The 72,089-nt window shown below is 43.7% G+C and overlaps 1 pseudogene; it reads left to right on the forward strand.

Moving 5' to 3' along the window:
* Positions 1-23,928: 23,928 nt before the first annotated feature.
* Positions 23,929-24,067, forward strand: LOC125517772 (small nucleolar RNA Z247; annotated as a pseudogene).
* Positions 24,068-72,089: the final 48,022 nt, after the last annotated feature.

The raw sequence follows: 72,089 nt of genomic DNA on the forward strand, positions 1-72,089 counted from the left end.
CGTTCAACGTGCGAGGTGGGACTAAACTTTAGTCCTGACCCCCGCACCACCAACATCGTCAATGGGCCGGCCCACGCGCGCTGTCGCACATTGTCACTGGGCCGGCCAACGCACGCCGTCCAGGACATTTTTTAGTTATTTGTGTCAAAAATAGTATTAAGTTTTTTAGTTATTTGTGCCATTTGTTATCGTTTAATAAATGTTCCACAATTATTAAAAACACTATTTAATCTAGAATTTATTAAGTATTTATATTATATTAGTAATTATATTTTAAATATTTATGTAATGTTGATTATTTAATTTTTTATGTGCTTTTCGTAATCGGTTAAAAAATGTTCCATAATTATAAAAAACAATATTTAATCAAGAATTTATTAAGTATTTAAATATACATATATGAAAAGTTTACTATTGTTATTTGTGTCAAAAATAATAATGGATTTTTTGTTATAATTTGTAAGTAAGAACTAACATATTTCAGTTTATTAAAAGATAATAACGAGTTTTTTGCTATAACTAATAAGTTATGAAATGTTTAATAATTATTCGGAAAACACCCATAATAATTGTACATATATGCAAAGTTTACTACTGTTAGGTGCATTTTGTTATTGTTTAAAAAATGTTTCATAATTATAAACAAACACTATTTAATCTAGAATTTGTTAAGTATTTAAATTAGAATTTTAATTCTACTTTTATTATTTATGTAATTTTCATTATTTAAAATTTTAACTCTATAATCTAGTATTCAAGAAACTCTCTATAGTCTCAAAAACTTGCAAGCATGATGCCCCTGGTGATGCGGACATGTGCAAAAAGTTTGGGGTCAACAGGCTGAGTAAAAAAAACGCACTTCGGAGCTGACCTCCTTCAGATCCGATCAGTGCTGGTTGCACATGAAAAATTGTAGAAAATTCATAGAGTGGCAAAAAGTCAGGAAACTTGCCATGCATACTAGTCATGATGGTAGAACACTATAAAAAATTGGGTTCATTTGAAGGTTGTCGAAAAAAAACTCCTTTCAGATGGGGCCTTCACTCCTACCCGAACGGTCTCCGGAGAACGAGGTCAATTTTTTTGCTATCTTCAGAATGTCCACAAATTTTGCAAGTGAGTTGGTATGCCCACCCCATACTCAATCCAAAAATTGAACGCATTTGCACACCAAAAGCATGTTGCGTCACGCCGGGTCAGTGTTTTAGGTGTTTTTACCGAAAAAATTGTAGAAAATTTATAAAGTATTTAAATTCTATTTATATTATTTAAAATAATATAGGTACTAATAATGTGAACTGAGTGAGGTGAGACTAAATTTGCGTAGAGTGGCAAACGATAAAAAATAAGATAGGTAGTAATTATGTGATTTGAGTATACACTGCAACTGACAGCTCTGACGCGCTGCCCGGGCAGTGTAAGGGCAGCGTGACAATGCCTTCCCTGGCAGCGCAAAGTTAAATCAAATTATTACTAACTATCTCATATAGCAGAGAGCAAGAACGCGACTTTATAAGCCGGCCGTGGCGTCCCTCGGCGCGTGAGGTGGGACTAAACAAGCGCCCCTCCCACCTCCGCGTCGTGACTGGTACGAGGCAAAAAAAATGCCCAACCATCCTTGCAGGCCGCAACTGTACGTAATCGGTCCGGCTCGATCAAGCCGGGCGGCGAAAGGGACGGCCTTTCGGCCCAGGTACAGCCTGCGGGACCGTCACAACAGGGCAATGGCGGGACGCGGCAAGTTTCAAATAAGTTCGAATCGGTGGTGGGCAGCTATATAAGCCGGTCGTGGCATCGTTCGACGGGCGAGGTGGGACTAAACTTTAGTCCCGACCCCCGCCGACCCTGCCCCCACACCACCGGCATCGTCAATGGGCTGGCCCATGCACGCCATCGCGCACTGTCACTGGGCCGGCCGATGCGCGCCGTCCAGGACATTTTTTAGTTATTTGTGTCAAAAATAGTATTAAGTTTCTTAGGTATTTGTGCCATTTGTTATTGTTTAATAAATGTTCCTCAATTATTAAAAAACACTATTCAATCTAGAATTTATTAAGTATTTATATTATATTAGTAATTATATTTTTAATATTTATGTAATGTTGATTATTTAATTTTTATGTGCTTTTCATTATCGGTTAAAAATGTTTCATAATTATAAAAAACAGTATTTAGTCTAGAATTTATTAAGTATTTAAATATACATATATGAAAAGTTTACTATTTTTATTTGTGTCAAAAATAATATTGAGTTTTTTTGTTATGATTTATAAGTAAGAACTAACATATTTCAGTTTATTAAAAAATAATAACGAGTTTTTTGCTATAACTAATAATTTATGAAATGTTTAATAATTATTCGGAAAACACCCTTAATAATTGTACATATATGCAAAGTTTACTACTGTTATGTGCATTTTGTTATCGTTCAAAAAATGTTTCATAATTATAAACAAACACTATTTAATCTAGAATTCATTAAGTATTTAAATTAGAATTTTAATTTTAATTTTATTATTTATGTAATTTTCATTATTTATTTTTAACTCTATAATCTAGTATTTAAGAAACTCTCTATAGTCTTAAAAACTTGCACGCATGATGCCCCTGGTGATGCTGGTGTGTGCAAAAAGTTTGGGGTCAACATGCTGAGTAAAAAAACGCACTTCTAAGCTGATCTCCTTCAGATCCGATTAATGATGATTGCGTATGAAAAATTATAGAAAATTCATAGAGTGGCAAAAAGCGAGGAAACTTGTCATACATACTTGTCATGATGGTAGAACACTATGAAAAAATAGTGGGTTCATTTGAAGGTTGTTGAATAAAACTCCTTTCGAACGGGGCCTTCACTTCTACCCGAACGGTCTCCGGAGAACGAGGTCAATTTTTTGCTATCTTTAAAATGACCACAAAATTTGCAAGTGAGTTGGTATGCCCACCCCCATACTCAGTCCAAAGATTTAACGTATTTGAACACCAAATGCATGTTGCGTCACGTCCGGGAAGTGCTATATGGTATTTTCACCGTAGAAATTGTAGAAAATTTATAAAGTGGCAAAAAGCCACGAAACTTGTCATGCATACTAGTCATGATGGTAGCACAGTATGAAAAAAATTGGGTTCATTTGAAGGTTGTCGAAAAGTGCATGAAGTGACAAAATGATACAAAAAATAAGATAGCTAGTAATAAAGTGATGTGACTTGCCCAACTATTCGGGCAGCGGTCTACTGCCTGGATATTTGTGTAAGGTCACATCACATTATTACTAGCTATGTTATCTGATAGAGAGCACGAATGCGGCTATATAATTCGGTCATGGCGTCCCTCGGCACGCGAGGTGGGACTAAACAAGAGCCCCTCCCACCCCCCTACGTCGTGACTGGTACGAGGCAAAAAAATTTCCCAACCATCCTTGCAGGCCGCAACTGTACGTAATCGGTCCAGCCCGATCAAGCCGGGCGGCGAAAGGGCCGGCCTTTCGGCCCAGGTACGGCCTTTTGGCCCAGGTACGGCCTGCAGGACGGTCACAACGGGGCAGTGGTGGGACGCCGCGAGTTTCAAATGAGTTCGAATGGGTGGTGGGAGGCAGTTATATAAGCTGGTCGCGCCGTTGTTCGGCGGGCGAGGTGGAACTAAACTTTAGTCCTGACCCACGCCGACCCTGCCCCCGCACCACCGGCACCGTCAATGGGCCAGCCCACGCGCGTTGTCGCACACCGTCACTGGGCCGGCTAACGCACGCCATCCAAGACATTTTTTAGTTATTTGTGTCAAAAATAGTATTAAGTTTTTTTAGTTATTTGTGCATTTCGTTATCGTTTAATAAATGTTCTACAATTATTAAAATACACTATTTAATCTAGAATTTATTAAGTATTTATATTATATTAGTAATTCTATTTTCATATTTATATAATGTTGATTACTTAATATTTTGATTAGCTTTTTGTTATCGGTTACAAAATGTTCCATAATTATAAAAAACAGTATTTAATCAAAAATTTATTAAGTATTTAAATTATACATATATGAAAAGTTTACTATTGTTATTTGTGACAAAAATAATAATGAGTTTTTTGCTATAATTTATAAGTAAGAACTAACATATTTCAGTTTATTAAAAAATAATAATGAGTTTTTTTTGCTATAACTAATAATTTATGAAATGTTTAATAATTATTTGGAAAACACCCTTAATAATTGTACATATATGCAAAGTTTACTACTGTCATGTGCATTTTGTTATCGTGATGGCCCTGGTGATGCAGGCGTGTGCAAAAAGTTTGGGGTCATCTGGCGGAGTCAGAAAAAATGCACTTTGGAGCTAAACTCCTCCAGATCCGATGAGTGTTGGTTGCATAGGTGGCAGGAGGTGGCATGCATGAAATGTCACCTAATTTTGGCAGGCAGTGGGCATGCCCATCGTAGGACCCCACGCAAGATTAGAACTAATTCAGGCACCAAACGCACATTGCGTCACTCCCGGTTAGTGTTTTCGATGCGTTTCACCGAGAAAACCCTACGAAATTCGTACGACGTCGAAAAATGATGAAAACTTGCACGCATGATGGCCCTGGTGATGCGGGCATGTGCAAAAAGTTTGGGGTCCTCTAGCGGAGTCAGAGAAAACACACTTCGGATCTGACCTCCTTCAGATCCGATGAGTGCTGGTTGCATAGGTGGTACGGTGGCATGCATGAAATGTCACCCAATTTTGGCAGGCAGTGGGCATACCCATCGTAGGACCCCACACAAGATTAGAACGAATTCGGGCACCAAACGCACGTTGCGTCACGCCCGGTTAGTGCTTTCGATGCGTTTCGCCGAGAAAACCCTACAAAATTTGTACGGTGTCAAAAAATGATGAAAACTTGGACGCATGATGGCCCTGGTGATGCGGGCGTGTGCAAAAACTTTGGGGCTGAGTCAGAAAAAACGCACTTCAGAGCTGACCTCCTTCAGATCCGATGAGTGCTGGTTGCATAGTTGGTACGAGGTGGCATGCATGAAATGTCACCCAATTTTGGCAGCTAGTGGGCATGCCCATCGTAGGACCCCACACAAGATTAGAACGAATTTGGGTACCAAACGCACGTTGCGTCACACCCGATCAGTGTTTTCTGTGTGTTTCACCGAGAAAACCCTACGAAATTCGTACGGCGTCAAAAAATGATGAAAACTTGCACGCATGATGGTGCTGGTGATGCGGGCGTGTGCAAAAAGTTTGGGGTCAACTAGCTGAGTCGGAAAAGAAAACGCACTTCGGAGCTCACCTCCTTCAGATCCCATGAGTGCTGGTTGCATAGGTGGTACGAGGTGGCATGCATGAAATGTCGCCCAATTTTGGCAGGCAGTGGGTGTTGGGGAACGTAGTAATTTCAAAAAAAAAAAATCCTACGCACACGCAAGATCATGGTGATGCATAGCAACAAGAGGGGAGAGTATCGTCTATGTACCCTCGTAGACTGTAAACGGAAGCGTTATGACAACGCGGTTGATGTAGTCATACGTCTTCACGATCTAGCACCGAAGGTACGGCACCTCCGCGATCTGCACACATTCAGCTCGGCGACGTCCCGCAAACTCATGATCTAGTAGAGCCTCGAGGGAGAGTTTCGTCAGCACGACGGCGTGATGACGGTGATGACGTTGCTACCAGAACAGGGCTTCGCCTAAGCACCGCTATGATATGACCGAGGTGGATTATGGTGGAGGGGGGCACCGCACACGGCTAAAAGATAAATGATCAACTTGTGTGTCTATGGGGTGCCCCCTCCCCCATATATAAAGGAGTGGAGGAGGGGGAAGAGGCCGGCCTCCTAGGCGCGCCCCAAGGGGAGTCCTACTCCCACCGGGAGTAGGATTCCACCCCTTCCAGGAGTAGGAGTAGGAGGGAAGGAAGGAGAAGAGAGGGGGAAGGAAAAAGGGGGGCGCCGCCCCCCTTCCTAGTCCAATTCGGACTAGAGGGGGAGGGGGCGCGCGGCCTGCCCTGGCCGCCCTTCCTCTCTCCACCAAGGCCCATGAGGCCCAATACACTCCCTGGGGGGTTCCGGTAACCCCCTGGTACTCCGGTATTCGTCCAAACTTACTCGGAACCCTTCCAATGTCCAAACATAGCCATCCAATATATCAATCTTTATTTCTCGACCATTTCGAGACTCCTCGTCATGTCCGTGATCAAATCCGGGACTCCGAACTATCTTCGGTACATCAAAACACATAAACTCGTAATACCGATCGTCACCGAGCGTTAAGCGTGCGGACCCTACGGGTTCGATAACTATGTAGACATGACCGAGACATGTCTTCGGTCAATAACCAATAGCGGAACCTGGATGCTCATATTGGCTCCTACATATTCTACGAAGATCTTTATCGGTCAAACCGCATAACGGCATACGTTGTTCCCTTTGTCATCGGTATGTTACTTGCCCAAGATTCGATCGTCGGTATCCCAATACCTAGTTCAATCTCGTTATCGGCAAGTCTCTTTACTCGTTCCGTAATGCTACATCTCGTAACTAACTCATTAGCTACATTCCTTGCAAGGCTTATAGTGATGTACATTACCGAGAGGGCCCAGAGATACCTCTCCGACAATCGGAGTGACAAATCCTAATCTTGATCCATGCCAACTCAACAAACACCATCGGAGACACCCATAGAGCACCTTTATAATCACCCAATTACGTTGTGACGTTTGGTAGCACACAAAGTGTTCCTCCGGTATTCGGGAGTTGCATGATCTCATAGTCATAGGAACATGTATAGTTATGGAGAAAGCAATAGCAACAAACTAAACAATCATCGTGCTAAGCTAATGGATAGGTCAAGTCAATCACATCATTCTCTAATGATGTGATCCCGTTAATAAAATGACAACTCATGTCTATGGTTAGGAAACATAACCATCATTGATTCAACGAGCTAGTCAAGTAGATGCAAACTAGTGACACTTTGTTTGTCTATGTATTCACACATGTACTAAGTTTCCGGTTAATAAAATTCTAGCATGAATAATAAAAATTTATCATGATATAAGGAAATATAAATGACAACTTTATTATTGCCTCTAGGGCATATTTCTTCCGGTCTCCCACTTGCACTAGAGTCAATAATCTAGATTACATTGTAATGATTCTAACACCCATGGAGTCTTGGTGCTGATCATGTTTTGCTCGTGAGAGAGGCTTAGTCAACGGGTCTGCAACATTCAGATCCGTATGTATCTTGCAAATCTCTATATCTCCATCCTTGACTTGATCGTAGATGGAATTGAAGCGTCTCTTGATGTGCTTGGTTCTCTTATGAAATCTGGATTCCTTTGCCAAGGCAATTGCACCAGTATTGTCACAAAAGATTTTCATTGGACCCGATGCACTAGGTATGACACCTAGATCGGATATGAACTCCTTCATCCAGACTCCTTCATTTGCTGCTTCCGAAGCAGCTATGTATTCCGCTTCACACGTAGATCCTGCCACGACGCTCTGCTTGGAACTGCACCAACTGACAGCTCCACCATTTTATAAAAACACGTATCCGATTTGTGACTTGGAGTCATCCGGATCAGTTTCAAAGCTTGCATCGACGTAACCATTTACGACGAGCTCTTTGTCACCTCCATATACGAGAAACATATCCTTAGTCCTTTTCAGGTATTTCAGGATGTTCTTGACCGCTGTCCAGTGATCCACTCCTAGATTACTTTGGTACCTCCCTACTAAACTTATAGCAAGGCACACATCAGGTCTGGTACACAGCATTGCATACATGATAGAGCCTATGGCTGAAGCATAGGGAACATCAGTGGTCGGGCATTGGGTCTGACTCAACTTCACCCCTTGTAACACAGGCAAGAACCCTTTCTTTGCCTGATCCATTTTGAACTTCTTCAAAACTTTATCAAGGTATGTGCTTTGTGAAAGTCCAATTAAGCGTCTTGATCTATCTCTATAGATCTTGATGCCCAATATATAAGCAGCTTCACCAAGGTCTTTCATTGAAAAATTCTTATTCAAGTATCCTTTTATGCTATTCAGAAATTCAGTATCATTTTCGATCAACAATATGTCATCTACATATAATATCAGAAATGCTACGGAGCTCCCACTCACTTTCTTATAAATACAAGCTTCTCCAAAAGTCTGTATAAAACCATATGCTTTGATCACACTATCAAAGCGTATATTCCAACTCCGAGAGGCTTGCACCAGTCCATAAATGGATCGCTAGAGCTTGCACACTTTGTTAGCACCTTTTGGATCGACAAAACCTTCTGGTTACATCATATACAACTCTTCTTTAAGACATCCATTAAGGAATGTAGTTTTGACATCCATTTGCCAAATTTCATAATCATAAAATGCGACTATTGCTAACATGATTCGGATGGACTTAAGCATCGCTACGGGTGAGAAGGTCTCATCGTAGTCAACTCCTTGAACTTGTCGAAAACCTTTTGCAACAAGTCGAGCTTTGTAGACAGTAACATTACCGTCAGCGTCAGTCTTCTTCTTCAAGATCCATTTATTTTCTATGGCTTGCCGATCATCGAGCAAGTCAACCAAAGTCCACACTTTGTTCTCATACATGGATCCCATCTCAGATTTCATGGCTTCAAGCCATTTTGCAGAATCTGGGCTCATCATCGCTTCCTCATAGTTCGTAGGTTCGTCATGGTCAAGTAACATGACTTTCGAACAGGATTACCTTACCACTCTGGTGCGGATCTTACTCTGGTTGACCTACGAGGTTCGGTAGTAACTTGATTAGAAGTTTCATGATCATCATCATTAGCTTCCTCACTTACTGGTGTAGGAATCACTGGAACTGATTTTAGTGATGAACTACTTTCCAATAAGGGAGAAGGTACAATTACCTCGTCAAGTTCTACTTTCCTCCCACTCATTTCTTTCGACAGAAACTCCTTCTCTAGAAAGGATCCATTCTTAGCAACGAATATCTTGCCTTCGGATCTGTGATAGAAGGTGTACCCAACAGTCTCCTTTGGGTATCCTATGAAGACACATTTCTCCGATTTGGGTTTGAGCTTATCAGGTTGAAGCTTTTTCACATAAGTATCGCAACCCCAAACTTTAAGAAATGACAACTTGTGTTTCTTGCCAAACCACAGTTCATAAGGTATCGTCTCGACGAATTTAGATGGTGCCCTATTTAACATAAATGCAGTTGTCTCTAAAGCATAACCCCAAAACGATAGCGGTAAATCAGTGAGAGACATCATAGATCGCACCATATCTAGTAAAGTACGATTATGATGTTCGGACACACCATTACACTATGGTGTTCCAGGTGGCGTGAGTTGCGAAACTATTCCGCATTGTTTCAAATGAAGTCCAAACTCGTAACTCAAATATTCGCCTCCACGATCAGATTGTAGAAACTTTATTTTCTTGTTACGATGATTTTCCACTTCACTGTGAAATTCTTTGAACTTCTCAAATGTTTCAGACTTATGTTTCATTAAGAAGATATACCCATATTGTAATGCCCTCGATGCGGCTACATCTCCCACGTGTCAAAGCACGACTTAGAGGCATAACCGCATTGAAAGCAATGTCGCAAGTGAGGTAATCTTCTCAAACAACCCATGTAATACATAAGGGAAAGAGATACATAGCTGGCTTACAATCGCCACTTCACACAATTACATGAATAAAGCATTACATCAACTAGATACAAACAGGGCCCGACTACGGCACCAAAATAAAAGAAGAACCCCAAATGCGACAAAGGTCCCCAATCGACCCCAACTGGGCTCCACTATTGATCAACTAGAACGAAACAACACAAAGGACAAGATCTTCATCGAGCTCCTCCTGAGCTTGGTTGCGTCATCTGCATGGACTCATCGGCACCTGCAAGCTGGTTTTGGAAGTATCTGTGAGTCACGGGGACTCAGCAATCTCCCACCCTCGCGATCAAGACTATTTAAGCTTATGGGTAAGGTAAAAGGTATGAGGTGGAGCTGCAGCAAGCGACTAGCATATATGGTGGCTAACATACGCAAATGAGAGCGAGAAGAGAAGGCAAAGCACGGCCGATAAAAGTATGATCAAGAAGTGATCCTAAAACAACCTACGTCAAGCATAACTCCAACACCGTGTTCACTTCCCGGACTCCGCCGGAAAGAGACCATCACGGTAACACACACTGTTGATTCATTTTAATTAAGGTCAACTTCAGGTTTTCTACAACCGGACATTAACAAATTCCCATCTGCCCATAACCACGGGCACGGCTTTCGAAAGTTCAAATCCCTGCAGTGGTGTCCCAACTTAGCCCATCACAAGCTCTCACGGTCAACGAAGGAATAGACCTTCTAGCGGGAAGACCCGATCAGACTCGGAATCCCGGTTACAAGACATTTCGACAGGGTAAAACTAAACCAGCAACACCGCCCGAATGTGCCGACAAATCCCGATAGGAGCTGCACATATCTCTTTCTCAGGGCACACTCAGATTGTCCTAGGTACGGGTAGGCCAGCCTAGAGTTGCCCCTGGTGGTCACCGGCAGCTGACAGGTTGGACCAACACTCAGAGGAGCACTGGCCCGGGGGGGGGGGGGGTAAAATAATGATGACCCTCAGGAGCGCGACTCCTAAGGGAAAAGAAAAGGCTAGGTGGCAAATGGTAAAACCAATGTTGGGCATTGCTGGAAGAGCTTTACTTAAGGAGAACTGTCAAGGGGTTCCCATTATTACCCAACCGCGTAAGGAACGCAAAAATCCGGGAACATAACACCGATATGACGGAAACTAGGGCGGCAAGAGTGGAAAAAAACACCAGGCATAAGGCTGAGCCTTCCACCCTTTACCAAGTATATAGATACATTAATTAAATAAGATATAGTGTGATATCCCAACAAGTAAACATGTTCCAACAAGGAACAACATCTCCATGTTCCAACAAGGAACAAACTTCGATCTTCACCTGCAACTAACAACACTATAAGAGGGGCTGAGCAAAGCGGTAACATAGCCAAACAATGGTTTGCTAGGACAAGGTGGGTTAGAGGCTTGGTTCAACAATATGGGAGGCATGAAAAGCAAGTGGTAGGTATCGCAGCATAGGCATAGCAAAAGAGCGAGCAACTAAGCAAGCAAAGATAGAAGTGATTTTGAGGGTATGATCATCTTGCCTGAAATCCCGCAAAGAAGAAGAACGAGTCCATGAAGAAGACAAACAGACATAGACGAACGGGTCCTCACAAACGCGACGTTACCGGAACCAACCCGAAGAAGCAAACACCGGAAAGAAGCACACAACATAGTAAACAACCAACACATGAACATGGTATGATATGCGGGATGCAGTATGCGATGCATATGCATGATTGGACAAGGAATGCATGAACCTGGCCTCAACTTGGAAAACCAAGTGTGCCATTGGAAAGATGAGATGAAATCGCTTGAAAAAGATATAAAGAATGCCGGAATCGGAGCTACGGTTTGGAAATGGCAAGCAATGCAAATGTGACCACGGTCTGCGATTTACAGCAAGTAGCTATCTAAATGCAACAAGATGAACATGCTACAGCACCCAAACATGGCATCAAAATACATGGCAGGGATCCATTCATGATGCTTAACAAAAGTCTAGCACTGAGCTACGGCCAATTCATCCATTAACAGGTTCAAACAAGCATGGCAAAAATGCATATGGCAAACAGATCTCAGACTTAGTGAAATTAACACTTGTCTGGAATTTCAGATCAGGTAGCACACTTTGGAGCATGAAAACTATATGCTACAGGACCTGAACATGGCAAAGTAAAGCATGGCATGGAGCTACTCAAAGAGCTTAACAAAAGTCCCTTAGTGACCTTGAGCCAAAAGGGATCAGAAAATACATTTGCAAGCATGTGAACATGGAAAAAACATAATCAGTTTTCAGACTTGGTGAAAACTGGAGCATGCTGAAACAGATATCAAGTAGGCATGTTTACGAGCTCGATGCACTCACTACAGAGCAAGTCATGGCAAACTAAGCATACACTCATCAAGAATACACAAAATAAAAGCTAGACATGGCAAGAACAATAGCATAGCATGCATGGATCAACTACAACATCCACGGCAAAATCGCTAACAAGTAGACAATCTGCCCAGATTCACGAAGTAGCAAAAGTAGAGCTCGATTTACTCAAGCTAGGGTGCTCCATAATTGCAAACAAAGACATGGATGGATATAGCACTAAAAGATTAACAAAACATCCTTACTGATCATCCTCAAAAGAGGCACGGATCACTAGGAAACAACATGAACATATGACCATATGAGATAAACGGCTCAAGGACTTAGTGGAAATGCTAAGTCCCTGAAATCAGCATTACCAAGTGCCTCACTTTGCAAGCTTGTGCTAGTCACCACACACATCAAAAAAATACATGGGCTCCACCTCTGGAAAGATGGCAAAGCATATAACAAAACTCATGAAGAGCTCATGGGCATATCATGCACACAATAATCATGGCAAAAAATGACAAATATCTAAGTGGAGCAGCAGATCTGACAATTATCTCAAGTAGCACTCCTCCAACAGCATTTCGGGCATCAAGATGAACTCAAATGAAAATGATGCAATGAGATGAAATGATGTACTCTCTGAGACGAACATTTTGATATGCTATATGCTCAAATCGGAGTTACGGATGATGAGTTATGGCATGATGAACAAGAGCATCTGAATCAGGAAATTTGGGACTTAGTGGAAATATCACCTCCAGATCTAGATCTAGGGTTCCGAGGTCAACGACGATGCCGGTGGCCTCTCCGGCGATGGGGCGGCGGGACGGCGCCGGAGGATGGCCGGGGCGCTCGGGGACGGCTGGATCCGGTCCGGCCCGACCGGATCCGCGGCAAGGGCGGCGGTGGCGCGCGCTCCGGCGAGGCGCGCGGGGCGAGGTGGCGCGGGGTGGTCCGGCGACCGAGGCGGCGGGGCAGGACGCCGACGAGCATGGTGGCGGCGGCGAGGCATACAGCGGCGAGAAGCGGCGTCAGGCGCGGCCCGGCGATGAGGTCCGGCGCGGCCTGGGCACGCAAGAGCGGCGGTGGGCGCCTCCGGGCCCAGGCGGGCCTGACTCGGGCCCCACGGGCAGCGGCGGAGGAGAGAGAGGCGCGGGCGAGGTGGCGGCGTCCGATTGGGTGAGGGCGGTGGCGGCGGTGACGTGGTGGCTCCCCATTGGTCGGAGTGAGGTGGCCGGGCGGGGTGGACATGTCCGGCCGCCGGGCGGACGTGTCCGGCGGCGCAAAGAGGACGAAGGTTAGGGTTTGTACCGTGAATATTTCGGAGGGGATCACATATTTATAGGTAGAGGGAGCTAGGAGAGTCCAAATGAGGTGCGATTTTCGGCCACGCGATCGTGATCGAACGACCGAGATGATGGAGAAGTTTTAGGTGGGTTTTGGGCCACTTTGGAGGGGTGTTGGGCTGCAACACACACGAGGCCTTTTCGGTCCCTCGGTTAACCGTTGGAGTATCAAACGAAGTCCAAATGGTACGAAACTTGACAGACGGTCTACCGATAGTAAACCAAGGCCGCATGGCAAGTCTCGGTCCAATCCGGAAATGTTTAATCCCCACACACGAGAAGAAGGTAGAAATGACCACCGGAGGAGAACGGAGCGTCGGATTGCAAAACGGACAACAGGGAAAATGCTCGGATGCATGAGACGAACACGTATGCAAATGAAATGCACATGATGACATGATATGCAATGCATGACACACAAGCAATGATAAGGCAACAACAGCGAATAACTGGACGACACCTGGCACATCGGTCATGGGGCGTTACACATATATGCTCAAATCATCTGTGAAGGTGAGAAAATAACGATATCCGCCACGAGCTTCAATGTTCATTGGACCACATACATCAGTATGTATGATTTCCAATAACTTTGTTGATCGCTCCATTGTTCTGGAGACGGAGTTTTAGTCATCTTGCCCATGAGGCATGGTTCGCAAGTACCAAGTGATTCATAATCAAGTGATTCCAGAAGTCCATCAGAATGGAGTTTCTTCATGCGCTTTACACCAATATGACCTAAACGGCAGTGCCATAAATAAGTTGCACTATCATTATCAACTCTGCATCTTTTGGCTTCAATACTATGAACATGTGTATCACTATTATCAAGATTTAGTAAAAATAGACCACTCATCAGGGGTGCATGACCATAAAAGATATTACTCATATAAATCGAACAACCATTATTCTCTAATTTAAATGAATAACTGTCTCGCATCAAACAAGATCTAGATATAATGTTCATGCTCAACACTGGCACAAAATAACAATTATTTAGGTCTAATACTAATCCCGAAGGTAGATGTAGAGGTAGCGTGCCGACGGCGATCACATCGACTTTGGAACCATTTCCCACACGCATCATCACCTCGTCCTTAGCTAATCTTCGCTTAATCCGTAGCCCATGTTTCGAGTTGCAAATGTTAGCAGCTGAACCAGTATCAAATACCCAGGCACTACTGCGAGCATTAGTAAGGTACACATCAATAACATGTATATCAAATATACCTTTCACTCTGCCATCCTTCTTCTCCGCCAAATACTTGGGGCAGTTCCGCTTCGAGTGACCAGTTCCTTTGCAGTAGAAGCACTCAGTCTCAGGCTTAGGTCCAGACTTGGGTTTCTTCACTTGAGCAGCAACTGGCTTGCTATTCTTCTTGAAGTTCTCCTTCTTCCCTTTACCCTTTTTCTTGAAACTGGTGGTCTTGTTGACCATCAACACTTGATGCTCCTTCTTGATTTCTACCTCCGTAGCCTTTAGCATTGCGAAGAGCTCAGGAATCGTCTTATCCATCCCTTGCATATTATACTTCATCACGAAGCTCTTGTAGCTTGGCGGCAGTGATTGAAGAACCCTGTCAATGACACTATCATCAGGAAGATTAACTCCCAGTTGAGTCAAGTGGTTGTGGTACCCAGACATTCTGAGTATATGTTCACTGACAGGACTATTCTCCTCCATCTTGCAGCTGTAGAACTTATTAGAGACTTCATATCTCTCAATCCGGGCATTTGCTTGAAATATTAACTTCAACTCCTAGAACATCTCATATGCTCCATGACGTTCAAAACGTCGTTGAAGTCCCGGTTCTAAACCGTAAAGCATGGCACACTGAACTATCGAGTAGTCATCAGCTTTGCTCTGCCAGGTGTTCATAACATGTGGCGTTGCTCCTGCAACGGGGTTGTCACCTAGCGGTGCTTCCAGGATGTAATTCTTCTATGTAGCAATGAGGATAATCCTCAAGTTACGGACCCAGTCCGTGTAGTTTCTACCATCATCTTTCAACTTAGTTTTCTCTAGGAACGCATTAAAATTCAACGGAACAACAACACGGGCCATCTATCTACAACAACATAGACATGCAAAATACTATCAGGTACTAAGTTCATGATAAATTAAATTTCAATTAATCAAATTACTTAAGAACTCCCACTTAGATAGACATCTCTCTAATCATCTAAGTGATCACGTGATCCACATCAACTAAACCATGTCCGATCATCACGTGAGATGGAGTAGTTTTCAATGGTGAACATCACTATGTCGATCATATCTACTATATGATTCACGCTCGACCTTTCGGTCTCCAGTGTTCCGAGTCCATATCTGCATATGCTAGGCTCATCAAGTTTAACCCGAGTATTCCGCGTGTACAAAACTGGCTTGCACCCGTTGTATGTGAACGTAGAGCTTATCACACCCGATCATCACGTGGTGTCTCGGCACAACGAACTGTAGCAACGGTGCATACTCAGGGAGAACACTTATACCTTGAAATTTAGTGAGAGATCATCTTATAATGCTACGGCCGAACTAAGAAAAATAAGATGCATAAAGGATAAACATCACATGCAATCAATATAAGTGATATGATATGGCCATCATCATCTTGTGCCTTTGATCTCCATCTCCAAAGCACCGTCATGATGACCATTGTCACCGGCTTGACACCTTGATCTTCATCGAAGTATCATTGTTGTCTCGCCAACTATTGCTTCTACGACAATCACTACCGCTTAGTGATAAAGTAAAGCAATTACATGGCTGTTGCATTTCATACAATAAAGCAACAACCATATGGCTCCTGCCAGTTGCCGATAACTGTGTTACAAAACATGATCATCTCATACAATAAAATTTAGCATCATTTCTTGACCATATGACATCACAACATGCCCTGCAAAAACAAATTAGACGTCCTCTACTTTGTTGTTGCAAGTTTTACGTGGCTGCTACGGGCTGAGCAAGAACCGTTCTTACCTACGCATCAAAAACCACAATGCGGTATAGTGATTGCTTTTTGATCTTCAGAAAGAAACCTGTTCATTGAATCTGATTCAACTAAAGCTGGAGAAACAGACACCCACTAGTCACCTATGTGCGAAGCACGTCGGTAGAACCAGTCTCCCGTAAGCATACGCGTAATGTCGGTCTGGGCCGCTTCATCCAACAATGCCGCTGAATCAAGAATCAACTAGTGACGGCATGAAGTATGTATATACCCACGCCCACAACTCCTTTGTGTTCTACTCGTGCATATAACATCTACGCATAAACCTGACTCGGATGCCACTGTTGGGGAACGTAGTAATTTCAAAAAAATTCCCATGCACACGCAAGATCATGGTGATACATAGCAACGAGAGGGGAGAGTATCGTCTACGTACCCTCATAGACCGTAAGTGGAAGCGTTATGACAACGCGGTTGATGTAGTCGTATGTCTTCACGATCGATCGATCTAGCACCGAAGGTACGACACCTCCGCGATCTGCACACGTTCAGCTCAGTGACGTCCTGCGAACTCACGATCCAATAGAGCTTTGAGGGAGAGTTTCGTCAGTATCCAAATACCTAGTTCAATCTCGTTATCGGCAAGTCTCTTTACTCGTTCCGTAATGCTACATCCCATAACTAACTCATTAGCTACATTGCTTGCAAGGCTTATAGTGATGTACATTACTGAGAGGGCCCAAAGATACCTCTCCGACAATCGGAGTGACAAATCCTAATCTTGATCCATGCCAACTCAACAAACACCATTGAAGACACCTGTAGAGCACCTTTATAATCACCCAGTTATGTTGTGACATTTGGTAGCACACAAAGTGTTCCTCCGTATTCGGGAGTTGCATGATCTCATAGTCATAAGAACATGTATAGTTATGGAGAAAGCAATAACAACAAACTAAACGATAATCATGCTAAGCTAATAGATGGGTCAAGTCAATCACATCATTCTCTAATGATTTGATCCAGTTAATCAATTGACAACTCATGTCTATGGTTAGGAAACATAAGCATCATTGATTCAACGAGCTAGTCAAGTAGAGGCAAACTAGTGACACTCTGTTTGTCTATGTATTCACACATGTACTAAGTTTCCGGTTAATACAATTCTAGCATGAATAATAAACATTTATCATGATATAAGGAAATATAAATAACAACTTTATTATTGCCTCTAGGGCATATTTCCTTCAGTGGGCATGCCCATCATAGGACCCCACGCAAGATTAGAATGAATTCGGGCGCCAAACGCACGTTGCGTCACGCCCGATTAGTGTTTTCAGTGCGTTTCGCAGAGAAAACCCTACGAAATTCATACGGTGCCGAAAAATGATGAAAACTTGCATGCATGATGGCCCTGGTGATGCGGGCGTGTGCAAAAAGTTTGGGGTCAAGTAGCCGAGTCAGAAAAAAAACTTCAGAGGACCTCCTTCAGATTCGATGAGTGTTGGTTGCATAGTTGGTACGAGGTGGCATGCATGAAATGTCACCCAATTTTGGAAGGCAGTGGGCATGCCCAGCATAGGACGCCACGCAAGATTAGAACAAATTCGGGCACGCACGTTGTGTCACGCCCGGTCAGTGTTTTTGGTGCGTTTCGCCGAGAAAACCCTACGAAATTCGTATGACGTCGAAAAATGATGAAAACTTGCACGCATGATGGCCCTAGTGATGCGGGTGTGTGCAAAAAGTTTGGGGTCAACTGGCTGAGTCAGAAAAGAAAACGAACTTCGGAGCTGACCTCCTTCAGATCCGATGAGTGCTGGTTGCATAGGTGGTACGAGGTGGCATGCATGAAATGTCACCCAATTTTGGCAGGCAGTGGGCATGCCCATCTTAGGACCCCATGCAAGATTAGAATGAATTCGGGCACCAAACGCACGTTGCGTCACACCCGGTCAGTGTTTTCGGCGCGTTTCACCGAGAAAACCCTACAAAATTCGTACGATGTAAAAAAATGATGAAAACTTGCACACATGATGGCCCTGGTAATGCGGGCATGTGCAAAAAGTTTGGGGTCAACTGGCTGAGTCAGAAAAGAAAATGCACTTCGGAGCTGACCTCCTTCAGATCCGATGAGTGCTGGTTGCATAGTTGGTACGAGGTGGCATGCATGAAATGTCACACAATTTTGGCAGGCAGTGAGCATGCCCATCGTAGGACGCCGCGCAAGATTAGAACGAATTCGGGCGCCAAACGCACGTTGCGTCACGCCTGGTCAATGTTTTCGGTGCATTTCATGGAGAAAACCCTACGAAATTCGTACGACACCGAAAAATGATGAAAACTTGCATGCATGATGGCCCTGGTGATGCGGGCGTGTGCAAAAAGTTTGGGGGTCAACTGGCTGAGTTAAAAAAGAAAACGCACTTCGAAGCTGACCTCCTTTAGATCCGATGAGTGTTGGTTGCATAGGTGGTACGAGGTGGCATGCATGAAATGTCACCAAATTTTGGCAGACAGTGGGCATGCCCATCGTAGGACCCCACGCAAGATTAAAAAGAATTCTGGCACCAAACACATGTTGCATAATGCCCGGTCAGTGTTTTCGGTGCGTTTCACCGAGAAAACCCTACGAAATTCATACGTCATCGAAAAATGATGAAAACTTGCACGCATGATGTCCCTGGTAATGTGGGCATGTGCAAAAAGTTTGGGGTCAACTGGCTGAGTCAGAAAAGAAAATGCACTTCGGAGCTGACCTCGTTCAGATCTGATGAGTGCTTGTTCAATAGGTGGTATGATGTGGCATGCATGAAATGTCACCCAATTTTGGCAGGCAGTGGGCATGCCCATCGTAGGACCCCACGCAAGATTAGAACGAATTCGGGCACCAAACGCACATTGCGTGACGCCTGGTCAGTGTTTTCGTTGCGTTTCACCGAGAAAACCCTACGAAATTTTGAATGGTTGAATGGGTGAGTCAGAAAAAAACGCATTAATATTTTCTGTCGTTTAAAACATCAGAGATAATGGCTCTCTTTTTGAAGAATATGCATGATCCTTATGAACCTTCACAAGCTCTGAGAAGGTGAAGACTCACATCGATCCTGCATATCCTCCAAATAGAGTCCCACAAACACAGATGTTTGTTCATGTCAAAAAAGAAAAGTATATAAAGAAGTCAATGGCGCACCGGCTTAGCGATGTGGTATTAAACTAGGAGGTGTTAAAGTACCATGCATTTATTTGTTTTGAAAAAATGCATCATGGGCCAGCCTGCGGAAGTTTTACAGGACGGGCCAACGGACCCACTATGGCGTGACCATGTGTATGACGCCGTACGTGCGTGCATGGGCATGGGAAATTACTCTGTCATTACCTCGCCCCACGACTGCCTAACCCTGCCGCCTCCATGCATGACCTCAGCCTGATCTCACGGTCACACCACCGTCGCCATCCCAACTCCCTTCCCCGTCGCCCTCACGATGGCTATACACTCCGGCATCTACGCGCGCGGCCTGGATGTTGGCCCGGCCGGGCCGTCTTGGCAAAGTCGCTCTCACCTAGAACCATAGGGCGGGCCGTCGGCCACCGCAGTGGTGTTGGCAGAGGGCGGTTGCCATGACTAACCCACACCGGGTGGGCATAGCCAACGAGGGCTGCCGGTGCACGTTGCTTCGCAGGAAGGTATGGTACTAAACCACATGTAATGTTTTTTAAATCTCGTAACTAGTCAAATAACATTAATCTTATTTAGAATGCAAGAATACGGAGATGTGTACTGTTCGATTGAGAAGTGGTGCGAATTGGTGGGAAAATTCACACCTAGACAACGCATGAGGCTACGTGGCACCAATTTGGACAGTATGTTGAGAATTCCTTCGGTGAAAATAAGGAAAAACTTATTGGAATTTATGATTACAATGTATGGTACTAGCATAAAGCGATTTCTTATTCGCCAAATAATGATGGCATCACTGTGCTTAATGAAGATGTTTATGACATATTCGGGCTACGTAACGAGGGTGATGATTTGATTAGCATGATAGCAACAGTACAACTAGACGCCAAAAAAATTGTTCTGACTCAGTTTCTAGATAAAAGGACGGGCCTAATCCTGATAGATGACTTGATTAAAAATATTGTTGATAGTTAGTCATATAATTATGATTTTGTGAGAAGGGCCGCCATGGTGCTTATGGGTACAGCCTTAGCATCACAATCCACCAAGTTTGTTCCTTATCGTTATTAAAAAATGGTGGAGGATGTCAACACTATCAAGTCATACAATTGGAACAATTTCATGTTGGGGGTGTGCATGGATGCTATTAAAAAATGGTCGAAGATCTTGAAAAATTCCATTGGCCTATTGGGAACTTGGCTCTTCTTCAGGTACAAGTCATTTCGTAATAGTTGTATGTACATATATTTTATATGTGATATATGTATCTGACTAATTGTGTTTACTATCATGCAGTACATATACTGGGAAAAACTTGATCCAATTGGTCTGGATGCATTCGATCCTTTGTCTCATGAATACCCACTAATGCTTAACTGGCCAGAAACGGAAGGGAAAAAGCGAGACGACTATGACAACATACACGGGTGGGGTACCAGCAATGTAAGTCAATAAGTATAGTCTTTATTTGTTCCACATAGTAATTAAGTATATTTGTTATTTATTTTATTTTATTGTTTGTTATACAGATTGAAGACTGCATTAGCGAAGAGTACGGACGCGCTAAGGTTGCACGTGAAGGGACTGTCCCATAGGAAGAAACGAAGAAAGCTAAACGGAATGGTGGTGGCAGGAGTAGAAAGCCAAGTACGTTGGCGGTTTCATCAAACACGAATTATAGTATGGACCACGTGATCACATGCATAAAACTGCTTCACAAGGAGGTTCTCAATATTCCTGAAAGATGTGCACATGTAATTTAGAAGTTGCATTGAATGTGCTTTAATTATTCAACTACTTATCGTGTTTCATTTGTGTTTGTAGATGGTAATGAAAAGGTTGAACACGGAAGGTGTGATATACAAGCTCAATAAGCAGGACAACGTTGAAGAATTTGATGATGTAGGTGAAGGAGTTGGGATGGAGAATGGCAAGTACAAGTCAAAATATTGGCCAGAAGTTGAATCACCTACCGACGTAAAGATAGGAACATCTTTCATGGGTATGAATGATACCTCCATGCCCGTTGATGACACGGGTGCTCCGGCGACAACACTGGGTAAAGGTGAAGCTACTGATCCTTTTATTATAGAGGATAATGGAAACTCTCCGTCTTCGGCATCAACTGTACGGACAAAAGACTTTCCGTCTATGTCCCGAACCCCGCAGAATGCTGATATTTTTGGTGAGTCTATGGATGGTTTGTCACCAAAAAAGTCCAAAGAAACGTTTGAGAGTTTCCCGGCAATGAGCAACATAGCTAATGGTGATGGCAGTCATGAGAATGAAGGTAAACGCAAACAAAATCCATCGAAATATTGTCAATCCCCCTACGACCTTTTGATTACCCGCAAGAAATGTGTTAAAAAAGTAAGTCAAATACTACTTTATTATGCATTCACGCGTTATGTACTTTTTTATTATGTAACTGACCGTAACCGCATTGCTTTAGATATGTTTGCTTCACCACCTTCAATTCTAGCAAGTTCACTTAATATGACTTCGGATCACATAGAGCCAGCCAAAGTTTTTGTTGAGACTCTTGCATCGTCAAAGAAGCATGCGCATCGAACTTTGGTTAATGTGCCGCCACCAGATGGGGACATATGCATGCCAGCTATGCTTCATGATGTCCTCGCGTTTAAATGGTTGAGTGGTGCTATAAGTATGAGTTTGTTTTTAATAGAACCATCATTTGTATTGCAGAAGTTGATAGAAATTTTATACTAATGTATGCAAGTCATCAATGCATATTGTAAACACCTACAAGCCTGTGGTTTTCGTGATCGTCACATATCAACAACGAGGTTTCCCAAATTTATGTTAAATAGGGCAAGGGTAAAGAACAAATCAGTTAATAATATAAACTCAGAGAAGCTTACAAAGAAAACAAAAGTCCTCACGAGAGTGATGGATGAGTATTTCGCACGGGACAAGGTATTGCTTTCATATTTATTAGTTTTTCTTATTCAATAGTGTTTAATTGCACTAACATCATTTTGTGGTTATGTAGGCGTATTTTCCTATGCACGTTAACGAGAATCATTGGATAACCATAGTGATGCACACCGTCAAGGAGGAGTTTCAAGTTCTTGACTCAAATTCTAATGGCGCAATTAGCCAAAGAATTCGCAATATGATTGCCACACTGGTATGCTATAATTTTCGCACTCACATGAAAAAAAATATTAGGACCTACATTATTCTAGTTTATATTGCGACATACATTATTCTGGTTTATGTTGGAACAAAAATATATCTTGGTTTCGTTAATTTGTTTCAGAGAGCTGAAATTTCTAAGGATATTATGGAGGCCAACTCAACTCTTCAAGCAAAAAAATATCCAGATGTGTCATCGTGGCCAATAAATGAGTACGAAATGTCGAGACAAAAAGTTGGGTAAGTTCATACTGCATACCACTAGTACAAGCAAGTGCATGCTACGTCCTAAGCTGATCGCACGTGTTTATTACAGAGTGTCATGTGGACTTTTTGTGATGTTGTGCATAAAACACTGGGACAGAGATCGCTGGACATATGAATTTGACCAGGAAGAGATTAATGCATCAAGGCCACATATTGTCGCAGGAATTATTTTTTCAGAGGTGAACACATTAGAGAAGGTCAAGATGAAAATTGTTAAAATCATGGAGAAGAAATAGGTATTAGCATCGGTAGGCTTTTAGTCCCGCAGAAGGTTGTTAAATGATATTGTTGTAGTTTGTGTAACGTGACTTATGTCACGATGGTGTAATTGTGTATGCGTGAGTTGTAATCTTGGCAGGTTGTTGGAGTAGGAGATCCTTATCTTGTATAGACTTGGATGAGGGGTCAAGCCACACAACAACCTGCGCCATGTACTTGTTCTCTCTATATAACACGCACGCGTCCCTGCATGATAGCATACGCTTCCAATATTCCTTTCTTTCATGGTAATCAGAGCCAGCCTCGAACTCATCCATGGCAAGCTCCTCCGTGAACTCCTTCCCCTCGTCGCCGTTTGCAAACATCGCCACAGAGAAGCTTACGAGAGGGAACGAGCCGCTATGGCGCGCCACCGTGCTCTCGGCCATTCGGGGGGCGCAGATGGCGGCGTTCCTCGACATCGAGGAAGAGGTGACGTCCATGCACATTGAAGTCACCGACACCGACGGGAAGACCAAGTCCAAGGCTCCCAATCCGGAGTTTGGTGTGTGGTATGCGCGTGATCAGCAGGTGTTCTTGTACCTGCTGACCACGCTACCGCGCGAGATGTCCGTGCAGGTGGCGACCTGCCACACCGCAGCTGAGCTGTGGAACACCGTGCAGGGGATGCTGACATCGCAAACCCGAGCGCAAACCGTCAATGTCAGGATCGCCCTCGCCAATCTTCAGAAGGGAAACTCCACGATCACTGAGTACGTTGGTAAGGTTAGAACTCTCTGTGATGAACTCGTTGCTTCAGGGAAGAAGGTGGATGAAGAGGACATTGTGTCCCACATCCTAGCTGGACTAGATGAAGAGTTCGACCCCGTGGTGTCAGTCATGTGCTCTCGGGTCGAGCCAGTCAAGGTCCCGGAGTTGTACTCGCAGCTCCTGAGCTTCGAAACCCACATGAATCTTCGTGGCTGGTCCTCCCAGTCGTCTGCAAATGCAGCCGGTCGTGGGCGCTCCAACAACAGAAACAACGGCGGTGGTGATCGCGGCCGCGGCAGGCAAGGCGGCGGCGGTGATCGCGGCCGCGGCAACTCCTCCAGGCCATCCAACCGTGGAGGCGGCAGCGGTGGAGGTGGGAACTACAACAACAATCCCACCACCAAGCTGCCATGCCAGATCTGCGGCAAGGTGGGTCATCCAGCGTGGAAGTGCTGGAAGCGCTATGACTCCGCCTACCAGGGAGGAGAAGAGCGCTCGGCGAACATGACTGCACCACAGTATGGGGTGGACACCAACTGGTACATGGACAGTGGTGCCACTGACCATATTACCGGTGATATGGAGAAGCTCACCGTCCGGGAGAGGTACACCGGCAACGACCAAATTCACACGGCCAATGGGTCAGGTATGGCTATTGATCACATTGGTCACACAACTATTTCAACCCCAGGTCGTGATCTATATCTCAATAATGTTCTTCACTTTCCAGAGGCCACAAAAAGTCTAATCTCAGCAAGCAAACTTGCCCTTGATAATGATACCTTTGTTGAAATTCACCCTCATTTTTTTCTTGTCAAGGATCTGGAAACGAGGAGGGTTCGACTTCGAGGCAGGGGTAGGAAAGGTCTCTATCCTATCGAGCACGTCGGGACAAACGTCAAGAAGCAAGTGCTAAGTGTCACCAAACCATCTTCGGATTGGTGGCACCGACGTTTTGGTCATCCATCTTCCATCCTTGTTCGGAAGATCATTAGTGAAAATAAACTCCCGTGTGCTAGTAGTAATGATAATAAACTTGTATGTGACGCCTGCCAAAAAGGCAAAAGTCACCAGTTGCCTTATCCTCAATCTATGAGTGAATCAAAATTTCCTTTGGAACTTATTTTCTCTAATGTTTGGGGTCCTGCCGTTGAAACCGTAGGAAGGAAGAAATACTGCGTTAGTTTCATTGATGATTTCAGTAAGTTTACATGGATCTATCTCATAAAACACAAGTCTGAAGTTTTTCAAAAATTTCATGACTTTCAAAAACTTGTTGAAAGACAGTTTGATCAAAAGATCCTTGCCCTTCAAACCGACTGGGAGGGGAGTATGTCAAGTTGAACTCTTTTTTCACAAAAATTGGTATCTCTCATCACGTTTCCTGTCCTCACGCTCATCAACAGAATGGCTCGGCCGAACGAAAACATCGTCACATAGTTGAAGTCGGTTTGTCCTTACTTGCTCAAGCTTCCATGCCCTTAAAATTTTGGGATGAAGCCTTCATTGCAGCTACCTATCTCATCAATAGGATGCCAAGCAAATTCATAAATTTTGGGACACCTCTCACTAGGTTATTTGGTGAAACCCCAAACAACTTGTCTCTCCTTATCTTTGGATGCGCTTGCTGGCCCAATCTTCGGCCGTATAACACACATAAGATTCAGTTTCGTTCTAAACAATGCGCCTTCCTTGGATATAGTAACCTTCATAAAGGCTACAAATGCCTGGATATTTCCACTGGACGAGTTTACATATCTCGTGATGTAGTTTTTGATGAAACCTGTTTCCCCTTCTCTACTTTGCATCCTAATGCGGGTGCTCGTCTTCGCGCCGAAATCCTCCTGCTTTCACCGGAGCTCTTAAATCCTATTGATCAAGGGGGTGAATGTGTTAATGATCATGTGATTAATAGTGCTACTGACCCTGATCGTCATGGTGCAGAAATAGGCAGCAAAAATGATGCAAAAAATGCTGCTACACAGCGTGATTTTATGCTCCATATCACGCCAAAGGGAACCGGCGTGGGACACGAGACGGATCTGCCTGCAGTTGCTGATCCCGAGAGATCTAGCGGCGCAGGATCCGGCGCCCCAATCATGCGTGCAGACGTCCAGGAGGATCTGTCTCCTCCACCCACGGGCAGCCCCTCCACGTCCGACACGCAGCCCGCGTCTGCTGAGCGGTCGGGCGCACCCGGCTGTGGCGCGTCCCCCAGCGCCAGTTGTCGCTCTTCGGCTGGATCGCCCGCGCCTGGCCCGCTGTGTATTGATGGCGCTGGCCCGCGGTCTCTAGGGCGTGTGTCCCCCACATGACAAATCGATCCGGCGCGTGATCCCACGCCTGATCATGCGGCAGCCGAGGGAGATCCCCTGACGGATCTGCCGGTACGAGGAGCAGGATCCTCTGCAGCGCCAGGATCGTCTGCGGCTACTATTCCTGCGCGTCCGAGTACGCGGTCACAGCGAGGTGTGTTTAAACCATTGGTCCCAAAGGATGGCACGGCCAGGTATGACAAGAATTTCAAATTTGCGAACCTTGCTGCTACTGCTACAGAACCACGAGATCTAGCAGAAGCTCTAAGCAATAAAAATTGGAAACATGCTATGGAGATTGAATATGATGCACTTATGAAAAATCAATCCTGGCACTTAGTTCCATCTAGACAAGGTAGACATATAATAGATTGCAAGTGGGTGTACAAAATTAAAAGAAACTCAGATGGCACTATAGATAGATACAAGGCTAGATTAGTTGCTAAAGGATTTAAACAACGCTATGGTATTGATTATGAGGACACGTTTAGTCCTGTTTTTAAAGCAGCTACTATCAGACTTGTTTTGTCTATTGCTGTATCTAGAGGTTGGAGCCTTCGCCAATTGGATGTACAGAATGCGTTCCTACATGGGGTTCTCGAGGAAGAGGTCTATATGAAGCAACCACCTAGTTTTGTGAATGCCACCAAGCCACAACATGTGTGCAAATTGGACAAAGCATTGTATGGTCTGAAACAGGCACCCAGAGCTTGGTACTCAAGACTAAGCACAAAACTGCAACAACTTGGGTTCAGACCTTCAAAGGGAGACACTTCTTTGTTCTTCTTCAAGAAAGGGAAGGTGATCATTTATATGCTTGTTTATGTAGATGATATAATTGTTGCTAGCTCCTCTCAAGAAGCCATCGCAGCTTTGCTTAAAAACTTGAAAAATGATTTTGCTCTCAAAGACTTGGGAGAATTGCATTATTTCCTCGGCATTGAAGTAAACAAGATACATGATGGTATATTGTTGACCCAAGAAAAATATGCCAAGGATATACTCAAACGGGTAGGTATGAAAGACTGTAAACCCTCCAGTACACCTTTATCCACAACAGAAAAACTGTCACTGCATGAAGGAGAACTGTTGAGTGCAGAGGAAGGAACTAAATATAGGAGTGTTGTTGGTGCACTCCAATACTTAACCTTGACAAGACCAGATATTTCTTTCTCAGTTAACAAGGTCTGTCAATTTTTGCACTCACCCACTTCTCTACATTGGACAGCCGTCAAAAGGATATTTAGATATATCCAAGGAACTACTGGTACAGGACTCAAAATATGTAAGTCACCATCAACTACTATAAGTGCCTTTTCTCATGCAGATTGGGCAGGATGTCCTGATGACAGAAGGTCTACTGGAGGTTTTAATGTTTTCTTTGGGTCCAATCTTATATCATGGAATGCAAAGAAACAAGGAACAGTCTCTCGTTCCAGCACTGAGGCTGAATATAAGTCTCTAGCGAATGCAACAGCTGATGTAATGTGGATGGAAACTTTACTAGATGAGCTAGAAGTAAAAAGGTCACACACCTCTTACTTATGGTGTGATAATCTTGGAGCAACGTATCTCTCTGCCAATCCAGTGTTTCATGCAAGAACAAAACACATAGAAATTGATTTTCATTTTGTCAGAGAAAGAGTTGCTAGAAAACTGTTGGAGATCAGATTTATTCCAACAGGAGATCAAGTGGCAGATGGATTTACAAAACCATTGCAGGTTCGACAACTACAAGCTTTCAAGAACAATCTTAACCTTGACACATTTAGATCGAGGGGGGATGTTAAATGATATAGTTGTAGTTTGTGTAACGTGACTTATGTCACGATGGTGTAATTGTGTATGCGTGAGTTGTAATCTTGGCAGGTTGTTGGAGTAGGAGATCCTTATCTTGTACAAACTTGGATGAGGGGTCAAGCCACACAACAACCTGCGCCATGTACTTGTTCTCTCTATATAACACGCACGCGTCCCTGCACGATAGCATACGCTTCCAATCTTCCTTCCTTTCAAATGTTTCCCTGCCATTGTTGGGTACTTATAACTTTGTTGGATTGTAATGCGACATGGCACTTTCAGTTTATTCGTTATGCTGCTTTGTTAAAGGATATGAGACATGGCACTTTCAGTTTATTCGTTATGCTACTTTGTTAAAGGATATGAGACATGGCATTTTAATTGTTATGTGTGAAATATGATATATTTATATTAATGTGTTACTGCTGTCATGACTTTTGTCGACTGTTTAATATATCAAAAAAATTAATGTATGTGAAAAAACATATTTCAAAAAAGAGGCCCAGCCGTGGCCGGGCGCGCGCATGGAGACTTTACTAGAACCGCCCCGATCGAGCCTGAAGGCGAAAGGGACAGCCTTTCGGCCGCCGAGCAGCCCAGCCACGGCGTGAAGGAAATATGACCTAGAGGCAATAATAAAGTTATTATTTATTTCCTTATATCATGATAAAAGTTTATTATTCATGCTAGAATTGTATTAACCGGAAACATAATACATGTGTGAATACATAGACGAACAGAGTGTCACTAGTATGCCTCTACTTGACTAGCTCGTTAATCAAAGATGGTTATGTTTCCTAACCATGGACAAAGAGTTGTTATTTGATTAACGGGATCACATCATTAGTTGAATGATCTGATTGACATGACCCATTCCATTAGCTTAGCACCCGATCGTTTAGTATGTTGCTATTGCTTTCTTCATGACTTATACATGTTCCTATGACTATGAGATTATGCAACTCGCGTTTGCCGGAGGAACACTTCGTGTGCTACCAAACATCACAACGTAACTGGGTGATTATAAAGGAGCTCTACAGGTGTCTCCAAAGGTACATGTTGGGTTGGCGTATTTCGAGATTAGGATTTGTCACTCCGATTGTCGGAGAGGTATCTCTGGGCCCTCTCGGTAATGCACATCACTTAAGCCTCGCAAGCATTGCAACTAATGAGTTAGTTGCGGGATGATGTATTACAGAACGAGTAAAGAGACTTGCCGGTAACGAGATTGAACTAGGTATAGGATACCGACGATCGAATCTCGGGCAAGTAACATACTGATGACAAAGGGAACAACGTATGTTGTTATGCGGTATGACCGATAAAAGATCTTCGTAGAATATGTAGGAGCCAATATGAGCATCCAGGTTCCGCTATTGGTTATTGACCGGAGACGTGTCTCGGTCATGTCTACATTGTTCTCGAACCCGTAGGGTCCGCACGCTTAAGGTTACGATGACAGTTATATTATGAGTTTATGCATTTTGATGTACCGAAGGTTGTTTTGAGTCCCGGATGTGATCACGGACATGACGAGGAGTCTCGAAATGGTCGAGACATAAAGATTGATATATTGGAAGCCTATGTTTGGATATCAGAAGTGTTCCGGGTGAAATCAAGATTTTACCGGAGTACCGGGAGGTTACCGGAACCCCCCGGGAGGTATATGGGCCTTAGTAGGCCTTAGTGGAAGAGAGGAGAGGTGGCCAGAGATGGGCCGCGCGCCCCTCCCCCCTTGGTCCGAATTGGACAAGGAGAGGGGGCCGGCCCCCCTTCCTCCTCTCTCTCCTCTTTTCCCCCCTCCACGAATCCTATTCCAACTAGGAAAGGGGGGGGAGTCCTACTCCCAGAAGGAGTAGGACTCCTCCTGGCGCGCCACACCTTGGCCGGTCGGCCCCCCTCCCTTGAACCTTTATATATGGAGGCAGGGGCACCCCTAGAGAAACAAGTTGATCCACGTGATCGTATTCTTAGCCGTGTGCGGTGCCCCCTTCCACCATAGTCCTCGATAATATTGTAGCGGTGCTTAGGCGAAGCCCTGCGACAGTAGTACATCAAGATCGTCACCACGCCGTCGTGCTGACGGAACTCTTCCCCAACACTTTGCTAGATCGGAGTCCGGGGATTGTCATCGAGCTGAACGTGTGCTAGAACTCGGAGGTGCCGTAGTTTCGGTGCTTGATCGGTCGGGCCGTGGAGACGTACGACTACATCAACCAAACGCTTCTGTTGTCGATCTACAAGGGTACGTAGATCACACTCTCCCCCTCTCATTGCTATGCATCACCATGATCTTGCGTGAGCGTAGGAATTTTTTTGAAATTACTACGAAACCCTTAAGTGGCATCCGAGCCTAGGTTTTATATGTTGATGTTATATGCACGAGTAGAACACAAGTGAGTTGTGGGCGATATAAGTCATACTGCTTACCAGCATGTCATACTTTGGTTCGGCGGTATTGTTGGACGAAGCGGCCCGGACCGACATTACGCGTACGCTTACGTGAGACCGGTTCTCCCGACGTGCTTTGCACATAGGTGGCTTGCGGGTGACAGTTTCTCCAACTTTAGTTGAACCGAGTGTGGCTACGCCCGGTCCTTGCGAAGGTTAAAACAACACCAACTTGACAAACTATCGTTGTGGTTTTGATGCGTAGGTAAGATTGGTTCTTGCTTAAGCCCGTACCAGCCACGTAAAACATGCAACAACAAAGTAGAGGATGTCTAACTTGTTTTTGCAGGGCATGTTGTGATGTGATATGGTCAAGACATGATGCTAAATTTTATTGTATGAGATGATCATGTTTTGTAACCGAGTTATCGGCAACTGGCAGGAGCCATATGGTTGTCGCTTTATTGTATGCAATGCAATCGCGCTGTAATGCTTTACTTTATCACTAAGCGGTAGCGATAGTCGTGGAAGCATAAAGATTGGCGAGATGACAAAGATGCTACGATGGAGATCAAGGTGTCGCGCCGGTGACGATGGTGATCATGACGGTGCTTCGGAGATGGAGATCACAAGCACAAGATGATGATGGCCATATCATATCACTTATATTGATTGCATGTGATGTTTATCTTTTATGCATCTTATCTTGCTTTGATTGACGGTAGCATTATAAGATGATTTCTCACTAAATTATCAAGAAGTGTTCTCCCTGAGTATGCGCCGTTGCGAAAGTTCTTCGTGCTGAGACACCACGTGATGATCGGGTGTGATAGGCTCTACGTTCAAATACAACGGGTGCAAAACAGTTGCACACGCGGAATACTCAGGTTATACTTGACGAGCCAAGCATATACAGATATGGCCTCGGAACACGGAGACCGAAAGGTCGAGCGTGAATCATATAGTAGATATGATCAACATAGTGATGTTCACCAATGAAACTACTCCATCTCACGTGATGATCGGACATGGTTTAGTTGATTTGGATCACGTAATCACTTAGAGGATTAGAGGGATGTCTATCTAAGTGGGAGTTCTTTAAGTAATATGATTAACTGAACCTAAATTTATCATGAACTTAGTACCTGATAGTATCTTGCTTGTTTATGTATGATTATAGATAAATGGCCCGTGCTGTTGTTCCGTTGAATTTTAATGCGTTCCTTGAGAAAGCAAAGTTGAAAGATGATGGTAGCAATTACACGGACTGGGTCCGTAACTTGAGGATTATCCTCATTGCTGCACAGAAGAATTACATACTAGAAGCACCGCTGGGTGCCAGGCCTGCTGCTGGAGCAACACCAGATGTTGTGAACGTCTGGCAGAGCAAAGCTGATGACTACTCGATAGTTCAGTGTGCCATGCTTTACGGCTTAGAACCGGGACTTCAACGACGTTTTGAGCATCATGGAGCATATGAGATATTCCAGGAGTTGAAGTTAATATTTCAAGCAAATGCCCGGATTGAGAGATATGAAGTCTCCAATAAGTTCTATAGCTGCAAGATGGAGGAGAACCATTCTGTCAGTGAGCATATACTCAAAATGTCTGGGTATAATAATCACTTGATTCAAATGGGAGTTAATCTTCCAGATGATTGCGTCATTGACGGAATTCTCCAATCACTGCACCAAGCTACAAGAGCTTCGTTATGAACTACAATATGCAAGGGATGAATAAGACTATTCCCGAGCTCTTCGCAATGCTGAAAGCTGCGGAGGTAGAAATCAAAAAGGAGCATCAAGTGTTGATGGTAAACAAGACCACTAGTTTCAAGAAAAAGGGCAAAGGGAAGAAGAAGGGGAACTTCAAGAAGAACAGCAAGCAAGTTGCTGCTCAAGAGAAGAAACCCAAGTCTGGACCTAAGCGTGAAACTGAGTGCTTCTACTGCAAGCAGACTGGTCACTGGAAGCGGAACTGCCCCAAGTATTTGGCGGATAATAAGGATGGCAAGGTGAACAAAGGTATATGTGATATACATGTTATTGATGTGTACCTTACTAATGCTCACAGTAGCACCTGGGTATTTGATACTGGTTCTGTTGCTAATATTTGCAACTCAAAACAGGGACTACGGATTAAGCGAAGATTGGCTAAGGACGAGGTGACGATGCGCGTGGGAAACGGTTCCAAAGTCGATGTGATCGCAGTCGGCACGCTACCTCTACATCTACGTTCGGGATTAATATTAGACCTAAATAATTGTTATTTGGTGCCAGCGTTAAGCATGAACATTATATCTGGATCTTGTTTGATGCGAGATGGTTATTCATTTAAATCGGAGAATAATGGTTGTTCTATTTATATGAATAATATCTTTTATGGTCATGCACCCTTGAAGAGTGGTCTATTCTTATTGAATCTCGATAGTAGTAACACACATATTCATAATGTTGAAGCCAAAAGATGCAGAGTTGCTAATGATAGTGCAACTTATTTGTGGCACTGCCGTTTAGGTCATATCGGTGTAAAGCGCATGAAGAAACTCCATACTGATGGACTTTTGGAACCACTTGATTATGAATCACTTGGTACTTGCGAACCGTGCCTCATGGGCAAGATGACTAAAACGCCGTTCTCCGGTACTATGGAGAGAGCAACAGATTTGTTGGAAATCATACATACAGATGTATGTGGTCCGATGAATATTGAGGCTCGTGGCGGATATCGTTATTTTCTCACCTTCATAGATGACTTAAGCAGATATGGGTATATCTACTTAATGAAACATAAGTCTGAAACGTTTGAAAAGTTCAAAGAATTTCAGAGTGAAGTTGAAAATCATCATACCAAGAAAATAAAGTTTCTACGATCTGATCGTGGAGGAGAATATTTGAGTTACAAGTTTGGTGTACATATGAAACAATGCGGAATAGTTTCACAACTCACGCCACCCGGAACACCACAGCGTAATGGTGTGTCCGAACGTCGTAATCGTACTTTACTAGATATGGTGCGATCTATGATGTCTCTTACTGATTTACCGCTATCGTTTTGGGGTTATGCTTTGGAGACGGCCGCATTCACGTTAAATAGGGCACCATCAAAATCCGTTGAGACGACGCCTTATGAACTATGGTTTGGCAAGAAACCAAAGTTGTCGTTTCTGAAAGTTTGGGGCTGCGATGCTTATGTGAAAAAGCTTCAACCTGATAAGCTCGAACCCAAATCAGAGAAATGTGTCTTCATACGATATCCAAAGGAGACTATTGGATACACCTTCTATCACAGATCCGAAGGCAAGACTTTTGTTGCTAAGTTCGGAAACTTTCTGGAAAAGGAGTTTCTCTCGAAAGAAGTGAGTGGGAGGAAAGTAGAACTTGACGAGGTAACTGTACCTGCTCCCTTATTGGAAAGTAGCGCATCACAGAAAACTGTTTCTATGACACCTACACCAATTAGTGAGGAAGCTAATGATAATGATCATGAAACTTCAGAACAAGATACTACTGAACCTCGTAGATCAACCAGAGTGAGATCCGCACCAGAGTGGTACGGTAATCCTGTTCTGGAAGTCATGCTACTAGATCATGATGAACCTACGAACTATGAAGAAGCGATGGTGAGCCAAGATTCCGCAAAATGGCTTGAAGCCATGAAATATGAGATGGGATCCATGTATGAGAACAAAGTATGGACTTTGGTTGACTTGCCCAATGATCGGCAAGCAATTGAGAATAAATGGATCTTTAAGAAGAAGACTGACGCCGACGGTAATATTACTGTCTACAAAGCTCGACTTGTCGCAAAAGGGTTTCGGCAAGTTCAAGGGATTGACTACGATGAGACCTTCTCACCCGTAGCGATGCTTAAGTCTGTCCGAATCATGTTAGCAATTGCCGCATTTTATGATTATGAAATTTGGCAGATGGATGTCAAAACTGCATTCCTGAATGGATTTCTGGAAGAAGAGTTGTATATGATGCAACCGGAAGGTTTTGTCGATCCAAAGGGAGCTAACAAAGTGTGCAAGCTCCAGCGATCCATTTATGGACTGGTGCAAGCCTCTCGGAGTTGGAATAAATGCTTTGATAGTGTGATCAAAGCATTTGGTTTTACACAGACTTTTGGAGAAGCCTGTATTTACAACAAAGTGAGTGGGAGCTCTGTAGCATTTCTGATATTATATGTGGATGACATATTACTGATTGGAAATGATATAGAATTTCTGGATAGCATAAAGGGATACTTGAATAAGAGTTTTTCAATGAAATACCTCGGTGAAGCTGCTTACATATTAGGCATAAAGATCTATAGAGATAGATCAAGATTTTTAATTGGACTTTCACAAAGCACATACCTTGACAAGATTTTGAAGAAGTTCAAAATGGATCAAGCAAAGAAAGGTTCTTTCCTGTGTTACTAGGTGTGAAGTTGAGTCAGACTCAATGCCCGACCACTGCAGAAGATAGAGAGAAGATGAAAGATGTTCCCTATGCTTCAGCCATAGGCTCTATCATGTATGCAATGCTGTGTACCACACCTGATGTGTGCCTTGCTATAAGTCTAGCAGGGAGGTACCAAAGTAATCCAGGAGTGGATCACTGGACAACGGTCAAGAACATCCTGAAGTACCTGAAAAGGACTAAGGATATGTTTCTCGTATCTGGAGGTGACAAAGAGCTCATCGTAAACGGTTACGTTGATGCAAGCTTTGACACTGATCCGGACGATTCTAAATCGCAAACCAGATACGTATTTACATTAAACGGTGGAGCTGTCAGTTGGTGCAGTTCTAAACAAAGCGTCATGGCGGGATCTACGTGTGAAGCGGAATACATAGCTGCTTCGGAAGCAGCAAATGAAGGAGTCTGGATGAAGGAGTTCATATCCGATCTAGGTGTCGTACCTAGTGCATTGGGTCCAATGAAAATCTTTTGTGACAATACTGGTGCAATTACCTTGGCGAAGGAATCCAGATTTCACAAGAGAACCAAGCACATCAAGAGACGCTTCAATTCCATCCGGGATTTAGTCCAGGTGGGAGACATAGAGATTTGCAAGATACATACGGATCTGAATGTTGCAGACCCGTTGACTAAGCCTCTTCCACGAGCAAAACATGATCAGCACCAAGGCTCCATGGGTGTTAGAATCATTACTGTGTAATCTAGATTATTGACTCTAGTGCAAGTGGGAGACTGAAGGAAATATGCCCTAGAGGCAATAATAAAGTTATTATTTATTTCCTTATATCATGATAAAAGTTTATTATTCATGCTAGAATTGTATTAACCGAAAACATAATACATGTGTGAATACATAGACGAACAGAGTGTCACTAGTATGCCTCTACTAGACTAGCTCGTTAATCAAAGATGGTTATGTTTCCTAACCATGGACAAAGAGTTGTTATTTGATTAACGGGATCACATCATTAGTTGAATGATCTGATTGACATGACCCATTCCATTAGCTTAGCACCCGATCGTTTAGTATGTTGCTATTGCTTTCTTCATGACTTATACATGTTCCTATGACTATGAGATTATGCAACTCCCGTTTGCCGGAGGAACACTTTGTGTGCTACCAAACGTCACAACGTAACTGGGTGATTATAAAGGAGCTCTACAGGTGTCTCCAAAGGTACATGTTGGGTTGGCGTATTTCGAGATTAGGATTTGTCACTCCGATTGTCGGAGAGGTATCTTTGGGCCCTCTCGGTAATGCACATCACTTAAGCCTTGCAAGCATTGCAACTAATGAGTTAGTTGCGGGATGATGTATTACAGAACGAGTAAAGAGACTTGCCGGTAACGAGATTGAACTAGGTATAGGATACCAACGATCGAATCTCGGGCAAGTAACATACCGATGACAAAGGGAACAACGTATGTTGTTATGCGGTCTGACCGATAAAAGATCTTCATAGAATATGTAGGAGCCAATATGAACATCCAGGTTCCGCTATTGGTTATTGACCGGAGACGTGTCTCGGTCATGTCTACATTGTTCTCGAACCCGTAGGGTCCGCACGCTTAAGGTTACGATGATAGTTATATTATGAGTTTATGCATTTTGATGTACCGAAGGTTGTTCGAAGTCCTGGATGTGATCACGGACATGACGAGGAGTCTCGAAATGGTCGAGACATAAAGATTGATATATTGGAAGCCTATGTTTGGATATCGGAAGTGTTCCGGGTGAAATCGGGATTTTACCGGAGTACCGGGAGGTTACCGGAACCCCCCGGGAGGTATATGGGCCTTAGTGGGCCTTAGTGGAAGAGAGGAGAGGTGGCCAGAGATGGGCCGCGCGCCCCTCTCCCCCTTGGTCTGAATTGGACAAGGAGAGGGGGCCGGCCCCCCTTCCTCCTCTCTCTCCTCTTTTCCCCCCTCCATGAATCCTATTCCAACTAGGAAAGGGGGGGAGTCCTACTCCCAGAAGGAGTAGGACTCCTCCTGGCGCGTCACACCTTGGCCGGCCGGCCCCCCTCCCTTGAACCTTTATATACGGAGGCAGGGGCACCCCTAGAGAAACAAGTTGATCCACGTGATCATATTCTTAGCCGTGTGCGGTGCCCCCTTCCACCATAGTTCTCGATAATATTGTAGCGGTGCTTAGGCGAAGCCCTGCGACAGTAGTACATCAAGATCGTCACCACGCCGTCGTGCTGACGGAACTCTTCCCCGACACTTTGCTGGATCGGAGTCCGGGGATCGTCATCGAGCTGAACGTGTGCTAGAACTCGGAGGTGCCGTAGTTTCGGTGCTTGATCGGTCGGGCCGTGGAGACGTATGACTACATCAACCAAACGCTTCCGTTGTCGATCTACAAGGGTATGTAGATCACACTCTCCCCCTCTCGTTGCTATGCATCACCATGATCTTGCGTGAGCGTAGGAATTTTTTTGAAATTACTATGAAACCCTTCACGGCGTACAACAGGGCATTCATGGTAGTATTGTGTAGTGAGCTTGTGAGAACGGCGATGACGCAGGTATATAAACCGGTCGTGGCGTCCCTCGGCGGGCGAGGTGGGACTAAACCTAGTCGGCGCAACGCGCCAGCATCCCCAGCCGCACACGAAGCGACCTTAATGGGCCGGCCCACGCGCCCGACGCGCGTCGTTAATGGGCCGATGTACAAACAGTGCCATCTCCCCCACCCGCGCATTGAGTATGCCGACCAACATAGTGTGCCCAGAGGTCCGCGCAGCCGCGAGTGCAGCTTCTGTAGTTTAGTCCCACCTCGCCTGCAGAGGGACACATGGACCGGCTTAAATAGCCGCCTCGCCATTCCCTCATAAGCTTCAAAGATGTCCTGATGCCTTGGGTTCGCTTGTCATTGCCGCCGCGCCACTATGCCTTGTTGGCACCAACTCAGGATGGCGGGGGTATTTTTTATATAAAAAATATGACCATCGCGAATACAAACAACAACAGTACGTATCAAAAACATTGTAAACATCACAAGCGCAAACTGATACATTTTAACATAGCAAAAATATTACTTTCACAGTACAAATTACACTAGTTGCACACACTTATAACATCCCATCTCACAAAATAGTACCAATGATAGTTGGACACACATTTAAATGTTTAGTCTCACACGAAAGCGACAATAAAACGTAAAAAAATTGTCTACAAATATAGTATGTCTAGCAACACAACGACATGCGAATTGAACTCTTCCCAGTGCCTTCCATTGATTAATAACACTTCATCTTTATGCCTGGTTCCTACATAACAAATTGTAACCAACTCATCAGACAATTGTAAAGAGAGAAACAAAAGATAATTAAAAAAAATGTAAAACTTACTTTTCATTCCGGGGGCACGTTTGCCATCTATGGTCCTCTTTGCGACATATGCCACAAAGAGGACCGAGTTTTCTCTCAGAAAATGATTTTGGCCTTCCATTTTTGTAACATTTGGATCTTTCTTTGCCCGCTCTATCTTGCTCTCTTTAGGGGTGCCCTTCGTTGAAACTTTCACGGGATCACCTATGACATCAACATGTTGTTCCGGCTCACGTGGCTCCTCATGCACATTCCTTCTACTACCAACAGCATCATCATCAGGGACCTTTTTCTTAGCTATTATATTCTGCAGACACTACATCAACTCATCAAAGACGAATGGATCATTTTATGCAACATGGAAAGCTTCTGCTCTTGTTATACTGAGTTGACTATAGCGAGCACGTTGCTCTGCCCCTTTCCATCCCTAGCCAAATATGTCACTCTTCTGTTGTGCAGGCATACCACCTCTCGCAACTTCCGACATCCTCTTAAGGATGCAACACTTAGGTATTTTAGATATTTTCAGATGAACCAACACATACAGAATGTGTTTGCAAGGCAACCCTTTCCGAAGCATTCGTCCACAACTGCAGCCTATAGTATTCTCAGAGTTTTCAGCTCGATAATTCACGCTGAACTGAAATTTGCGGTTATTTCTCCATGTCACGGTGAAGGTGTGACAGTCAACTCCCACTAGCATCTAAAAAATCTCAAGCTCTCCCATCTTCTTCATATCTTGTTGAAGAATATAAAAATTGGCATGAGTGAATACCTTGGCAGCATGCTTCTCAATGTCCTTATATTCAGTGCCTGATGGTGGCAATGACTGATTAGAAACACAATCATCATGCGCCTTGTTCTCACGTAGTCGAACTATGCAATTCTCATAATGCACAACTAGATCAACAATAGTCATACCGCCTCCCAGGTGAAGGTGAAGACAAGAGTTAAGGCTTTCGCTCCTCTGATTACTGCGCATACCCAAAAAAAAACCATCTGACAGATATGATGCTGCTCACATACTCCTCTTCCTGTACATCCTACGTAGCCACTCTTCTGTTTTATCAGTCTTCCATTTAAGGACAAAAGCGTGCCATCTTGCCTCAAAGTTGGCAGGAGAGGTGGAGTAGTACAAGAGTGCCCTGGACTCATTTAGTGATTTGTAATTAAGGTGCTTCTGCATATTTTTTCCATGTGCCATGAGCAGAGACGGTGCAACACATCAGCCAAAACCATCCGAATAGCTCGTATCATTGCAGCGTCTCCATCTGTGATGATTGACCTTGGCTTCTTCTGACAATTGGCCTTCAGGAATGTCTGGAGCAGCCACACATACGTCGCTTTGGTCTCGTCGAACACAATGGCACAACCAAACATTGTGGTGCAACGGTGATTATTTACACCAACAAAGGGGACGAACAGCATACCATATCTGTTCATCTTATACGTGATGTCAACCACAGTCACATCTCCATACAACTGATAGTCCCTCCACGATTGTGCATCGCACCAGAACATGCTCTTAAACGACCCTCCTTATCGAGCACGTACTCAAAGAAGAGGTCTAGATCCTTCTCCTTTCTGCTCCTCATAATCCCGATTGCTGTGTTAGCATCACGCTTCGCAATCAACTTCATTTTTTCTCGGCAACATAGGTTGCAGATGTCTCGTCTCAGAAACCCACACTTATCGTACGAACCATACCTGCTAATGAAGTTGTCGACGATGATATGCTTTCTGATCCCAGCTCCTTCCATCGCCAAGATCTCAGCTATCTGGTGATCTCCCATCACTCTATGTGACCGCAGAAATACCACCTCATCTTCTCAAGCCAACAAATGGTTGTGATCATCCATAAAAGCTGCCACGAACCAGACTCCACGTCCTTTGTCCAACTTCACGACCAAATGTGCGCTGCACTCGCAACGAGTCTTAGGCCTTAGCTGAAGGAAATATGCCCTAGAGGTAATAATAAAGTTATTATTTATTTCCTTATATCATGATAAAATTTTATTATTCATGATAGAATTATATTAACCGGAAACATAATACATGTGTGAATACATAGACGAACAGAGTGTCACTAGTATGCCTCTACTTGACTAGCTCATTAATCAAAGATGGTTATGTTTCCTAACCATGGACAAAGAGTTGTTATTTGATTAACGGGATCACATCATTAGTTGAATGATCTGATTAATATGACCCATTCCATTAGCTTAGCACCCGATCGTTTAGTATGTTGCTATTGCTTTATTCATGACTTATACATGTTCCTATGACTATGAGATTATGCAACTCCCGTTTGCCGGAGGAACACTTAGTGTGCTACCAAACGTCACAACATAACTGGGTGATTATAAAGGAGCTCTACAGGTGTCTCCAAAGGTACATGTTGGGTTGGCGTATTTCGAGATTAGGATTTGTCACTCCGATTGTCGGAGAGGTATCTCTGGGCCCTCTCGGTAATGCACATCACTTAAGCCTTGCAAGCATTGCAACTAATGAGTTAGTTGTGGGATGATGTATTACAGAACGAGTAAAGATACTTGCCGGTAACGAGATTGAACTAGGTATAGGATACCGACGATCGAATCTCGGGCAAGTAACATACCGATGACAAAGGGAACAACGTATGTTGTTATGCGGTCTGACCGATAAAAGATCTTCGTAGAATATGTAGGAGCCAATATGAGCATCCAGGTTCCGCTATTGGTTATTGACCGGAGACGTGTCTCGGTCATGTCTACATTGTTCTCGAACCTATAGGGTCCGCACGCTTAAGGTTACGATGACAGTTATATTATGAGTTTATGCATTTTGATGTACCGAAGGTTGTTCGGAGTCCCGGATGTGATCACGGACATGCCGAGGAGTCTCGAAATGGTCGAGACATAAAGATTGATATATTGGAAGCCTATGTTTGGATATCGGAAGTGTTCCGGGTGAAATCGGGATTTTACCGGAGTACCGGGAGGTTACCGGAACCCCCCGGGAGGTATATGGGCCTTAGTGGGCCTTAGTGGCAGAGAGGAGAGGTGGCCAGAGATGGGCCGCGCGCCCCTCCCCCCTTGGTCCGAATTGGACAAGGAGAGGGGGCCGGCCCCCCTTCCTCCTCTCTCTCCTCTTTCCCCCCCTCCACGAATCCTATTCCAACTAGGAAAGGGGGGGAGTCCTACTCCCAGAAGGGGTAGGACTCCTCCTGGCGCGCCACACCTTGGCCGGTCGGCCCCCTCCCTTGAACCTTTATATACGGAGGCAGGGGCACCCCTAGAGAAACAAGTTGATCCACGTGATCATATTCTTAGCCGTGTGCGGTGCCCCCTTCCACCATAGTCCTCGATAATATTGTAGCGGTGCTTAGGCGAAGCCCTGCGACAGTAGTACATCAAGATCGTCAGCACGCCGTCGTGCTGACGGAACTCTTCCCCGACACTTTGCTGGATTGGATTCCGGGGATCGTCATCGAGCTGAACGTGTGCTAGAACTCGGAGGTGCCATAGTTTCGGTGCTTGATCGGTCGAGCCGTGGAGACGTACGACTACATCAACCAAACGCTTCCGTTGTCGATCTACAAGGGTACGTAGATCACACTCTCCCCCTCTCGTTTCTATGCATCACCATGATCTTGCGTGAGCGTAGGAATTTTTTTGAAATTACTACGAAACCCTTCAGTGGTATCAGAGCCAGGTTTTATATGTTGATGTTATATGCACGAGTAGAACACAAGTGAGTTGTGGGCGATATAAGTCGTACTGCTTACCAGCATGTCATACTTAGGATCGGCGGTATTGTTGGACGAAGCGGCCCGGACCGACATTACGCGTACGCTTACGCGAGACCGGTTCTCCCGACGTGCTTTGCACATAGGTGGCTTGCGGGTGACAGTTTCTCCAACTTTAGTTGAACCGAGTGTGGCTACGCCCGGTCCTTGCGAAGGTTAAAACAGCACCAACTTGACAAACTATCATTGTGGTTTTGATGCGTAGGTAAGATTGGTTCTTGCTTAAGCCCGTAGCATCCACGTAAAACATGCAACAACAAGGTAGAGGACGTCTAACTTGTTTTTGCAGGGCATGTTGTGATGTGATATGGTCAAGACATGATGCTAAATTTTATTGTATGAGATGATCATGTTTTGTAACCGAGTTATTGGCAACTGGCAGGAGCCATATGGTTGTCGCTTTATTGTATGCAATGCAATCGCGCTGTAATGCTTTACTTTATCACTAAGCGGTAGCGATAGTCGTGGAAGCATAAAGATTGGCGAGACGACAACGATGCTACGATGGAGATCAAGGTGTCGCGCCGGTGACGATGGTGATCATGACGGTGCTTCGGAGATGGAGATCACAAGCACAAGATGATGATGGCCATATCATATCACTTATATTGATTGCATGTGATGTTTATCTTTTATGCATCTTATCTTGCTTTGATTGACGGTAGCATTATAAGATGATCTCTCACTAAATTATCAAGAAGTGTTCTCCCTGAGTATGCGCCGTTGCAAAAGTTCTTCGTGCTGAGACACCACGTGATGATCGGGTGTGATAGGCTCTACGTTCAAATACAACGGGTGCAAAACAGTTGCACACGCGGAATACTCAGGTTATACTTGACGAGCCAAGCATATACAGATATGGCCTCGGAACACGGAGACCGAAAGGTCGAGTGTGAATCATATAGTAGATATGATCAACATAGTGATGTTCACCAATGAAACTACTCCATCTCACGTGATGATCAGACATGGTTTAGTTGATTTGGATCACGTAATCGCTTAGAGGATTAGAGGGATGTCTATCTAAGTGGGAGTTCTTTAAGTAATATGATTAACTGAACCTAAATTTATCATGAACTTAGTACCTGATAGTATCTTGCTTGTTTATGTATGATTATAGATAAATGGCCCGTGCTGTTGTTCCGTTGAATTTTAATGCGTTCCTTGAGAAAGCAAAGTTGAAAGATGATGGTAGCAATTACACGGACTGGGTCCGTAACTTTAGGATTATCCTCATTGGTGCACAGAAGAATTACATACTGGAAGCACCGCTGGGTGCCAGGCCTGCTGCTGGAGCAGCACTAGATGTTGTGAACGTCTGGCAGAGCAAAGCTGATGACTACTCGATAGTTCAGTGTGCCATGCTTTACGGCTTAGAACCGGGACTTCAACGACGTTTTGAACGTCATGGAGCATATGAGATGTTCCAGGAGTTGAAGTTAATATTTCAAGCAAATGCCCGGATTGAGAGATATGAAGTCTCCAATAAGTTCTATAGCTGCAAGATGGAGGAGAACAGTTCTGTCAGTGAGCATATACTCAAAATGTCTGGGTATAATAATCACTTGATTCAAATGGGAGTTAATCTTCCAGATGATTGCGTCATTGACAGAATTCTCCAATCACTGCCACCAAGCTACAAGAGCTTTGTGATGAACTACAATATGCAAGGGATGAATAAGACTATTCCCGAGCTCTTCGCAATGCTGAAAGCTGCGGAGGTAGAAATCAAAAAGGAGCATCAAGTGTTGATGGTAAACAAGGCCACTAGTTTCAAGAAAAAAGGCAAAGGGAAGAAGAAGGGGAACTTCAAGAAGAACAGCAAGCAAGTTGCTGCTCAAGAGAAGAAACCCAAGTCTGGACCTAAGCCTGATACTGAGTGCTTCTACTGCAAGCAGACTGGTCACTGGAAGCGGAACTGCCCCAAGTATTTAGCGGATAAGAAGGATGGCAAGGTGAACAAAGGTATATGTGATATACATGTTATTGATGTGTACCTTACTAATGCTCGCAGTAGCACCTGGGTATTTGATACTGGTTCTGTTGCTAATATTTGCAACTCGAAACAGGGACTACGGATTAAGCGAAGATTGGCTAAGGACGAGGTGACGATGCGCGTGGGAAACGGTTCCAAAGTCGATGTGATCGCAGTCGGCACGCTACCTCTACATCTACGTTCGGGATTAATATTAGACCTAAATAATTGTTATTTGGTGCCAGCGTTAAGCATGAACATTATATCTGGATCTTGTTTGATGCGAGACGGTTATTCATTTAAATCGGAGAATAATGGTTGTTCTATTTATATGAATAATATCTTTTATGGTCATGCACCCTTGAAGAGTGGTCTATTCTTATTGAATCTCGATAGTAGTAACACACATATTCATAACGTTGAAGCCAAAAGATGCAGAGTTGCTAATGATAGTGCAACTTATTTGTGGCACTGCCGTTTAGGTCATATCGGTGTAAAGCGCATGAAGAAACTCCATACTGATGGACTTTTGGAACCACTTGATTATGAATCACTTGGTACTTGCGAACCGTGCCTCATGGGCAAGATGACTAAAACGCCGTTCTCCGGTACTATGGAGAGAGCAACAGATTTGTTGGAAATCATACATACAGATGTATGTGGTCCGATGAATATTGAGGCTCGTGGCGGATATCGTTATTTTCTCACCTTCACAGATGACTTAAGCAGATATGGGTATATCTACTTAATGAAACATAAGTCTGAAACGTTTGAAAAGTTCAAAGAATTTCAGAGTGAAGTTGAAAATCATCGTAACAAGAAAATAAAGTTTCTATGATCTGATCATGGAGGAGAATATTTGAGTTACAAGTTTGGTGTACATTTGAAACAATGCGGAATAGTTTCGCAACTCACGCCACCCGGAACACCACAGCGTAATGGTGTGTCCGAACGTCGTAATCGTACTTTACTAGATATGGTGCGATCTATGATGTCTCTTACTGATTTACCGCTATCATTTTGGGTTATGCTTTGGAGACGGCCGCATTCACGTTAAATAGGGCACCATCAAAATCCGTTGAGACGACGCCTTATGAACTATGGTTTGGCAAGAAACCAAAGTTGTCATTTCTGAAAGTTTGGGGCTGCGATGCTTATGTGAAAAAGCTTCAACCTGATAAGCTCGAACCCAAATCGGAGAAATGTGTCTTCATAGGATATCCAAAGGAGACTATTGGATACACCTTCTATCACAGATCTGAAGGCAAGACTTTTGTTGCTAAGTTCGGAAACTTTCTGGAAAAGGAGTTCCTCTCGAAAGAAGTGAGTGGGAGGAAAGAAGAACTTGACGAGGTAACTGTACCTGCTCCCTTATTGGAAAGTAGTGCATCACAGAAAACTATTTCTGTGACACCTACACCAATTAGTGAGGAAGCTAATGATAATGATCATGAAACTTCAGAACAAGATACTACTGAACCTCGTAGATCAACCAGAGTGAGATCCGCACCAGAGTGGTACGGTAATCCTGTTCTGGAAGTCATGCTACTAGATCATGATGAACCTACGAACTATGAAGAAGCGATGGTGAGCCCAGATTCCGCAAAATGGCTTGAAGCCATGAAATATGAGATGGGATCCATGTATGAGAACAAAGTATGGACTTTGGTTGACTTGCCCAATGATCGGCAAGCAATTGAGAATAAATGGATCTTTAAGAAGAAGACTGACGCCGACGGTAATATTACTGTCTACAAAGCTCGACTTGTCGCAAAAGGGTTTCGGCAAGTTCAAGGGATTGACTACGATGAGACCTTCTCACCCGTAGCGATGCTTAAGTCTGTCCGAATCATGTTAGCAATTGCCGCATTTTATGATTATGAAATTTGGCAGATGGATGTCAAAACTGCATTCCTGAATGGATTTCTGGAAGAAGAGTTGTATATGATGCAACCGGAAGGTTTTGTCGATCCAAAGGGAGCTAACAAAGTGTGCAAGCTCCAGCGATCCATTTATGGACTCGTGCAAGCCTCTCGGAGTTGGAATAAATGCTTTGATAGTGTGATCAAAGCATTTGGTTTTATACAGACTTTTGGAGAAGCCTGTATTTACAAGAAAGTGAGTGGGAGCTCTGTAGCATTTCTGATATTATATGTGGATGACATATTACTGATTGGAAATGATATAGAATTTCTGGATAGCATAAAGGGATACTTGAATAAGAGTTTTTCAATGAAAGACCTCGGTGAAGCTGCTTACATATTAGGCATAAAGATCTATAGAGATAGATCAAGACGTTTAATTGGACTTTCACAAAGCACATACCTTGACAAGATTTTGAAGAAGTTCAAAATGGATCAAGCAAAAAAGGGTTCTTGCCTGTGTTACTAGGTGTGAAGTTGAGTCGGACTCAATGCCCGACCACTGCAGAAGATAGAGAGAAGATGAAAGATGTTCCCTATGCTTCAGCCATAGGCTCTATCATGTACGCAATGTTGTGTACCAGACCTGATGTGTGCCTTGCTATAAGTCTAGCAGGGAGGTACCAAAGTAATCCAGGAGTGGATCACTGGAAAGCGGTCAAGAACATCCCGAAGTACCTGAAAAGGACTAAGGATATGTTTCTCGTATATGGAGGTGACAAAGAGCTCATCATAAACGGTTATGTTGATGCAAGCTTTGACACTGATCCGGACGATTCTAAATCGCAAACCAGATACGTATTTACATTAAACGGTGGAGCTGTTAGTTGGTGCAGTTCTAAACAAAGCGTCGTGGCGGGATCTACGTGTGAAGCGGAATACATAGCTGCTTCGGAAGCAGCAAATGAAGGAGTCTGGATGAAGGAGTTCATATCCGATCTAGGTGTCGTACCTAGTGCATCGGGTCCAATGAAAATCTTTTGTGACAATACTGGTGCAATTGCCTTGGCGAAGGAATCCAGATTTCACAAGAGAACCAAGCACATCAAGAGACGCTTCAATTCCATCCGGGATTTAGTCCAGGTGGGAGACATAGAGATTTGCAAGATACATACGGATCTGAATGTTGCAGACCCGTTGACTAAGCCTCTTCCACGAGCAAAACATGATCAGCACCAAGGCTCCATGGGTGTTAGAATCATTACTGTGTAATCTAGATTATTGACTCTAGTGCAAGTGGGAGACTGAAGGAAATATGCCCTAGAGGCAATAATAGAGTTATTATTTATTTCCTTATATCATGATAAAAGTTTATTATTCATGCTAGAATTGTATTAACCGGAAACATAATACATGTGTGAATACATAGACGAACAGAGTGTCACTAGTATGCCTCTACTTGACTAGCTCATTAATCAAAGATGGTTATGTTTCCTAACCATGGACAAAGAGTTGTTTTTTGATTAACGGGATCACATCATTAGTTGAATGATCTGATTGCATTACCCATTCCATTAGCTTAGCACCCGATCGTTTAGTATGTTGCTATTGCTTTCTTCATGACTTATACATGTTCCTATGACTATGAGATTATGCAACTCCCGTTTGCCGGAGGAACACTTTGTGTGCTACCAAACGTCACAACGTAACTGGGTGATTATAAAGGAGCTCTACAGGTGTCTCCAAAGGTACATGTTGGGTTGGCGTATTTCGAGATTAGGATTTGTCACTCCGATTGTCGGAGAGGTATCTCTGGGCCCTCTCGGTAATGCACATAACTTAAGCCTTGCAAGCATTGCAACTAATGAGTTAGTTGCGGGATGATGTATTACAGAACGAGTAAAGAGACTTGCCGGTAAGGAGATTGAACTAGGTATAGGATATCGACGATCGAATCTCGGGCAAGTAACATACCGATGACAAAGGGAACAACGTATGTTGTTATGCGGTCTGACCGATAAAAGATCTTCGTAGAATATGTAGGAGACAATATGAGCATCTAGGTTCCGCTATTGGTTATTGACCGGAGACGTGTCTCGGTCATGTCTACATTGTTCTCGAACTGTAGGGTCCGCACGCTTAAGGTTACGATGACAGTTATATTATGAGTTTATGCATTTTGATGTACCGAAGGTTGTTCGGAGTCCCGGATGTGATCACGGACATGACGAGGAGTCTCGAAATGGTCGAGACATAAAGATTGATATATTGGAAGCCTATGTTTGGATATCGGAAGTGTTCCGGGTGAAATCGGGATTTTACCGGAGTACCGGGAGGTTACCGGAACCCCCCGGGAGGTATATGGGCCTTAGTGGAAGAGAGGAGAGGTGGCCAGAGATGGGCCGTGCGCCCCTCCCCCTCTTGGTCCGAATTGGACAAGGAGAGGGGGCCGGCCCCCCTTCCTCCTCTCTCTCCTCTTTCCCCCCCTCCACGAATCCTATTCCAACTAGGAAAGGGGGGGAGTCCTACTCCCAGAAGGAGTAGGACTCCTCCTGGCGCGCCACACCTTGGCCGGCCGGCCCCCCTCCCTTGAACCTTTATATATGGAGGCAGGGGCACCCCTAGAGAAACAAGTTGATCCACGTGATCATATTCTTAGCCGTGTGCGGTGCCCCCTTCCACCATAGTTCTCGATAATATTGTGGCGGTGCTTAGGCGAAGCCCTGCGACAGTAGTACATCAAGATCATCACCATGCCATTGTGCTGATGGAACTCTTCCCCGACACTTTGCTGGATCGGAGTCCGGGGATCGTCATCGAGCTGAACGTGTGCTAGAACTCGGAGGTGCCGTAGTTTCGGTGCTTGATCGGTCGGGCCGTGGAGACGTACGACTACATCAACCAAACGCTTCCGTTGTCGATCTACAAGGGTACGTAGATCACACTCTCCCCCTCTCGTTGCTATGCATCACCATGATCTTGCGTGAGCGGAGGATTTTTTTTGAAATTACTACGAAACCCTTCATTAGCCTACGGGTATGGCCCTTGGGGTTTAAAAATTTACTCGGTCATTTTCCCGCCCTCGAGCAAATGTACCGCCTATACCTAATAGTGGTTGAAAGACCTTTTCCTTGTTTCACCTTATTTTTTCTGATATTGAATCCACGGTCTTTGGGGTAGTTATTGTAGAACGTGTAAGCCTCCCATTGTGATGCAAAGGTCATACCCATAACCTTCAACCGTGTCTCCAGCGTCCGTTACTGGATTTCAGCCTCCTCAGTGTCCATATTAGCTGCATCTTCATGCTCATAGCCATCATCACCACTCCAACCATCGAAGTTAGCCTACAATATTACACATAAGCAAGTGTAAGTTGTCATTAATAAGTTTTTATTATTGTATAACATCTAAAAGTTTGGACCGAACCTGACTTATGTTATTCGCGAAAGATTCAACACCATGATTTTCCTCATTCTGGACGTCAATATCCTCCTGCACATAAAAAACATATGCCCATGTAAGTACCCATATGGTTCTTCGTCCGACGAAATGAATGTACACGTCACTTACGTTTTCATTGTCGCTGCTATCATCATCATTTTTACTTCCATTAACATTCGTACGATCAACACTATCGCTACCATACCACTCACTCGTCTCCAAGAACGCATCCGTAAATCCAGTTTATTTCTCCATTGAATGACCTCACTACCAACACTGCAACATTTAAAATAAAAATTGATCTATCAATTCAAAATCAAACTAGACGTACTATGGTCATACCGATGAATAGTTCATAACAAACAAATGATTGCAGATAATTATTTGCAGCTACCAATTTTTTTAACAAACTAGACGGCTTACAGGGAAAACCTAGACGCTGGCGGGTCCCAATGTCCAATGTTTAGGTACGTGCACTCCGGCCTGCCTGCGGACAGCGAGGATGTTCCTAGAGAGGTTGATCACACCATTGTGCATGGCGACATCGTTCGCGTAGGCCACGTCAGCGCGACGACCTGCACGAAGGCCAGATCGTGTACGACGGCGACTCCAACAACGTCCACGGCGGCCAGATCCCGGGTGAAGACGTGGAGAAAACTGAGATGGTCAGTGACCGGCGGGGAAGGGCGGCGATCGGCCGGATGGGCATACATTGGAATGGGCAGCATGATCACGGCTAGGTCATGAGAAAACTGACGGCGACTCCAACAACGTCCACGGTGGCCAGATCCCGGGTGAAGACGGGGATAAAACTGAGATGGTCGGCGATCGGTGGGGAAGGGCGGCGATCGGCCGGATGGGCAACATAGGAATGGGCCGCATGATCGCCGCTAGGTCGTGGGTCTTTTTTTGCGCGAGGGGCGCGGGGTAGATGCGAGTCAGCCGTATCAGCTTGAGCCGTGCGCTCGACTCTACGTGTATGCACACGCCACATACGGGGCGGGATACGTTAAGCACCGTATGCCCAAAATGCCCTTATACGTTAAGCAGGGGGGGTGTACCGAAGCAGAGCTCATCTCTTTAATGAGCAACGCATAAATAGATCTATCCACCTCCTTGGCCCGGATTAGCTTCACTGCAATAAGAGAATCCATCTCAATCACACAATTCAGCTTCTATAGAGTCACGACATGGAAATAGTTGTCTACATGAAGAAAAAATAATAGCACCCTTCTCATCTCGTAAAACCATACCAGCACCAGCTGAACCATCATCATCATAGGACCCATCAGTGGAAAGTTTTACCCAACCAGATTTTAGAGCAATCCACTTGGCCTCAACACTCGTTATCACATGCAGCCTACTGGAGTTATTTTCATAAATGATGATGGATTTTCCCTTATTTAGATCAGCTATGAGATCTGACTTAATGCCAATGAGGGAATCAAGATAGCTCACCGAAAAAGTCTGGAAACTTCCATAGGTGGTGGTGGCTTGTGATGAACAACCTCGTTCCGAATATGCCATGCCCGCCATAATGTCATTAGAAACATTGATCGTTCAATTTCTGACAGCGGTTCTAGTGCTTGCAGAATCCATTCTTTCCCAGTATTCATCACTGAGAAAAGACTTGGTAGAGCCCATACTTCAGCCATTGTATCCCAGAGTATCCATGATAATGTACAATGGCAAAGAGCATGGAAAATGTCCTCAGTTTTAGTGGCGCAAACAGGGCATAAATCAGTTGTTTCCAAGTTCCGAGCATGTTTGTTCCTCCACGTCAGCAATGAATCAGTCGCGACCCGCCATACGAAGTTGCGTACTGTTGGGGGAACTTCTGACCCCCAAATCATTTGCCAGCAAGAGCGATGACCATACGGTCTGGAGCTGGAACCAGTAGCTGTACTTCTGTGCTCACCATCAAGTCCTAGCTGATATGCACTCTTGACTAAGAAAATACCATACTTCCCAGGTCCCCAAGCTAAAGTGTCCTCCTCTAACCTAGGAGATGCTCTAATCTTTAATATCTCTGTTACGTCTGCTGGCATAAAATATTCCTGCAGCAAGGCTTGATTCCACGATCCATTATCATTGAGAAAATCGGAAACAAAATGTATTCTGCATGTACATTGGGCACCGATGGGTTTATCAGAATAGGGACGTGGAATCCAACTATCACGCCACACCCGAATACTCTGACCGTTACCCACTCTCCAGATCAGCCCCATCTTCAGTAGGCCCAGCCCGTAGCTAATAGCATTCCATGATGGCGATGCATTACCAGAGAAAACGGTATCCTCCAGTTTACCATCCGGATGTTATCTAGCTTTTAAGACTTGTGCACATATACTATTAGGTTTAGAGATTAGACGCCAAGCTTGCCAAGCTAGCAACGCTTGGTTGAATATACGAAAGTCTCTAAAACCAGCACCTCCCTTACTTTTTGATTGCATCAGATCATCCCATGCTCGCCAATGTACTTTTCTTTTACCCTTCTCAGCACCCCAATAAAATCATCGGACCATCCTAGTCAGTTCATCACACACAGAAAAAGGTACCTTGAAAATACTCATGATATATGTGGGTAGAGCCTGAGTGACAGACTTAATGAGAGCCTCCCTTCCGGGCCGAGCAAGTAGACCATCTCCCCACTGTATCAAACGTTTTTTAAACTCATTTGGATATTCTGGAACCGACCTTTGGACATGCGACCATATGGCGTAGGGAGACCAAGATACTTCTCTTCAAAGACCAATGTAGTAACATGCAGAACCCCTCTAACTTCCTCTTGAACAGCAAAAGGGCATGCAGGACCAAATAATATTGAACACTTGTCAAAATTTAGGCTTTGTCTTGTTGCTGTACCATATAGATCTAGATCCAACTTAACTTTTTTAGCTTGATCATGTGACGCCTCAAAGAACAACATAGTGTCATCTGCAAACAATAGGTGTGAAATTCCAGGTGCTCTTCTACACACCTTAACCAGAGAAATGTCGCCCGAAGACACAAAATGTTTGAGAATTGCAGACAAGCCATCAGCCACAAAAAGGAACAAAAAGGGAGAGAGAGAGAGGATCGCCCTAAAGTAGACCATGCGACGGTGCAAATGAATCCAAGAGGGTCGCATTAAGTTTGACAGAACACCTCACCGATGTGACACAAGACATTATCCAGTGCACCCATCGTTGAGAGAAACCCAACTTTTGCATCACCTGCTTTAAGAACTTCCAATCCACCCTATCATAGGCCTTAGATAAATCAAGCTTGTATGCACAAAAGCTTTTCGTATGATCCTTTTCTTGTTTGATGTGGTGAAAACACTCAAAAGCCACTAGAGCATTGTCTGTAATCATACGTCCAGGTATAAAGGCACTCTGTTCTGGAGAGACAATATCATCAAGGAGCGGCCTTAGACGATTCACCAGATACTTAGAGATGACTTTATATGTAATGTTACATAGACTTATTGTCCTGTAATGAGTCAAACTAGTAGGATTAGCAATTTGAGGAATAAGAACGATGGAGGTAGAATTTACCCCTGCCGGCATAATCCCTATAATAAAAAATTCCTTAACCGCTGCAAAAACACTTTCCTTCAGAATATCCCAATTACGTTGAAAAAAACCTTGCCGGCAAGCCATCAGGACCTGGTGCCTTCAAGGGGCCAATCTGAAATAGCGCATCTGAAATCTCCTTATCACTAAAAGGAGCACACAACTGCGCAATATCTTGGTCGGAAACCTTAGTCTCAAGCAACTCGAGAACCAAGGCTGGGTTAATTGTTGGATCAACAGTAAAAATGCCTTGAAAATACTCATTTTTAGTGTCACCATCTCATCTAAATTTGTGTGAACCACTCCAATACTACCCGTTAATTCTCTGATTTTGTTCTTCCGTGCTCGCCAAACAGCTTTACTTTGAAAATATTTTGTGTTTCGATCACCCTCTTTCAGCCACATAATTCTTGACCTTTGTAACCACATCATCTCCTCCTGATAGATCAACTCATTCAGTTTGTCAGTAATATTTCTAATTTCCTATCTATCTGCATTCATACTCATGAGCTCTTCGAGTTGTGATCATGACTTAGCTAACTCCCTTGAAATATTACCATGTTTTTGTTGGGGAACGTTGCATGCAATTTCAAAAAATTCCTATGATCATGCAAGATCTATGTAAGAGATGCATAGCAAGAGAGGGGGAGAGTGTGTCCACGTACCCTCGTATACCAAAAGTGGAAGCGTTTGACAACGCGGTTGATGTAGTCGAACTTCTTCTCGTTTCGACTGATCAAGCACCGAACGTACGACACCTCCGAGTTCTGCACACGTCCAGCTCGATGACGTCCCTCGAACTCTTGATCCAGCAAAGTGCTGAGGGAGAGTTCTGTCAGCACGATGGCATGGTGACGGTGATGGTGAAGTAATCCGGGCAGGGCTTCGCCTAAGCACTATGTGAATATGACCGGAGGCGTAAACTGTGGAGGGGGCGTTGCACACAGCTAACAATTGTTGTTGTGTGTTCTAGCGGTGCCCCCCTCATATATATAGATTGGAGGGGAGGAGAGGCAGCTAGGGGGCACCCCAAGTAGGAGGAATCCTACTTGGGGTCCTCCCAATTCGGCCTCCTCCCTTTCCTATTCCTATTCGGAGTAGGAAGGGAAGAGGGGGAAGGGGGAATCATATTCCCTTTTCCTTTTCTCCTTCCCCTTTTCTACTCCAATTTTGCCAGCCCATATGGGGGGGGCACCATCCCCTTAGGGGCTGGTCTGTCCCTCTGATGGCCCATTAGGCCCGTATAGTTTGTCGGGGGTTGCCCGGAACACCTTCCGGTGACCTGATACATACCCGGTACCCCCGGAACACTTCAGGTGTCCGAATACTATCGTCCTATATATGAATCTTTACCTATCGACTATTTTGAGACTCATCGTCATGTCCGTGATCTCATCCGGACTCCGAACAACATTCAGTCACCAAATCACATAACTCATATAATACAAAATCGTCATCGAACGTTAAGCGTGCGGACCCTACAGGTTTGAGAACTATGTAGACATGACCGAGACACCTCTCCGGTCAATAACCTACAATGGAACCTGGATGCTCATATTGGTTCCCACATATTCTACGAAGATCTTTATTGGTTGTACCATAATGAAAACATATGTTATTCCCTTTGTCATCAGTATGTTACTTGCCCGAGATTCGATCATCGGTATCTTCATACCTAGTTCAATCTCGTTACCGGCAAGTCTCTTTACTCGTTCCGTAATGCATCATCCCGCAACTAACTGATACGTCTCCAACGTATCTATAATTTTTGATTGTTCCATGCTATATTATATTCTGTTTTGGACATTATTGGGCTTTATTATACACTTTTATATTATTTTTGGGACTAACCTATTAACCGGAGGCCCAGCCCAGAATTGCTGTTTTTTGCCTATTTTAGGGTTTTGCAGAAAAAGAATATCAAACGGAGTCCAAACGGAATGAAACCTTTGGGAATGTGATTTTCGGAACGAACATGATCCAGAGGACTTGGACCCTACGTCAAGACATCAACCAGGAGGCCACAAGGTAGGGGGGCACGCCTACCCCCTTAGGCGCGCCCTCGACCCTCGTGGGCCCCCTGTTGCTCCACTGAGTTACTCCTTCCTCCTATATATACCTACGTACCCCCAAACTACCAGATACGAAGCCAAAACCCTAATTCCACCACCGTAACTTTATGTATCCATGAGATCCCATCTTAGGGCTTGTTCCGGAGCTCCGCCGGAGGGGGCATCAATCACGGAGGGCTTCTACATCAACACCATAGCCTCTCCGATGAAGTGCGAATAGTTTAGTTCAGACCTACGGGTCCATAGTTATTAGCTAGATGGTTTCTTCTCTCTTTTTGGATCTCAATACAAAGTTCTCCCCCTCTATTGTGGAGATCTATTCGATGTAATCTTCTTTTGCGGTGTGTTTGTTGAGACCGATGAATTGTGGGTTTATGATCAAGTTTATCTATGATCAATATTTGAATCTTCTCTGAATTCTTTTATGTATGATTGGTTATCTTTGCAAGTCTCTTCGAATTATCAGTTTGGTTTGGCCTACTAGATTGATCTTTCTTGCAATGGGAGAAGTGCTTAGCTTTGGGTTCAATCTTGTGGTGTCCTTTCCCAGTGATAGTAGGGGCAGCAAGGCACGCATTGTATTGTTGCCATCGAGGATAACAAGATGGGGTTTATTTCATATTGCATGCGTTTATCCCTCTACATCATGTCATCTTGCTTAAAGCGTTACTCTGTTCTCTTGAACTTAATACTCTAGATGCATGCTAGATAGCGGTCGATGTGTGGAGTAATAGTAGTAGATGCAGGCAGGAGTCGGTCTACTTGTCTCGTACGTGATGCCTATATACATGATCATACCTAGATATTCTCATAACTATGCTCAATTCTGTCAATTGCTCAACAGTAATTTGTTTACCCACCGTGAATACTTATGCTCTCAAGAGAAGCCACTAGTGAAACCTATGGCCCCCAGATCTATCTTCCATCATATTAATCTTCCAATACTTAGTTATTTTTATTGCCTTTTATTTTACTTTGCATCTTTGTCATAAAAATACCAAAAATCTTATCTTATCATATCTATCAGATCTCACTCTCGTAAGTGACCGTGTAGGGATTGACAACCCCTCATCGCGTTGGTTGCGAGGATTTATTTGTTTGTGTAGGTGCGAGGGACTCGTGTGTGGCCTCCTACTGGATTGATACCTTGGTTCTCAAAAACTGAGGCAAATACTTAGGCTACTTTGCTGCACCACCCTTTCCTCTTCAAGGGAAAACCAACACAAGTACTCAAGAGGTAGCAAGAAGGATTTCTAGCACCGTTGCCGGGGAGGTTCGCGCAAAATTCAAGACATACCAAGTACCCATCACAAAACCTTATCTCCCGCATTACATTATTTGCCATTTCCCTCTCGTTTTTCTCTCCCCCACTTCACCCTTACCATTTTATTCGCCCTCTCTCTCTCCATCCTCCCTCTCTTTCTCTATTTGCCTCTTTTAGCCCGTCTCTCGTTTGCTTGTGTGTTGGATTGTTTGCTTGTCACGATGGCTTTACCTAGATTTGGTGATCTTCACCTTAAAAGGTTTGAAGAGATCGAAAGCAACGTCAGGAGTTTTATGGTTTTACAGTTTGAGCATAATAGTTTCTTTAGAAATGAGCTTAAAGAACACAAAAGTTTTATGGGTTATATGAATAAAGAGCTCGATGATATGTCTAAAGAATTTGATGGTTTGAAATCTCAGTTTGGTTATCTTAAGAAGTTAATAGCTGAAGTTTCGGATAAGCAAGCCACCTTAGTTAATAAGATGGCCGCTAAGCCGAATTTTTTTTGGAAGATAAAGATGAAGATCTAAAAGTTATTGATGTGTCCCCTATTAAATCTTTGTTTTGCAATATGAATCTTGATAATGATGGGATTGAATATGATCCACCTTTACCTAGACGACGTTCCAAGAATTCGGAGTCTTTAGATCTTGATGCTAAATTTGTTAAAAGTGGGATTGAATAAGTCAAAACTTTAAATATTAATGAACCCACTATTTTGGATTTCAAGGAATTACATATGATAATTGCTCTTTGATATATTGTATTTCCTTGTTGCAATCCGTCCTAAATTCTCCTCATGCTTATAGTCAAAATAAAGCTTTTACTAAACATATCATTGATTCTTGATGCAATCTTATGAATAAAAACTTGAGTTGGAAGTTTCCATCCCTAGAAAACTTTATGATGAGTGGAAACCTACTATTAAAATTAAAATTAAAGATCATGAATGCTATGCTTTGTGTGATTTGGGTGCTAGTGTTTCCACAATTCCAAAGACTTTGTGTGATTTGTTAGGTTTCCATGATTTTGATGATTGCTCTTTAAACTTGCACCTTGCAGATTCCACCATTAAGAAACCTATGGGAAGAATTAATAATGTTCTTATTGCTGCAAATAAGAATTATGTGCCCGTAGATTTTATTGTTCTTGACATAGATTGCAATCCTTCATGTCCTATTATTCTTGGTAGACCTTTCCTTAGAACGATTGGTGCAATTATTGATATGAAGGAAGGAAATATTAGATTCCAATTTCCGTTAAGGAAAGGCATGGAACACTTTCCTAGAAATAAAATTAAATTACCTTATGAATCTATTATGAGAGCCACTTATGGATTGCCTACCAAAGATGGCAATACCTAGATCTATCCTTGTTTTTTATGCCTAGCTAGGGGCGTTAAACGATAGCGCTTGTTGGGAGGCAACCCAATTTTATTTTTATTCCTTGATTTTTGCTCCTGTTTAGTAATAAATAATTTATCTAGACTCTGTTTTGGTTGTGTTTTTGTGTTTAATTAGTGTTTGTGCCAAGTAGAACCGTTGGGAAGACTTGGGGAAAGTCTTTTTAATCTTGCTGTAAAAAACAGAAACTTTAGCGCTCACGAGAATTGCTGCCATTTTTATTTGGAAAGTGATATTTAGTTAATTATTTTTTAATATGATTAATAGATAAATTCCTCACGTCCAGCAATTATTTTTAGAATTTTTGGTGTTCCAGATCTTGCGTTAACTACAGATTACTACATACTGTTCTGTTTTTGACAGATTCTGTTTTTAGTGTGTTGTTTGCTTATTTTGATGAATCTATGGATAGTAAATAGTTTATAAACCATAGAGAAGTTGGAATACAGTAGGATTAACACCAATATAAATAAATAATGAGTTCATTACAGTACCTTGAAGTGGTGTTTTCTTTTCTTTCGCTAACGGAGCTCACGAGATTTTCTACTTTAAGTTTTGTGTTGTGAAGTTTTCAAGTTTTGGGTAAAGATTTGATGGATTACGGAACAAGGAGTGGCAAGAGCCTAAGCTTGGGGATGCCCAAGGCATCCCCAGGATAATCTAAGGACACCTAAAAACCAAAGCTTGGGGATGCCCCGGAAGGCATCCCCTCTTTCGTCTACTTCTATCGATAACTTTACTTGGAGCTATATTTTTATTTACCACATGATATGTGTTTTGCTTGGATCGTCTTGTATTATTTGATTCTTTATTTGTTAGTTTACCACAATCATCCTTGCTGCACACACCTTTTTGAAAGAGACACACATGATTCGGAAATTATTAGAATACTCTATGTGCTTCACTTATATCTTTTGAGTTATATAGTTTTTGCTCTAGTGCTTCACTTATATCTTTTAGAGCACGGTGGTAGATTTGTTTTATAGAAACCATTGTTCTCTCATGCTTCACTTAGATTATTTTGAGAGTCCTACAAAACAGCATGGTAATTTCCTTTAATAATTTTAGGCATTCAAGATTAATAATAAAATTTTCTTATGAGTGTGTTGAATACTATGAGAAGTTTGAAACTTGATAATTGTTTTGAGATATAGAGATGGTGATATTAGAGTCGTGCTAGTTGAGTAGTTGTGAATTTGAGAAATGCTTGTGTTGAAGTTTTTGATTCCTGTAGCATGCACGTATGGTGAACCGTTATGTTAAGAAGTCGGAGCATGATGTATTTATTGATTGTCTTCCTTATGAGTGGCGGTGGGGGACGAGCGATGGTCTTTTCCTACCAATCTATCCCCCTAGGAGCATGCGAGTAGTACTTTGCTTCGATAACTAATAGAATTTTGCAATAAGTATGTGAGTTCTTTATGACTAATGTTGAGTCCATGGATTATACGCACTCTCACCCTTCCACCATTGCTAGCCTCTCTAATACCGCGCACCTTTCGCCGGTATCATACACCCACCATATACCTTCCTCAAAACAGCCACCATACCTACCTATCATGGCATTTCCATAGTCATTCCGAGATATATTGCCATACAACTTTCCACCGTTCCGTTTATCATGACACGCTCCATCATTGTCATATTGCTTTGCATGATCATGTAGTTGGCATTTTAGTTGTGGCAAAGCCACCGTTCATAATTCTTTCATATAAGTCACTCATGCGTCATTGTTATCCCGGTACACCGCCGGAGGCATTCATATAGACTCATACTTTGTTCTAGTATCTAGTTGTAATCATTGAGTTGTAAATAAATAGAAGTGTGATGATCATCATTCATAGAGTATTGTCCCCCCAAAAAAGAGAAGGCCCAAAAAAAGGGCAATACTACTATCCTTTTCCACACTTGTGCTTCAGAGTAGCACCATGATCTTCATAATAGAGAGTCTCCTATGTTATCACTTTCATATACTAGTGGGAATTTTTCATTATAGAACTTGGCTTGTATATTCCAACGATGGGCTTCCTCAAAATGCCCTAGGTATTCGTGAGCAAGCAAGTTGGATGCACACCCACTTAGTTTCTTTTTGTTGAGCTTTCATATACTTATAGCTCTAGTGCATCTGTTGCATGGCAATCCCTACTCACTCACATTGATATCTATTGATGGGCATCTCCATATCCCGTTGATACGCCTAGTTGATGTCAGACTATCTTTTCCCTTTTTGTCTTCTCCACAACCACCATTCTATTCCACCTATAGTGCTATGTCCATGGCTCACGCTCATGTATTGCGTGAAGATTGAAAAAGTTTGAGAACACTAAAAGTATGAAAAAATTGCTTGGCTTGTCATCGGGGTTGTGCATGATTTGAATACTTTGTGTGGTGAAGATGGAGCATAGCCAGAATATATGATTTTGTAGGGATAACTTTCTTTGGCCATGTTATTTTGAAGAGGCATAATTGCTTAGTTAGTATGCTTGAAGTATTATTATTTCTATGTCAATATTAAACTTTTGTCTTGAATCTTTTGGATTTGAATATTCATACCACAATTAAGAGAATTACATTGAAATTATGCCAAGTAGCATTCCACATCAAAAATTCTGTTTTTATCATTTACCTACTCGAGGACGAGCAGGAATTAAGCTTGGGGATGCTTGATACGTCTCCAACGTATCTATAATTTTTGATTGTTCCATGCTATATTATATTATGTTTTGGACATTATTGGGCTTTATTATACACTTTTATATTATTTTTGGGACTAACCTATTAACCGGAGGCCCAGCCCAGAATTGCTATTATTTTTTGCCTATTTTAGCATTTTGCAGAAAAAGAATATCAAACGGAGTCCAAACGGAATGAAACCTTCGGGAACGTGATTTTCGGAACGAACATGATCCAGAGGACTTGGACCCTACGTAAAGACATAAACCAGGAGGCCACGAGGTAGGGGGCGCGCCTAGCCCCCTAGGCACACCCTCCACCCTCGTGGGCCCCTTGTTGCTCCACCGACGTACTCCTTCCTCCTATATATACCTACGTACCCCCAAACTACCAGATACGGAGCCAAAACCCTAATTCCATCGCCGTAACTTTCTGTATCCACGAGATCCCATCTTGGGGCCTGTTCCGGAGCTCCGCCGGAGGGGGCATCGATCACGGAGGGCTACTACATCAACACCATAGCCTCTCAGATGAAGTGTGAGTAGTTTACTTCAGACCTACGGGTCCATAGTTATTAGCTAGATGGCTTCTTCTCTCTTTTTGGATCTCAATACAAAGTTCTCCCCCTCTCTTGTGGAGATCTATTCGATGTAATCTTCTTTTGCGGTGTGTTTGTTGAGACCGATGAATTGTGGGTTTATGATCAGGTTTATCTATGAACAATATTTGAATCTTCTCTGAATTCTTTTATGTATGATTGGTTATCTTTGCAAGTCTCTTCAAATTATCAGTTTGGTTTGGCCTACTAGATTGATCTTTCTTGCAATGGGAGATGTGCTTAGCTTTGGGTTCAATCTTGTGGTGTCCTTTCCTAGTGACAGTAGGGGCAGCAAGGCACGTATAGTATTGTTGCCATCGAGGATAACAAGATGGGGTTTATTTCATATTGCATGAGTTTATCCCTCTACATCATGTCATCTTGCTTAAAGCGTTACTCTGTTCTCTTGAACTTAATACTCTAGATGCATGCTGGATAGCGGTCGATGTGTGGAGTAATAGTAGTAGATGCAGGCAGGAGTCGGTCTACTTGTCTCGGACGTGATGCCTATATACATGATCATACCTAGATATTCTCATAACTATGCTCAATTCTGTCAATTGCTCAACAGTAATTTGTTTACCCACCATGAATACTTATGCTCTCGAGAGAAGCCACTAGTGAAACCTATGGCCCCCGGATCTATCTTCCATCATATCAATCTTCCAATTCTTAGTTATTTTTATTGACTTTTATTTTAGTTTGCATCTTTATCATAAAAATACCAAGCATATTATCTTATCATATCTATCAGATCTCACTCTTGTAAGTGACCGTGTAGGGATTGACAACCCCTTATCGCGTTGGTTGCGAGGATTTATTTGTTTGTGTAGGTGCGAGGGACTCGTGTGTGGCCTCCTACTGGATTGATACCTTGGTTCTCAAAAACTGAGGAAATACTTACGCTACTTTGCTGCACCACCCTTTCCTCTTCAAGGGAAAACCAACGGAAATGCTCAAGGGGTAGCACTAACTCATTAGTCACATTACTTGCGAGGCTTATTATGATGTGCATTACGGAGAGGGCCCAGAGATACCTCTCCGATACTCGGAGTGACAAATACTAATCTCGACCTATGCCAACCCAACAAACACCTTCGGAGATACCTGTAGAGCATCTTTATAATCACTAGTTATGTTGTGACATTTGATAGCACACACGGCATTCCTCCGGTATCTGGGAGTTGCATAATGTCAAAGTCAAAGAAATATGTATATGACATGAAGAAAGCTATAGCAATAAAACTGAACGATCATTATGCTAAGATAACGGATGGGTCTTGTCCTAATGATGTGATCATGTTCATAAAATGACAACACATGTCTATGGTTAGGAAACTTAACCATCTTTGATTAACGAGCTAGTCTAGTAGAGACTTACTAGGGACACGGTGTTTTGTCTATGTATCCACACATGTATCAAGTTTCCGGTTAATACAATTCTAGCATGAATAATAAACATTTATCATGATATAAGGAAATATAAAATAACAACTTTATTATTGCCTCTAGGGCATATTTCCTTCAGTCTCCCACATGCACTAGAGTTAATATTCTAGTTCACATTGCCATGTGATTTAACACCAATAGTTCACATCACCATGTGATTAACACCCATAGTTCACATCGCCATGTGACCAACACCCAAAGGGTTTACTAGAGTCAATAATCTAGTTCACATCGCCATGTGATTAACACCCAAAGAGTACTAAGGTGTGATCATGTTTTTCTTGTGAGAGAAGTTTAGTCAACAGGTCTGCCACATTCAGATCTGTATGTATTTTACAAATTTCTATGTCTACAATGCTCTGCATGTAGGTACTCTAGCTAATTGCTCCCACTTTCAATATGTATCCAGATTGAGACTCGGAGTCATCTAGATCGGTGTTAAAGCTTGCATAGACGTAACTCTTTATGATGAACTCTTTAGCTCCTTACCGAAAAAGGGTTTCCCCCCACTCTATATTATAAAGCACCCACCGAGTCACAAGTTCAACGATACAAAAGAAAGGAAGAAAAAAAACCATAAACAGCAAAGATACAAGATACCAAAGGAGCCACTAACAAGACTCGAATGCACCAAGCACAAGCTTGAACATCGAAGCCCTCGGCGAACAGGAGCCAACACACGCCGCGACTAAGCCGAGGTAGATCCCGTTGCAGGAGGATTGTCACGCTCCGTCATCCCCCTTGAGCCAAGCCATCCGGTCCGCCATCCATATCTACCTCCGAAGAGAGCCCCTGCCCTCTTGTCCTGGATCGGAGGACACTACGCCGTCGACAGGCAGAGTCGCTCACCCCTGAGCTCGCATGACCAGGACCAACAGGTTGCCGGGATGGGGCGACAAGCACGACTCCCGCACCAGGCAGCCGCACCACCAAGCATTGCCAATGCCGCACGCCAGCGCCAACTTCAACCGCAAGTGGCCGAGCATGGACACCACTAGCGATATCCAACAGCCACCTCCCATGCCAAAGCCTCGACCACCACTCCGCCGCTCCAAGGTGGTGTCTTCAAGAAGAAAAACGATGCCGGAGCGCCGTCACCACCCAATCCGAAGATTTGGGGCTTTCACCCGGGACGAGGAAGGGAGGGCGAGGGAGGGGGGGATTGCGAAGCCTCCTTCAAGAAGGGGAACGATGCTGGAGCGCCGCCGACATCGTGGCCGTAGCAAACAGCCAAGGGGTTTCCCCCAATCCATCCCCCCAAGAGGAAGCACCATCGCCAGATCTGCACCAAGGGCAAACGGGGAAGCCCCAGGAGCCAGCCACGCTCGCCGCCGATCCGCTGCCCACGTGGCCAGGAGCGGCGCTCCCCGCATCTGCATCAGCCACCCGCTGGAGGGGGCCGACGCGCTCCACCAGTGGCCGCCACCACCACGCCAGGCGCAACCGCGCGGAATAGAACACCACCGAGCCCATCTCGCCGTTGCCAGGCACCGGCCCCGCCACTGCCACCCGCCGCCGCGCCATCACGCCCTCGGCCAGCGCCACGCCGCCGCCCGCTGACCCCGACCCACACCGGCCCTAGCGAGCAGGGGAAGGAAGGCCCCGCCGACGCCGAGGCTGAACGGGCTTCGCCCGTCAACGTGAGTCGGCGATAGTGAGGGAGGAGTCGAGGAGGAGGGGGGGCCTGCGGCCGGCGGCTAGGGTTTCCCCTCCGCGTCGCTCGCAGGAGCGACCGGGAGGTGAGGGGAGGGGAGGTGGGGCCTGTTCATATTTTTACCAAGAGAAGAGCGGATCTCTCTTTATCACCTTCATAACCGAAAAATATTTCCTTAGTCTTCTAAGGATAATTTTGACCGCTGTTCAGTGATCTACTCCTGGATCACTATTGTACCCCTTTGCCAAACTTATGGCAAGGTACATACTAGGTATGGTATAAAACATGGCATACTTTATATAACCTATGGCCGAGGCATAGGAATGACTTCCATTCTCTCTCTATATTTTGTCGTGGTCAGGTTTTGAGTCTTACTCAACCTCATACCTTACAACTCAGGCAAGAACTCCTTCTTTGACTGGTCCATTTTGAACTCGTTCAAAATCTTATCAAGGTATGTACTCATCGAAAGTCTTATCAAGCGTCTTGATCTACCTTTATAGATCTTGATGCCCAATATGTAAGTAGCTTCACTGAGGTCTTTCCTTAAAAATCTCCTCTCAAACACTCCTTTATGCTTTCCAGAAAATTCTACATCATTTCCGATCAACAATATGTCATTCACATCACTACAAAAAAATACACTTCCGTGATGATACGTGTTTGTCACAGTAGGTCGCTTTTTTTGTCATGCATGTACATCCATGACAAATTTATGACAGAATCAAGATAGTCATACCTGCGCTGTCGTAGAAGTGTTCCATGACATTACCAAAATTATCATCACGGAAGTGTCCACTTCCATGACGATAAATCGCGCGTCACATAAGTGCTTTCATCAAGGGTGACCGACACGTGGCATCCACCGTAACGGAACGCCGTTAAGCTATCGGGTCGGGTTTTGGATCCGATAGCCCGTTAACAGCCCTGACCAATGGGGATTTTCCACATGTAAAATCATCATTGGCTAGAGGAAACACGTGTCGGCTCATCGTCGGGACAGATGTCATCCACTCACTGGACAGAAGGTGCCTATGATACGTCGACACGTGGCACGGCCCAACAAGTTTAAATGGGCCGGCCCAACTAGAGGCCCACAAGATTTTGCGGACCATAATGGGCCGGCCCAGCTAAAGGCCCACGAAATTTTGCGGACCATAATGGGCTGGCTCAGCTAAAGACCCACAAGATTTTGCGGGCCATAATGGGCCAGCCCAGGTAAAGGCCCACAAGATTTTTTTGTGCCATAATGGGCCGGCCCAGGTAAAGGCCCACAAGATTCTTGCGGGTCATAATGGGCCGGCCCAGCTAAAGGCCCATGAGATTTCGCCGACATTAATGGGCCGGCCCAGCTGTAGGCCCACAAGATTTTGAGGACCCTAGTAGGCCGGCCCATTAACTGGCTGCCATGTTTTGGGCCAAATGTTGGCCCATATTTGATCCGGTCCATTAATGGCCTGTCACGCTCCGGGCCTAATAGTGGCCCATATGAGATCCGGCCCGTTAAAAGCCTACCACGTTCTGGGCCAAATTACGGCCTAGATCAGGTCCGGCCCTTTAAGAGGCTTTGGGCTCAATTATGGCCCATATCAGATTCGGCCCGTCAACTGGACACTATGCTTTTGGGCCCACTTGCTAAAGGCCCACTTAGTAATTCAGCCTGATATTAGTTTTGGCCTGTTAAGGGCCTGTTTAACATTTCGGCCCTATATTAATTTCGGCCTGTTAAAAGCCCGTCATATAGTTGGGCCTAACTACGACCCGGTTTGGATCCGGCCTGCTCGCAGCCGATATCTGATTGGGCCAAACAAGGACCCAGACAATTTTGGCCTGTTAAAAGCCCATGATTTGATTCGCACAATCATGGGCCGGGGTTCATTTTGGGCTGCTGCGTAACTAGTAGGAATTAAGAACAAACCTACTCTATACAATAAAGAAATTATGGCATAGTAACTAAGAATAAACCTACACTACACAATAAAGGATTTAAGGTATATTACATCCACTGGGCATCAAAGTTCGCCACCAGTGATCATAAAGCGCAACGAAGAAGCAGATTACAAAAACTGGGCACCATTGCAGCATAACAAAATAATACTGAACCGAGACCACTTCCAAGACAGTTCAAGAAAGGTTAGCCTTGCGGGGGAATTGCTGTGCAAGCTGCTGAGCAAGGCTGTGAGACCGGCCTAGCATGTCGGTCATAGCTTCCAGGTGTAGCTGTTTAGCGATGAGGTTCTCATTGGTGTTCTTCGCAATCTTTCTTAGAGATAGGACTTCAAGTCGAAGTTGAGTTGCAGAATGCCTTTCTGCTAGAACTTGGGACTGAAGAAGTCGAACTGATTCAGACAACGAATTCTGTGAGCTTGTCTAACTGTTAGTCTCAAGTAACTTGAACACTGCATCAAGACAAGACTTTGGGGTTGTCTCGCTATCTTCAAGATGTTTTGCCTTCTTTGCTGCAATATATGTTGGGTTTGTCTCACAACCTTCAGCAGACTTGTGCATGCCATCAGGCATATCACCCTGAAACAAAGCAGAGAGATGACAGGTTTTGCACATGTATAAACAAAGATGATAACTGTTCTGTCAATTCTATCCAATTTCAAAATAGAAAATAAAGAGTATGTTCAAAATATCAATAGCATAATTTGGCATTGTTCATAATGCGGGGAGCTTCACCACACTACTGGATTACCATGTCAACATAATAAGCATAGATGAAGGGCAAAGAAAATCATTGTATCTATTTTGGATAATGTGCATGGCATGTTGTTCATACCATCAGCCACATCAGTAAGATAAAATAGGAGATGACAAGGTGCAAATGTGGGCTGTTTCACCACACACTGGATTATAGATCCACAAAAATAGGCATACATATAGGGAGTATTAAGTAATGTGCATGGTATGAATAAGGAATTTGGTTTTACAAGTAAAACTTAGAACTTACGGTTCTTACGAACATGCATTTTGGTAGAAACAGCAAACTAAACAACAGTAAATGATAGGGAGTATGAGCAAATTAAACAGCAGTTGAGGATAAAGGCTTTAGAAGGACTGACTTACATTAACAGTTAACACCGGCTTTATAATGCCCTCTCCATGGCAAGGGAAGGATAACTCAAGAATTTAAGCACATAATCTTCTTCATAAGCATTGCCTGTACTCTACATTTTGTAGAGAGTAATTATAGATATGATAATACTGGAAGGGATAGAGGATAATGAAGATAAGATGCAGATGGATGCTACATAATCAACTACCAATCCCTGGAAGTACAAGCGTTACAGGACAAAATGTACTGACAAGAGCAATGGGCTACACTTCTGCACTGGCATTGTCTGTGTAATCTACTTGTTGGTAAGATTAAATATAGATCTGATCTTTTTTAGTAAATGGTGGGCGAGGGAGATAAGATGCAGAATGCTACAAAATGAACCAATCCCTCTTCCCATAATACAAGAGTGTTTTGAACACTGGTGTACTGTACAAAACGTTCTTATATTATGGGATGGAGGGAGTAGCTGTTAATGTAAGTATAGTGACAGACCACGTTCAGTCCTTACAAGAGGACTGCAGAGCTAAACCTCTTCAAAAGCATTGTGTCGATTCTAAATTTATGTAAGAGTCCATACAAATCTTATAATGTCCACCAAATGGACGATTACGAGGCTAACATGTGCAGTGATGCTACATAATCAAACAGCTATGAAAGTAAGTATGGTCATATAGGGCAAGAGGTACTCACAAGAGCAATGCAGTGTGCAGTATAGTTGTGAGATTCCGTGGTCCCTTGAGAACGAATGTTATTCTGCTAATAGTTTTCATACAAGTGAGACATTAAGGCAAATGCAGAAATGTAGTTCAAATTGTGATGTGATATCATAGACAGTACCTTACGCTGCAGCCGAGACCAATGTGTAACAAGATTATTGCAGTCACCGTCGGATAAATGTAGCACCGAAGACTTTATAGAAATTTCGTTCAGAGGCTTGCCATCGAAGTGCGCTTGCCTCAGGTAGGAATGATACTTCATCAACGAGTGCTTGAAAAGCGCAACCAACCCTTGATCATCATCACAATCCAGTTTGCGCCTCGCCTATTTAAAAGAATGAAATCTTGTGTCCTCTGTTAGCAGAAACATATGCAGTAATGACCATGAATAACATTAGTACATTACTCATGCGTAAGTTGCGGAGGAAGACTGGAAATTGTTCTGTGTCTGCAGTATAATCTTTCCATGAAGGAAAGATGCGCACAAAGTTCCTGACAACAACATTAGCTTCGTCTTCTAAACTGGGAAGAAATGGAACAGGGGTCCTATTTGCTGCAATTGGGGCTCTCTCTGGTTCGAAAAGGGATTTGGCAACTGGATTTGGTGTACTCTTTGCTGGAATGGGGGTTTTGCGTCGTACAGCTGGCGCTATGTCAACTGGCATAATCATACTATTTGCTGCAGTTGGGGTCTGCTGAGTTGGGGCATCAGAAATGACCAGTGTAGTAGGGCTAGAGTCTGCTAGAGTTGGGGTATTTTGTGGGTCAGGTGATATTACAACTACACCTAATGGGCTATTTGATTTATCAGGTGCCACTACCTTTTCCAAATACTTTGCTTGTGCTCCTCCACGATCAGCAATCGCCCTCTTCCTTTTGAACGTCTGATACACAAGAACAACATTTGAATGGATAAATATGGTATGATGACAGATGGAATATGTACTGAAAATGGATAGGCAGGGCGTATTCACATACACGATGTGTAAACTAAGCTAATGGCAGTTCAACAAAGTAGAAGCAATGCAAATCATCAGTTGCAAGATATGTGCGAGCAATGTAACATTGGAAAGTTAGAGCAAGTACCTTGATGGGTGAATAAGATAGGGCATCTTCCTCTGACTCCTCCACTAGGGAGCTACATTGACTTAGGTCTCCCTTTAGCTCAGAATCACTGTTAGGATCATATTCTGAGCATGAATCTGTAGGTGGAGAGTGTTTGCATTGCATTGCATCCAGACTTGATTTCAGTCCCTTAATGCCAAGTTTAACAGCCATGGCATTGTTCTGCTTTATTCTTTTTATGCGCACAAGCTCATAATCATTACGATGCTGTTCAGAATCTGAGATTCATGAAAACATAAAAAGTAGTGAGATTATCTATGGAATGCATTGCGGTTTCAACTCGGAGAGTGTCTCCCTATAAACCCCTGCATATGCAAAGTTCACCTCCCCAACCGTGCTGACCAGACCACACACAGAGATACACACCCGAGCGGCGAACATGCATTTTTGAAACTAATTTAGGAACATTTAGCTGACCAATTAAACAACTCTGTTTTAGAGATACACACAGAGAAGGTCGTGTGAGCGGCCCCGACAAAGAGGACGACGGCGCCGATGAAGCGAGAGGACGCGATGCAAGGCGATTGGTCCGTCGCCGTGGATGAGAAACGTCCATATCTAGCAGTGGACGATGCGGTCTTGTTAGGCGCTCCGGCATGGTGGAGGACGGTGGCGATGGATGGGGTGGCGGACGGAGGCTGGTGTGGGAATGGGGTGTTCTAGCGCGGATGGTGTATGAATGGGAAAATGGAGGGAGAGGTACGGGGAACCATGTTTTTGGGACGCACCTGTCTGAAATATGGGAAAGTTATGAACTTATCCCCGTTTCAAATTTGGACGTCTCGTCGGTTGGGGATAGGACGGTAATCCCGCATCTCCCAAATATTTGCCGGTAACTATTTTGGGCGAGGAGAGGGTGTTTTGCCGCCCACGGTTGGCACCCACGGTGCAAGAACAGGGCTGACAGGTAGGGCGGTTGTGTCACGTCTGATGGAAGTTACACATCTGCCCCTATTTAAAATATTAGCCTACATCTATTTCGGATGAGGAGAGGGTGTTTTGCCGCCCACCGTGTATGAATAGGGAATGGAGGGAGAAACAGAGGTCTTTCGGACGAGCTTGAATGAAATGTGTTTTGCCACCCATGTTTGACACCCACCGTGTCGGAATGGGCTCAGAGGCGGTCGTGTCACGTCTAATTGAAGTTACTAACCTACCCCTATTTAGAGCAGTGGAAATCGGGCCGATGGATTGTCCGTGTAATGGGTAGATAGTAATTTCCATCTCCCAAACACTTGGCTTCGGGCAGCCGATGTGGGAGTGGACATTTTGCTGTTTCTTTCGAATTTTGGGACAATAAGCATCCATGTTTACCCTGGCAAATAAATTTGAATCCATTTTGTATTCCTATATGAATCTTTATAAATCATTCTATGTGTTTTTATATAACTTCAAAAGGACGACAAAGATGTATTCCACTGTCATATATGAATATGGTTTACAAATGCCGATACTCAAATTCAGAAACTAGAATCCAGTTTAAGGTGAATTCAAATATTTGGAACACTTCATGTCCAACCCAAATATCACACGCAGCATAATGTGTACTCCCATTTAGATATGTACACAAGTGATGTATCAAGATTCAAATACCGAGTCAATCAACCAAGAATGTACGGAACTAACAGACATATAAACACTTATAGAGTATATGGATCAATAATATCAACTAACATACATAAGCCAAGCCGCTGTACTTTTTTTTGGCTACAACAACATCCTTTTTTAGCCAGCATCTTGGCCCTTTCCGATGCGTGCCACTTATGGTCCATCTATACTACTATTGCTGAATGCACATTCAGCCCGATTGGCATATTTGTAGGTCTGGCACAGCAATCCAAATGAAATGTCTCCGAGTCTTATCAATTAATATAGACTTGTGCTCAAATAAAATTACAAACAAAAAAACAAAAAAAACAATTATTACATGATCTCTAAAACAAATGGTTTGATTGATTACATGAACAGACAACACAAAGGTTATTCAACTATGGAAAGAACATTTCACCTATGATTTACCAAGTAGGAATTTAATTTCCTTTTTTCCTTCAGGACCTTAACAATCTGGTCAGTCTCAGCTTGCTTCGTTTTGAAATCCACCAAATATTTAATGGTTGTCTTGAGTACTGCTTGTGATTGTGATGTTTGCTTCCTCAACATGTCAACTTCATCTCTAAGTGCAGAAGCAGAATCTCTTTCTACCACTAGTTTAGCCTCTAGAGCATCAGCAGTTGGCAATTCATAATGCACGATTGGGCCGGTGCCACTGCTGTGGGATAATGCAACGTCCATGGGGACCTTGCTCTTTGATCTTGGGCTAACCTGTTTTGCCATTAAAGTTCCGATTGGATTCAAAAAAGTTGAAGTTAGCAAAACATCTCAATTGGGAGTTATAATAGCAAACCAGTTAAACAAATAAGGAATTAAAGAGTTTCAATTGGATGCTGAAAAGTAGTTATTAACATCATTGTAACCCGTTGTTGCAGCAACAAAGCAGTTAAACAAACAAGTAGATATTTAAGATAAGGCAAACAGGTAATTCTTAACAGTAAGTATCAAACACATAGATAGGCACAGTCTACAATATGATTAACAGGCTGTGCCATTATGTAATCAGTAGCAAACTAAATTAAGCCAAGCAACGTAATTGAACAATTTTGCAATAAGTGGCTAACTAAAATTCCGAGAAGCAGGTAACTGAAGTTACACTAGTTCTTTGTACAGGCACACTGCAACTTCTTTTTCGCTTACAAGGTTGTACGAAGGAGTCCATGGCATCAATTGCTTGGATACGCAGTCCCAATACTTATTTCTTCCCACACTGCATGGGTAAGTCGAATGGTTAATCTGGTAAGACGGTGCGTCCTTGATATGTTATATGAGGACGTGTAGTCAGACTAGTTGTAGCCAAACACATCACACTGGCTTTTACTGTATATTTCATGCGATTACTTTTGACATATCGAGATCTAAGAAATCTACAATAGGATGAAAAGACTGGCATCCTTCACATTATTGGCGAACTCAGTTCATAGAAACAAGCAATTCAACCATTCTGTGGGTAAATCAAAAGCGCCACTGGAATATTTTTCACTATCCAATCATACACGCAAAAAGGAGCGACGCCACCATAGGGGCTGGTATGGGCGGCCGCCTCAGGTGGCTGGAAAGTGTGCACCTAGTTTGAGTCGTCCAGGTTGGCCCACACTAGTTTCGTTCGTCCCAACGCATGAGCAGGCAATGTAAAAAATGAAGAAAAATGTTTCAAT

Source organism: Triticum urartu, chromosome 6A, assembly GCF_056163025.1.
Source record: "Triticum urartu cultivar PI428250 chromosome 6A, HENAU_Tu73, whole genome shotgun sequence".
NCBI classification, from domain to species: domain Eukaryota; kingdom Viridiplantae; phylum Streptophyta; class Magnoliopsida; order Poales; family Poaceae; genus Triticum; species Triticum urartu.